This window comes from Felis catus, chromosome D2 (genome assembly GCF_018350175.1).
Source record: "Felis catus isolate Fca126 chromosome D2, F.catus_Fca126_mat1.0, whole genome shotgun sequence".
Lineage (NCBI taxonomy): Eukaryota > Metazoa > Chordata > Mammalia > Carnivora > Felidae > Felis > Felis catus.
In genome coordinates this window covers 84,375,270-84,447,358 of record NC_058378.1, presented here as the reverse complement: position 1 = coordinate 84,447,358, position 72,089 = coordinate 84,375,270, and the positions used below count along the sequence as shown (strand labels likewise).

The 72,089-nt window shown below is 46.7% G+C and overlaps 1 long non-coding RNA gene across 2 annotated transcripts; it reads left to right on the top strand.

The window, feature by feature from the left end:
• The first annotated feature begins 38,247 nt into the window (after positions 1-38,247).
• Positions 38,248-70,032, top strand: LOC123380953. 2 transcript variants are annotated; one of them, XR_006587412.1, is made up of 3 exons: positions 38,248-38,453; positions 42,159-42,283; positions 69,790-70,032. It is a non-coding gene; the product is annotated as an uncharacterized LOC123380953 (long non-coding RNA). The 2 variants fall into 2 exon arrangements; XR_006587411.1 differs by lacking the exon at positions 69,790-70,032 and adding an exon at positions 42,517-44,156.
• Positions 70,033-72,089: the final 2,057 nt, after the last annotated feature.

Sequence of the window (72,089 nt, the reverse complement as noted above, 5' to 3'; positions counted from 1 at the left end):
TTCACATTCAATTCATAATGATCTCGATTTCCCAGCTCGTGGTCTGCTGGAGGCATCAGGCTGGAAGGAATCCGAGAGGACTTTGAGAAGGTGGCACCATGACAACAGAAGTGACGGCTGACAGGCTGACACGGGGGATGGAGAAGAAACTCAAAGGCAGTCTCGAGACTGTGTACTAGATAGTCCCAGAATAGATGAGCCCTGCATCGTTAGGAAACATTCACATTTTTCTAGAGCCTTTCTTCAGAGGCTAAGAGAGTGGTGATTTAAAATAATGATTTTTCTTTAAAGGTATGAGGTACAGTCATGTGGCAGATGCATTTCCCCGTATCCAGCCAAGGCTATGGTGCCATTCGTGGCTGCCAAGTGCTCCAGAAGGAGATCTCCACCTCGGGGTGCTTCGTGCAAGACATTGCACTGTGCAGTAAAGTGTCACCTGCCTGTCCCCATGCTCGGGGACTGAAAAATCTTCATGTTTGTCCTTCCCCAGGTTTTCCTTCTTCCATTTTCTATGCCTCTCCCTTGCCTGGCTGTGATAGAAGTTCCGTGTGCCACCTTTACCTTCAGCTTGCCGGGGAATTTATTTTTGGCCTTTTTAATTAAAAAATTAATTAAGATTTTATTCATGGCCAAGTTATCAGGAGGAGCACAGAACACGGAGCATGATATGGGCTTGCCAAAGGAGTAAGTCCTGGAGAAGAGTTTTCAAGCCGCTGACTTTTTTTTAAAGATTGAGGAAAAGTTGTTTTGTTTTGTTTTGTTTACGAGGTGCTCTATTTAAAATGAGCTTTAGATATTGACAATACTTTATTCGGTTTTCACTTTCTGTACTCATTTCACAAACTGGGAAGTTTTCATTCATTATGAAGTAATTTAAATTAGATGGTAAAGAGTTGTGGGTTTTCCTTCTCGATGACTCCACACCGGAAACTAAATTACCTTGTGTGTAAGGTGCCGTGTCTGAAAGCAGAACCATTCCCATGATTTTTTAATCTGTGTTGAAAAGGACGAAATGATCCTTTTGAAGACTTCAATGCACACTTTTGCTCTAAAGGTGAGGGAAGAGGTCCCGGGGGGCTGTAGGGCTGGAGCTGGACGCTGGCCTCTGCCAGGACCTCACTGGCACTCCTCTGCATGGCAGGACCTCCCTTAACGGCCTTCAGCCCATCCTTTGGTAAACCAGTGCCTTGGTGTCACCGTCCTCGGAAAACAGTGTCAACCTATCGTCCCTCTGCGAAGTTGTAAACATTTGTGAAGTCGTAAAAATTTATTCGAAATTGGAGTAGAAGCACATTGAAGCACCAGGTGGCTTTCATCTTGGGGGGACCTCCTGGTATATGTCCTACTTCCTGTTCTCAGAAGCCCCCCATTTCCACTGGGCTCCCCGAGGTGCAGGAAGGGTAACTGTAACCCTGGTGTCTGGGAGGGGGGGACTAGGACCCCTCATCCACTCAGTCAATACCCTCGCCCTGGGACCCACAGCTATGAGTTAGAGGCCAGCAGGCGACCTAAGCGGTGTCTTCAAAGTGACTCTTGAAATATTGGCTGGGAATTCTGGGTCATGGATAGTGTTCTGGGAAGATGAGAAGCCTGGATCCTTTGCAGTCATTTTGTTTCCATGAGACCAGCCAGACAAGGGAAGTAGCGGACTAACAGAGGCGGCAGGACCGGAAGAACGGCAAAAATATGGAGCCAGACCATTGGATGACGTTTGTGCAGGAGCCTGTCCGGCTCTGGTCTTCGGGATGGGGGCCGAGAATACCCTCTTCTTCTAAACCAATTGCAACAGAGTTGGATTAAGGGTCCTGACTGAGATGCAAAAGTGTATGAAGAAAATACGCATTTTAATACGTTTGCTTCAAGTTTTAGCCATTTCACATAAAGTAAAAATGTAAAGACAGCGTTGATCTCCTTGTCACCCGTATCCAGGCCCGTTTGCCTCCCTTCACGTGTATAAATGATTACAGCGATCAGTGAATTTTGTACAATCTTAAGAGGTGATAAAAATATTTTACTTGGAGATGTAGGTGGTATAAAAAGTATCTGGTATTGTTTTGTGTGCCTTAAAAAATTCACAAATATTATCATAGTTTTGTTAACTTGCTACTTAAACTCAGCATTTTTTGAGATGTATCCATGTTGATGTGTAAATATACATAGTTTATTTTTTAATGTTTTTAGTATTTATTTATTTATTTATTTATTTATTTTGAGAGAGAGAGCGAGAGAGAGAGAATGAGAGTGAGTGGGGGAGGGGCAGAGAGATGGCGAGAAAGAGAGAGAATCCCAAGCAGGCTCTGCCCTGCCAGCATGGAGTCCGACGTGGGGTTTGATCCCACAAACGGAGATCATGACCTGAGCCGAAATCAAGAGTCAGATGCTAAACTGACTGAACCACCTGGGTGCCCCATATGCATCGTTTATTTTTAAGGCTTCTGTATTGGTGAGTATTTGGATTTTTCCCAGGTGTAACTATTGCAAATAATGATGCAATATACCTTTGCTCACGTCTTGAAGAGTGTCTCCAGACAAATGCTTGCATATAAAATTTGTGGGTTGTAAGATATGTGTGCTTTTGGTTCTTTTAGGTACCAATGTGTTTGTTTTCCTAAGTGTCTACAACAATTGTACTTGGACCAGGTGGGTGTGTGATATCCTGCTTCCCAAATTTCTGCCAATATTTGATATTGTCAGACTTTTATATTTTTGCCAATCTGGAGGGTGTCGTTTTTCATTTTGGTTTTGATCTTTATTTCCTGCAGTATTAATGCAAATGAGCAATTTTTCCAATGTTTAATTGGCTTTTTGATTTATTCTCATTTGTGCATAGCCCTTTTGAGTATTTTACACATTGGTCTATTGAATTGTTTGTCTTTTTCTTATTGATTCGTAGGTCTTCTTTACATAAGCTGGCTCCTAATCTCTTTGTCTATTAAGTCTTCCAACCTTTGTCTCTTTGGTTTCTACATTTATAAAAGCTTTTTCTGACTCTGTAATGTAATAGTATCTGTCTAGTTTAAATGTTTAAATATTTAAAATTAGCAATTATGTTTGATGAATTGTAGGAAGAATGTATCTACACGGTTTTTGTTTGTTTGTTTGTTTAAATAAATAGCCAAATTTCCCAACGGCATTTATTAAAGAATGTATTTTTCCCACTGATATGAAATGCCACTTTATAGCATTATGGAAGTAAGCACATTACACATGTCACATTTCTGAACCGTGTTCATTGTCTCTCCTGGGACAAGATCACTGCATTTCAATGACTGTAGCTTTAGAGTATGTTTTGACATCTGGTCAGACAAGTCTGCCGTTATGATTATTATTCTTACATATTTCTTACCTCGTCTTAATCTTTTAATCCTCCCAGTGAGATTAAGAGCCAGGCTTCCCTCCCATCCTGTTGAGCTTTGGGATGGAATGGAGTCACTTCATGATCTTGAACACAGAAGAAAAGACAAGTGATCATGTTGTGTGTTTCTGTGCTCTTAGAGGGGTGGAGGTAATATGGGGAGCCCAGCTATTTGGGCAGAACACATTGGCTGCATTTGTCAGTGCAGAGCCTTCACTGGAGACTGAGCCCTGGAGAGAAGAACTGGATGGTTCTAGCAGGTTCTAGCACTGTAGGCGAGGTGGAAAAGGTGCAAGGTCGGGGCTGGTGGGTGATGTTTTTGTTTGCACACTTCAGTGTTTCTCTGGAATGATGGAGAAGAAAAGATCCGATCATGTTGACTGCGACTGAGTCCTTCCGACCTGGGTGATCGTTTCCATTCAGGACCAGTGTGGTTACCACACAAGCACTCGCCTTGTGCATGTAGGCATTTTGAAAGCCCTTGTTTCCTCGGGGGCAGGAGTGCAGCACTCGCGTGTCCCCAGCGAATACCGCACCCCCATGTGGACTGCTTCCTGTCTCGGCCCCGTCCGTGCAGGTACTCTGCTCAGTATCTCTGCACCTTCCTGGTTCTCGGGGAAAACCCGTCTTCTGATTCATTCTCACCTTCTGGTGAAGGGTCTTTGAAGGGTCACCCTCTGGTGGTGAGTCCCCTGGAATGGATTTGCCTTGGGGAGAAACCCCTCCCGAGGCTGCTTTTGCTTCAGGATGGCTTACGTACAATTCTGGCCTGTCTGGAAAACCTGCCTCCTTAGGCCTCTGCAAATAGCATGTAGCTCCCGGCTCTCCTTCCTGCTTTTAACCTTGAACGTTTCTCAGCCAGCAAGGCTGACTTTCTGGGAAATTATTAGGTTTAGGTTGAATAGAGGGTGAGGTGGAATAAGACGATTAACCCACGTTTGAGGAAACCCACACCCCCATGTCGTGTGCTATTATACGGGAGCTCATAGGCTTTGTCCTTTCCCCATTTTGTTTAGCAGACCCCGTTGTGTGACACAATTTAGGGATTATCCCCCTAGGAAAATGTATATTTTACATAGGTATATCTGAAAATCAGGAAAAGTCCCAAGCTAAGAACCCCGACGTGGAAGAATCTTGACCAGAAGGTGCTTTGCTCTTTAGACTTCAGAGAAGCTGCATTTCCAATAGCAAATTTGTATTAGTAAGAAAGAAGTTCTGAGGCCTTAATGGTGCCACGCTCTTTGCTAAGAATGTGGCATGCGTCATCTCTCATAGGAATCCCATGTAGTATATGCCAGTGTTTTCTCTTCCCACAAATCTGAAAGATTCTTCAGGGTCAGGTACCTTGTCCAAGGTCAGCTGTAGGACGTGACCTGTAGGAAGTGACACAGGGGTCTGACTCTCCTCCCAGACCTGTCTGTCCCCCTTGGCCGGCTTATTCTCTGCTGTTACCGCTGCAGTGCTATTTTCCAGCCATCCCTCCTCCCTGGACAGCGACTAAAAAGGTCCCTGGGGTGGGGCAGACCAAAGACATCCCCTTGGGTGGTCACTGGTGGACACTCATCCTCTGTAGGTGCCACCAAGGTGGGCGGGATCACCTGTAGGGGTAGATGGAACTGAAGTCTGAATACAAGTTGATATGGAAACAAGCACGTTCCGGAAAATAACTTAATGTCTTGACTCTAACTTTGCTAGCTACAACATTCATTACTTTTTTCCATATTGCGCTCTACTCCAATGGAGACGTTCTCTGAAAACTCACTGCTGTAGGTCTTCTGTTATTGTTATGTGGCTTCTCTGTGTTTATTATCAAACTGGCCTTTTTTTCTCTTACTGCAGTTTTCAGGCCTCGTGCTAGGACCTGCTGCAGAAAGGGCCCGTGTTGGTCCTCTCGGCTCTGTGGACATCCCCTAGGAACAGGGCGGCCGAGATGCTTGCTGGCAATCTCCCCCAGAGTCCGTCCAAAACCCCTGTTCTCTTAATTTCACATCACGATTTCTCCTCCTCTCTTTCACATGCTTCAGGCCCTGATGGCAACACCATCCCTGCCCCCCCCCCCCCCCACACCCAGGACAGTCCCCACGGAGGATGGCCGATGGGCTGCTACCTACAAAATCCTAGCAAGACACCTACAAAATCCTGGCAAAACTGACCTAACGAGGGAAGGTGGTGTTCAGCTGCCGCCTTTGGAAATGGGGGGGGGGGGGGCGTGACTGGGCAGACAGCACAGATAAATGACTACATCACCGTTAAGCAGAAACCCCATTCTTTGGGTCCATCCCCCTTGGCCCTCCTCTCCGGGCTCGAGAAGGGTTCGCCGCCTCCGGCCCCGTCCGTTCCTCCGCACCTCACCCCTCAGTCCCTCTGCTGGGGGATTTTTCCAGCATCTCCGTGAGCCGCTGGCTTCCCCGGCTTCCCCCTTCCCCTGCTGTGGCTGTGCCTGCAGAGTCTTCCCAGCAAGCCCTTCTCCGGAGGAATCGACCGTCCTGCCGTCACCCTCCCCGTGGCCCGAAGACACGGTTTTCCTAATAGAGCGTTTCATAGCAGCAAAGTGGTTGTCGATAAACCCTTCGGGTCGGCAGAGTCAAAGGAGACCCGCGCTAGTCATTGAGCACTGACTTGTTTCAAACTCAAGTACGAGCCTGACTCTCAGAAAAGATTATTATCACTGTTATTAAGCCTTCCTGTGCTTCCTGTTGAACATCTTATTATCAATTTGTGTAAAGCCTCTGCTCACCGGTCCAACTTTGATATCACGCTGTTGACTCCAATCCTACAAACGTGTAAGAAGTGAGTAAATTGAGCGGTGTGAACCCTGCCGGGGCTCTGACCTCGCCGGCCCACGACTGCTGAACAGCATAATGATTACATTACAATCTTGTGATATTATTCAAAATGACTTCAGATAAATGAATGATAAACTAGGGGTTATGCCGCCTTTATTACAGAGCTGATAGGTAGCTAATCAGTGTCCAAGTATATGTCATTCCATAAATTATGAACTGGAGTTTGATGGAAATTCCCAGAGAGGCTGGTTTTCAGCATCATCTGGTACGAGGCCACAGGCTGAGCTCTGAATTCTGAAAACAACAGGCCTTTTAGCTCTCATAATTTCTGTAAATTACTAATAGATATCTTTAAAGGCCTGGGGAATATGCTTTAATCCACTAACAGACTTCCTTGGTGGTAAATGATCAGCGCTTTTCCCTTTCAAAGACTCCTTCCATCCTCTGTATTCTCTATCCAGTTAGCTAAAGGTTTTCTTTTCCTGAAGCTGGTGTGGAAAGAATAATAAAAACTGGGATTGCGGAAGAGGTAAAACGTCAAGTCCACAATTCTGCGAGGCAAAGTCTAAAGGCAGAAACCGCGTCCTGGAGGGGAACGCCCAGGCTTCCTGGCTGTGTATTCTCAGAGCGGGCCCAGGCTGGTTCGGAGGAGGCCCTCCCTCCACGTCTTCCGGCCGAATGAGAGAATGCCACCATCATAGAAACGGTGTTTCCCGTGACAGGATCGCAGCCGGGGACGTTGACGCCCCGTCAGGGACAAGGGGCAGCAGAGTGCTCGAGGACGAGCAGAACTGGGTTGGAATCCAGCTATTGTCCCAGGGCAAGTTACGTCAGCTCTTTGACACTCGGATTTTTCTTTAAGTGCATAATGAGGAAGGATAATATCCATTTATATTGATCGTGAGGGTTTCCCGAGAAATCGAGACAACTTGCCAATGATCTGCACCACTTACAGAACTTGGCGAGCATCCGAGAGCTGCAGCTCTTACTGGCACAGTTGCTGATTTCTATGGCAAGGCAGGGGACACCGTGGGCGTCCAGTACGAGGACACAGCGGAGGCTGTGCAGACCGTACCTCTTGTCCTAAGTTCCGGCCATGAGAGGCTTTTAGTGTGTAACTCATCAAATCCCAGGAATAACTGTGGCTTCCCTTTGTATTATAAGATGGTACCATGTATGTGATCACGTCGTCTGAGAAGGTGCTCCCCCTGCAGACGCCAGGTGATGCCTGCACCGGGAAACCGTCCCGAGCAGCTGCACGTGGGAGGGACGCAGGGTAAAGAGCCCCAGCAGCCCGCACTGGCCCTAGCAGGGCCACCAGCCGGCCGAGTGACCCTGAGCAGGTCTCTGAACCATGCTGCACCTCTGAACTCTGAGCAGTAGTGTGTGTTGTTGGGCGCAGGGGGGAAACATGCCAACATTTTTGCGCTGGCTGTCTCTCAGCATCACACACACGACCTTTAGAGCCAGACATTTTGTGCAAAGGATCCAAAAAGAACCCGAAGGCCAACGGCTCCCGGGCGACACAGACGCTGAAGAAGTCCAGGAGCCCTGCGGTTTGGAAGGAGGCGAGGCACGCAGTCACAGGGCAGAGCCCTGAGAAAGACAAATAAAACGAGGCCCTTAAAAGGGTTTTGATTGAATTTGAAAAATGTAACCAGGTGGGAGAAGAGACTCGACCACATTAAGTTCAGGGGAAGGAGGAGGAAGAAGAGTGAAGGGAATTTGTCACATCCAAAGATGGCAGTGACGTGAAGGAGATGGAAAGGTGTTGACTCCGGTTCAAGATGTGCCATGACCTCTGTGTCCAGCGAGAGCAAGTCCTGCCGAACCGTGTCACCGACACCCGAAAACCGGGCAGCCTGTCTCCTGCTTATGTATGCGTCACGGTGGCACAGATAGGGCCTGGGTGATGTATTTCCATGACAATTTAGAGTTAGACGTTTGTTGTTTCTTTTTCATACTATTAGGAAAAAACTTCAGAGCATTTGCTGACGTACCTGGATACGCATGTCTCGTCCTGGGCACTGCATTTGCTTGGAAAAGTGGGGCTGATGATTACCCTTCGTGATGGGATACTTATTATCAAGTCGGCCCATGATTTTAGTAGTGTGACTGAGCATCGCTATTTCAGGCGGATAATCTAAAACATATCCCCAGTTTCATTAGTTTACCAAATATATTTTTGGAATGACTTGTTAAAACACTCCAATACAGTTTGGGAAACTCTAGAGGGTCATTAATATCTGAGAAGAAAGGTTATAGAAACAATAGTGGGTAGCTGTGAAGAAAGATTATGATTTTACACGAAGCCAGAGGAGAAAATCAGGTCCTAGAATAATCAGCATCATCAATGGGAGTTTAACTAGGTTTAGCCATTACTGAAACATCAGGCAGTCTCAGATATTAAAATATTAAAATGCTGTGATTTCTTACGTCGGCCTTACATTTTCATAAATGTTCTTATTTGTTTAATTAAGCTATTAGAAGGACTCAGACAAGAAGTTGACCCACATTCAGGTAAGAATCAATGCGAGAAATCAGTATTTGTATTTTATAAATATTGTGTACACTTCTAATATGATTTTTACAAATTCAATATGCCAGACCACATGGTGCGGTCCTTGGGATCAGAATTATGTTGTTTAGATTACACTGTGGGGTCCGGTTCCAGCTTTCGCCTTGGCCGCGGCATCTATTCTTAGGAGGGACTTTCCTGAATCGCTCCCTGCTGCAGGGAACAGTTGGTTTGTGTTTATTTGTGGGCTGAGGCTAAGCACAGATAATTGTATTCCCCAAAGATATTTTTCTCAAATTTTGATAAAGTCAAAATAGAAATTAAACTGGAATTCTGTAGCTGATGGCATTTATAGTAGTTTTTGCTAACACAAATGTTATGATATTTTAAAAATGAAGAAAATTGGCCTCTCTCCCAGAAAGGCAACACTGGGAGAAATCAGCAGGTCTGTCAAAGCATACATATATAGAATAACATCAGCTACAACTATCTCCCCCTTCTCTCTCTCTCTCTCTCTCTCTCTCTCTCTCCCTGACACACACACACACACACACACACACACACACACACACACACACCTCTGTGGAATGCTTCACAATGGAGGAGGCACTCTAGCCTTCACGAAATCCCTGAAATTCAATCCAACAGAATTTCTTAAGTCATAGGTGAACTGGAGTCTGGAATTTACAAGAGCAAAGTGGAAATATCTTCACTGAATGGTCACAAAGGCCTATGCTTGCTAATCAAGAAGAGTGTGTGTGTGTGTGTGTGTGTGTGTGTGTGCGCGTGCACGCACATGTACGTGCTTGTGTATGGATGCTGCTTTTTGTATTTTTAGCAAACTGCTTTTTCTGGATCTTGATGCTAAGGTCACATAGACTTGAGTGCTGTGAGAATTTAGACTGTTAGACAAAAACAATTTAGATGATTCAGATCGAAAATGTAATGCTGGTAAACCTTGCAGGCTGACTTCTTAATTTGCCTGTTTATAAAGACCAAGCAAATCGGGGCGACTGGGTGGCTCAGTCGGTTAAGCTCAGTCGGTTCGGCTCAGGTCATGATCTCACAGTTCGTGATTTCGAGCCCTGCGTCGGACTCTGTGCTGACAGCTTGGAGTCTGGAGCCTGCTTGGGATTCTGTGTCCCCCTCTTTCTCCGCCCCACCCCTGCTTGCGCTCTGTCTCTCTCTTTCAAAAATGAATAAACATAAAAAATTTTTTTAAAGACCACGCAAATCATATTCATTCATTCATTCATTCATTCATCACTCAAGAAATCATCATGGAGCTTGTCACCTACCAGGCTGTGTACTAGGGCTGATGAGGGAAGCCGTGTGGCCCTGCCTCCTCATGAGGGTGTGAGTCAGGAAGCCAGACTGCACGAGCCCTGGGAACACAGTGCGGGAGCATGAAGCCTGCAGTAGGGGATGTGACCTGGAATCTGCATGGAAGGCTTCTTAGAGGAAGTGGCATTTGAGCTAAGTGCCGATACGGGGCCAGGAGAGGGGAGCTGCCCTCCTGGCCACGGAGCCAAATCCGCAGCTGTCCAAGGGCAAGACAGCAAGGGCCCTGCACCGAGAAAGGCCGGGTTAGCCAGCACAACTCCCTGGAGGGGGTGTGTCCTGTGAGGGGCCCAGGGATGCACAGGCAGACTGCACAGGGCCCCACGGGGTGCAAGCCCCGGGTTTCAGATAGAAACAGCAAGGACTCCGTGAGCATCCAGTGTGGGAGACGCCAGGGAGGAGCGATTTTGTCACCCTTGGTCCCCCAGCGTGGACGGCACGTCAGCCACCTGGCCACACATACAACCTAGAGGAACGTGACGGATGAACCATCGTGAAGTCATACTTCACAACTGTTGTAACAGCAATAATGTCTTAGAACATGTCTGAAGTGCGGGATGCTTGATTTGTAGGGACACTTGCCACCTGTTTCCTTTCTTTTTTAATTTTTTTTAATTTAAAAACAATTTCTTAATGTTTATCCATTTCTGAGAGAGAGAGAGAGCACAAACCAGGGAGGAACAGAGAGAGAGAGAGAGAGAGGGAGACACAGAATTTGAAGCAGGCCCCGGGCGCTCAGCTGTCAGCACAGAGCCCGACTCGGGACCCGTGAGATAGTGACCTGAGCCAAAGTCCGAAGCCCAACCGACCGAGCCACCCAGGCACCCTACCTGTTTCCTTTCTTAAATGATGACAAGAGTGTTCATTTCCACACAGAGACAGACAACGTTTCGAGTAATGGACTGTGTAGAAACAGTAAAATCTGCCTAAAACTCTGGGCCTGAATACCAGATAGGTTACATGCACCATGGAACCTTCCAGAGACCCTGGTGACAAACGAAATTCAGGAGGAGAACCGGTGGCCCCCTCTGAATAATCACCCCCGCCTCCGTAACCCGTTTCCTCCCGTGCCTTCCATTGCGATGATTGCCGTAAACAAGCATCGCATGGAGGACAATGAGGGAAATGGAGTCTGGGGAAAATGATGTTTGAATATTTGTTTCTGCGTTTACATGCTCCATTGATGAATGAAATAGTAAATATTTAAAGCCTGAAACTCTTTTCATTTCTCCTTCAAAGACCCACTCCGAGCCTCTCTGGTCGACATGGCAGGCAGACCCCTGAGTCATTAATCACTCTTTGTTTGGGCCGGGTTTTATTGTTCGGAATTGTCCAACTCCTGCTCCGGATGGCAGGGCGCTGAGGCGCCGGGCTCTTTGTTCAGGACGCGAGTCCCGCGGACACACCTGGGGGCGGGGGGCTGGCGTGTGGGGCAGCAGCGTCTTGACTTTGTTGTGCGTCTGAGTCCAATGCCGAAGCCATGCCCGGCTTCCAGAACACAAGAGGCACAAAGCGTAAACATTGTCTGTGGTTACGTGGTTTGACAAACACCTAGTGGCGATTTTCCGGATATCACCGAAGGACCAACCACCTCTTAAAAGCTCCGGCCTAATTAATTTTAAAACACATACATACGGAACAACTAAGGTTTTACTGGCGACTGATGATCTTCGAGGATTTCTTCTGCACTGAACAGGGGAGAGGGTCGCTACGTCTATGCGATGTGCAGAAGTAAAAGAATTACCAGAAGCCCTCGGTTCTTGCAATTTAATTCACAACTTGGAATTATACAGTTCAACTCGGGTCCTGGGAGGCCCTAAAATACAATCCATCATTAGGAAATATTTAGGAACATTACTGCAGAGCTGTGATAATGTATGGCTGTGTAGCTATGTTAAGGTGAGTTAGGAATAAAAAAATAATAACTTTCACCCCAAAATCATCTAACGTAAAATATCTCCTGTCAACACATGATTTGTGGGCGGCATCTTGCATGTATGTGTATGTATTGGCATTCTTTATAAGACGCATACATTTTTATTTTGTTTACCGGTATGCAAGGCACTAAAAAGGGTTTTATTGGAAGCACATACTCCAGATTTACAATATTATATTCGAGTGTATACGTTTTCTAGCAACAACAACAAAAAAGGGCTCCACTGTATCCACACCAGTGACAAATGTGCCAGCAAGTGACTCGTTGATACGCCTTTTTATTACCGCAGCTGCCTTGTTTTTTCTACTCAAAATAAAAGAAAATCACAGGATCCTTAAAATAATAGCTGGCAGCAGGTAGTTACCGGGAAACGCATGTCCCCGACGCTTCACTTTGTAGCATCCATCCGGATGGCAGATGAGAGGCTGGGATCGCAGGTCGGTGACAAATACACGGGTAATAGCATTCAGCTCGCCTAACTGTAAAAGTGAATTTGCCAGTCCTCTCTGTTTGATTGTAGACTTGACATGTTGGGGGAGAGGGGCCTTTGGATTACCTGCCAAAGCAGCAGCACGAATAAACGCCAGACACCCCGGCTGCTTGATGTCGAATTACAAACATCGCTCCCATCATCGATTCAAATTGAGCTGCTGTGTAAAGCCCTGTGGTTGCCGCCTTAGATGAAGGGGGATCTCGCAGCCCTACAGCCCCTGCGCGGGCGGGGCGGGCGGGAACAAAGTGCCTTCCCGAGGCCGTGGGCTACGAAGGCTGCTCATTTTCCTTGGCGGAGATGGGTGCCGGGGCCCTGCAAACGGGGCTGTGATATTTAGCATTCATTGGTTTCCTTCTAAAAGTTCTCTGATTGTCTAATGTGACAGCTCCGGAGCTGGGGACGCGAGCTGGAATTGCCTCCTGTAACACGGCTTGATTTAGGCAAGAGGCAGCTCAGAGGAACACAGGAGGCGAAGGCACGCATCCTTTGGTGGGGCCTTTTCTTTGCATGTTCGCTTTGCGTTCACGCAGAGCACCAGCGTCTGAGACGGCAATTGTTCAGAGAGGGCGACGTTTACTTATTGGCTTTTTTTTCTCAGATTCAAAACCAACCAACCAACCAACCAACCAACAAAACAGACGTATACTGGTGCTCATTATCGTTTGCCCATGTTAGAGCAGGTCCCTACAATTAACGCCTCACGCATTAGGTTTCTCTAGTTCCACAGGATACACAGGCTGTCCAGGAAAGAATTCTTACAAATTATTTCTCGGGTTAGTTTTTGAGATTTCTTAAAATAAACGAGTCTTTGATGAGTTTTTGAGGTTTTGTGCCAAGCCATGATTTTTTTTTTACCACCCCACTCCGGAAGGGCTGAGCTAAAATTTCATTTTTTTGTGCAAATGCGCAGGTGTGACAGTTGTGGGGGGGATGTGTCGCGTTAAAGGTTCGGCCTTTCGAAGTGCTTCTCCGGGGCCAGGATGGAGGGCTCCGGCCTCAGGTGGGGCCACGGGACCACTTTGCTACAGTAATCGGCTGGTCCCACCCGTTCGGCTCTGTGCCGCCTGTAGTCCCAGACACTCACCAGCCCGAGTCTCAGAGATCTTACATTAAGTGGCTTAAATGATATTTGGTGTAAGGATTAAATGCCAGCCCAGACTAACTGACCTGTGGCGCTCGGAGAAGGATTATTGATAGCTGCTTTGTCTCGTGGGCGCTCAGTCCTAAAAATAACCTTCACGCTTAAACCCCCCTGCACGTTTAAAAGATACATTCTCTATTTTTAGCCCAGGATTCAAATGACCTCCCAATAGGAAAAGTTTTAAATCATTATGGAGAACTCTGCATCGATCTGAATTCCTTCAAAAGTGCAGCCAAAGGCTGTGGACTGTGGTTTCCAGATCAGCAACGACTCCGGCCAATGTGCCCGGGTTTCTGATTTTTCAAAAAGAGCACATCTAGAGTTCCCGTGTGAACGCCTAGCATCTGTAAACACCGGGCAATGTCCTCAGTGCACGTGACGGTACGTCACGTTATTTCTAGCCGAGCGGAGTCTTTCCGCATCCATGTGACATTCTTATTTAGCAAGCAGACCCCTCCATAAGGCAACTAAATTTCGTTCTTTGCAAGGAGGTTATAAATACTAATTTTTCTGTTGCCAATATTGATGATTAAATCACCCTAATTTGCATTGTCTGAGCTAATCATGGGATGATTTATTTACCTGCTATGTTTACATGAAGTAGATAGCAACAATTAAGTTTATTTTAACTGTAGTTATTAGAAATACAGTAAATGGTAATATACGCCAGAAGCAAATAAACATATTAGCAGGAAATGTTTAAATGATCTGAGTAACACTACGAGCCAGCATAGCAGGTGGTGATATCCTGTTTTTAAATTACATTTCAGCAAGTGAACATAATAAATCCTCCTGTGTTATACATTTCGCTGGTAGCGACTTATACTCACATTATTCAGTTTGACCTCATTCCTGCTAATCACCGTCCCGGTTTTAATAGCTGCCACAGTGAGTGAAACAGTTAATGCAGTATTTCTTGCCGAAAGAGTGCCTGTCAGGTTATTGATGACAAATTAAAATTAATAAAGAAGATCTGTGTTGAATTTGAGGCAATGGAATAACTATGGCATCCACGTGACGGCCGTGGCCTCTGGGGCGCCCTGTGTAGAATAATGTTTTTGGTGTACGTGCATTGTCTTGAAAGGCACGCTAAAACTGCCAAATCTCTGCCTCCGCCTGGAAGACTTCCCGAAATAGAAGCTGTATTCTTTTAGCCCTCATCACATGTAATTTATTCCTCAGAGAGTTATTTCCCGTTCTGTACACCTTAGCTCTGCGCTGTAATAATAGTGTGTTTCCAAGCCTCTACGATTTTATTTACCTCGGTAAGAACCTTTACAAGAACAATCACGTACACGTAGGAGTCCAGAAAACACAGCAAATAAGTAAAAGTTCAATACCGCGTTTCTGCAGAATGTATCTGCCTCCATTTCAAGGGGGCCCAGGCGTTCAGTTAAAGAGCCAGTGCCGCTGCTTGTTCAAAAAGCACTTAGCATTTTGGGGTCATTCTTTCCCTTCGTACAGAAAATGAGGTCTAATCACAGCGATTTATCTTTTCAGTGGTTCCAAAAGGAGAGAGCAAAAGTCTCCAGAAGATTGGACTAAATGTACTAAATGAATGTGTGCCCACAGCTTATGTATGTGTCATGCCGACTTATAAATAGCACGTTCATTAGGGGAGGAGAGCGCCCACTGGGAGCACGGGAGCCGGGGGCAGGCCACACACCCCGGGACCATGGCAGACGGCTGTTCCGCGGGCTGAACTAGATGAACATGGTAAGGTGGTGTTCCTGCTGGCATCCCAGAAGCAGCAGGCACGGTTGTGATGGAACCCAGGAGACTCACCACGGAGACTGAGTTCTTCCTCTAAAGAGGCGGTCCATGGAGGTCAGTCAACACAGAAGTCGTGGGTAGGTTGGCTCAGAAAGTGCTAAGCCACTGCTCCTGGACTCCTTCTGGAAATCTAGGGGAACCCTAGAGCCATCACTACAGTCCATGATGAATGGAGGCGTCATAGAGACCAACCTGGGGGTTAAGAGCCCGTGGTCCAGGCTCTCCTGGCCACTGATGGCCATGTGACCTCACGTCTGTCCCTCCCTCGGTGGTTCTCAGATGGCTCACGCATGTCCAGACTCTGACTTGCCAGCTCCGGTGTTCTACGGGGCTGAGGAAGAGCGGGGAATAATCCTGTGTTGGGGTTCTGGGGCCCTGGCATGACTAGCGCTGCCCCACCGTCCCCCATCTCTGGCTGGGAGCTGCTTTCGTGCCGTGTTCCGTCCTCTCTTCTGAGGCCTCAGTCCTCGCAGCCTATGTGTCCCGCCAGCTCTCCCTGGTCAACGTGGGCTGTGTGGCCTTGTGTCCACCACCGCCGCCCAGACTCGGATTCTGTGTGGGCCCTTCCCACCGGCTGCGGCACGTCACGGTGTGCACCAGCGCTTCCCTGAACTGGAACCATTCTGGCAGATCCCATCTGCAATGTCATCATTTGTTATCAGACTTTAACAGTGGACTCACTCAGATGGGCTTTCTGCCTCCTCTTTTCCCTCTCTTCCAAGGGCCGTGCCTGGCCACAGTACGACTTCAGATCTTGAGTCTAACCCAACAATGCATCTTACACTTGGGATGTGCAAACAAGGAATTTTGTAATGGTTTCTTACCAGATTTCTAAGTATTTGTCTTGCTTCTGTGAAAGTTCACATATGGGCTTCGTAAGAAACGGACGTTGCATTTTACAACCTAATTCAAGCCCAAAGGCAGCCATGTTCTGCCCAAATGTTTGATGACCTTGAGGTACGTTTTAGGCATGTTGGTTGTGTGTTCCCTCCGTTGAATAAACGGCCACCCACTTAACAGGTGCGCAAAATGATGCTGTACAGTCGTCTCAGCCCTGAAACGCAGAATTGCTTCAGTATAGGATTAAGAGGGTTGACACCTTGAATAATTGAAGGGAGGTCCTTTGCAATTCATAGGGTTGACATATAGTAGTCAAATTGCTCTGTCTCTGAGTTGTAAAATAAAAATACAGAAAATGAGGAATTAATTCAATTAAACATTTTCCCACCCACATTTTACCTTTCCTCACTGCTCTGGGGAATAATTTATGAAATGTATATCGCCAGAAGACTTATTTTTGCCATTATTTTTAACTTAATGAGTATACCTTGCACATCAGAGAGAAAGAACAAAGGTTAAATTTTACATTAACAGCACATTGCAACATGGTATGCAAGTATCTATATGCAAATATAGAGCCCTTGGAAGATAAATGTGTTATATTTTTAACCAGCTAACTATGACTGTGAAGTATTGTGTGAGATATTCAGTGGTTTCATTTTTATATCTTTCTTGTAAATAATGCATAAAGTATGTAGATGGTGTCAAAATATGATTAAGCTATTAGCTTTATAGTTTTTCATAGTTAAGAATGTGTTCAGCATGGAGCCCCTAATAACTCATTTCTAAAGGCAGCGGCCATTATGAAATATTTCTTGTTCAAGTGAACGTTATCATGTGACATAATGATTTTGCTTAAAACCAAGTTAAATGAGGAGTAAAATTAAACAATATTGCATGAATTGTGTTTGACTAATTTTGTGTCACATTATATTAGCCAAGCTTTCAGACTATGTGTTAATGACAAATAGTGTAAGCCCCCAACATACTTTATACGTCTGTACAACCACCCTTAAGTCATTAGCGTTTTAAAGGTTCATTTTGTTTGCAGTTTTTGTAGCCAGTGGCTTTTCCTGATTATTTTTGCTCATAAAAGTAGACACAATTCGGAAATAAATTTTTTACGTACAGTGTCAGGACTTAATTTTAGTAACAAGGGCATGACTTTTATGGGAAAAGCAAATCGTTTGGAATCGTTTGAAAACTTGAGACATTCACTTTGATGAGAGCTATGTCTAAATTAGAGATCATAATGGTTCCCTAAAATACGAGTAACCGCCTCAGAAGAATGGTCCCGTCGGGTGGCAGTGGGCTCCTCCAAGTAAAATTTGATGAGAAGACAAGCGACCGTCAACCGTGCACACACCCTGGTGGTCCTGAGGACGCTGCGAGGCTGACCTCCGTGGAGCGTGACATCTGAGGTAGCCTGAGTCTGCTGCTTGTAAATCATCTGCGGTGAGGCCTGCAGGCTGGCTCCGCTCCTGCGCGGGGGGCGTGGGGGACAGAGATGCCCTGGCAAGTCTGAGGGAGCAGGCGAGGGGCCCCAGTCGCCGCAATAGCAGAGAGGAGCGTGCTTAATGTTTACACTCGCTGCCTGGGAGGAGAGCTTGACCTTTACCCAGAGCACGGCGACCTCTGCGTCGTCATAACCGCGATCTTCGCCGATCATATAAAGGGATTTAAAGTGCTGGGAAACATCACGTGTGGGGTAATAAAACCTACCAAATAGGGAACAAACATCATGTTGGCATCGATGCCATTTTCCAAAAAAATGTTTGCAATCTCGTAGAGCTTTCACTGCATGAGAGGCTTGCGAGGTGAGAAAGAAGTAGGGTCCTAGGCAGTGTGTGCAAACAGATGTCGGGGTGTGCGTGTGCCTGTGTGACGTAGGATCCCAGGGTGGGGACAGGTCAGACGCCCCAAGCGCTCGCTCCATGACCCGATGGCAAGTTGGAGACAGGTCAGCAGAATCCTATGAGCTTGTGCTACTGTTTCTCACACATTCCTCCCTGGACCATCAAAATGTTGAAAAAGTTGCAAGTGACAACAACTCCACGCTCGATGGACTCCATTTCTAGTTACGTGCAAAACACTAATATGCTTTATGCGCTTTTAATTTTTTTATTTTTCCTGAACGTGATTGAATGAGTCGCTCTCAAGCACGCATGGCAACGGACACACAGTTGGATGCTGGACGTTAGGAAACAGGTCCATGACCTGGACCAGGGCCGTCCCTGGAGGTGAGAAGACCTCCCCATGGTGTGCCCCATGACCTTTGACATCAAGGAATCGGAAGTAGGCTGAGGACCTGGTTTAGTCCACTGTGCAGAGGAGGAAAAGGACTCACATTTACAGTGTTATGATGACGACTGAATACATTTATATTGGTATTCCATACATCTGCTCAGGACATAATGTTGTGTGCACCCAAAGAAGATTCTAGAACCTTGTAAAAGGCTGCATGCATTATTATCTTCTTAACTAGTCCTTAGATCTGGAAAAAATTCTCCATCCCATGTCAGTTTTATAACTGGGAATAAAAACTAAACCAAACAATACGTGCTGCTTTGAAGAGCTTGTGCACACAATGGATTCAGACCCTTTTGGCATACAGGGCTATGGATAGACTACAACTGGCCCCACTTGCCCTTTGTGAGTCTCAGGGCCCCATCTTCTGTGGCCCCACCTACGAAGCCTTGTGTCCCAGCCCAGAAGCAGACCTGTCACTCTATCCCATCTCATTGCATGGATGGCCTTGGACAAGTTGCTCAACTTCCCCAGACTCAGGGGTCCAGGCTGGAAAGGGAAGAGCCCAGGAGCTACAATCAGGGCTTGGCCCAGGGGTCCCAGAGTGCTTGAGCACATTCTGGCCCACGGATTTCAGATCTTACAGCACAAAGGTGCCATGGTCCACAGTCTGACGACCCCACTCTTTCCAGGGTCAACATAACACCTCGATGTGCTGGACACAGACAGTGGCCACGTGATCAGGTCCTGGGTTACCAGCTCTTGTCTGCTGCCAACCAGCTGTGACTAACCCACCCGAGACCTCTGCTGTCCCCCGGGGAAACTCCCCACTCCTTTCCTGTTCGAGTGATTGTTCTGAACTACATGAAAGTGAAACGTCCTCGCTTGTGAAACGGGGAACACTACGAAGCAAGAGAGAAGACCACCACCCCTGTACCCCGTCCCTGAATGAAACTGCCGTGTACCCCTTGCGATTGCCTTTCGGACACTTTCCGGCCTAATCTACACACCCGTGTGTGCATGTGCTTCTATTTGCACAGGTGGGCCCCCTTCAGACTCGTGTGTTGCTGTTTCCACCCTGTGAGCACACACAGATGCCCTCCCTGTTCACACTGCAGAGCACTGCATTTGACTGTCAGACATTTAGGTGGCTTCTGATCTTTTGTCACCTCGGACAACATGGAGACAGATATCCACCTGGTCCACAGACACATGGTATTTGTGAGATTGCTTCTGTGGGCCAAACTGGGATTGCACGCTCCAAGGGTAACACCCTCCACATTGAATGGGTATTCCCAACCATCCTCCAACGTGGTATCTAATTAGAGTTCGGCCACCAGCAATTGACCCCCAAACTGCTGTCAACACAGGGCTGTCAGCTTTTTAAGCCTTTGTCAAAAATGATGTGTGCAAACGAGAGTCTTGGTTGGTCCGTGAAATCTGCCACAACTCCTTTCTTGGCTCTTTGTGAGCCTGGTGGGTTTGGGCTGCTGGGTGTCTCATTGCACTCTGGTTTGGGGGCTCTGCGCTCCCTGGGTATTTGTTCCCATTGCAGCTCCCTGACAGCCGAGTCCATGCAGGGAGCCCTGCCCTCGGTCATGGGTCTGAGCCTCAACTCCAGAAGTCCCACCACTGTGTGCCCCACGTCCCCAAAAGGGTCTTTCGTCTGTCTGTCTAACCTTGCTTGAAGACATTGCCACTCAGTAAATATTGGTTGAAGAGTTTCATGAATTAATGCAAGGATATCATGGCAAGGAAGAGGTTAGGTTCACATTTGCCTACTGTTTTCTGGCGAATCCTGCGTCATATGCAATATCATATAACACGAGGGACGCTTTTCTGCTTCCTTCTTTTCTTAAGAACAAATCTGACTTTGCATCATGCATCACTATGTCTTTAGCCAGCCCTCGTTTTTAAAAGCTTCCTCATGTTAGTTTTACGTTTAGAAAAGAATCCAGACAAACAATAAGCATCATTTAAAAAGACTGCACACCCTGTACACAGCTTTCCGTCCTCCGTGAGGCCGAGGATGCGCAGAGGCGGCTCCCATAACACTGGCCATGAGCTTTTCGTCTTCCTGTCTTTGCAGGATTCCCAAGTTTCAGACAAAGCTGGTGGTGCTTGGGTTGGATATGTTTCGTTTTAGGAAGGTGCACAAACACATGAGAAAAGACTGGAATCCTGATACCGTTTGATCCAACAATTTATCTTAAAACGTAATCAGGCGAATTTGTAAAGAAAAAGGATGCTTGGTAAAAATCGAAGTCCAAGAGTAATGAATTGGTTCATTAAATTATGATACAGCCACAGAGTGGAATACGCGCTGTGACTTAAAATCACACCCGCACACATGTCTGTGTATATATGCATGCTGTTACCGTATGTTTTGGTATAAGAAATGTTCACAATATACTGTTAAATGAAAAAAACAAGTCACAAAAACGTTACGTCAGGTATGACTCATTTATCTAACATATATATTAATATGTGTACATATAGGCACATAAAGTCTCGAAAGATAGATACCAAACTGTTAATTATGGTTACCTTTTAGCATCTCACCTTTTTAAATCTGAATTTTGTAGCATTTCTATAAAGACAATACATTAACTGTGTAAACAGTACAGATTTAAATAAAAAGTGTTTTGAAAAAGAAATTTCAGCATCAGCAAACACTTGCAGCATTGGCTAACCAAAAGGCCTATATTTGTATAGCTACGAATTGGGTCAAGCCTCCCTGTCCATTCCCGGAAGGTGAAAAAAAGGAAACCACCACTAAATGAAATTCTTTCCTCAATCTTGTGTCCCCTTCAACCTAGTGCATTATTTTATTTCCTTCCCTTCATAATGACCTTCTTCACAGAACACGATTACTCATTGTATTCTTTCAGCTGTGTGTGCAAACTACCCCTTGTAATCCCATTTTTGGCCAATCAGTCGCTTGCCTCCCCTGCTCATGTCAGGTTTCACAGAGGTCTCCTGGTTGGCATGTCCAAAGCCTTGTCCACGTCCCTGACTTTGGTGGCCCTCATGGCCTTGCTGACTGCACTCTCCTCTGGTCTTATCCTCCCTGGGTTTGGCTCCTTGTATGGGTTGAATTGTGTTCTTCCAAAGTTCCTCTGATATCCTAACCCTTGCACCTGTGAACGTGCCCTTATTTGGAAAAAAGATCTTTGCAGATGTTACTGAATCAAGATGGGGTCATACTGGAGTAATCCTTTGGGACTGCTGTCCTTATAAGACACAGACACACACAGAGGAAGGCATGTGACCACGGAGGCAGAGTTTCGAGGGACCCTGCCCAGACCCAGGGAATGCCAGGAGCCACCAGAAGCTGGAAGACACAAAAGGATCTTCCCCTTGAGGCTTCAGATGGAGCATGGCCCTACCAGCACCTTGATTTTGGACTCCTGGCCTCCAGACTGTGAGAGAATGAATTTATATTGTGGTAAGCCACCCAGTTCTGGGTACTTGGTGATGGTACACACAGGGAAGGAATACAGCTCCCAAGACACAAGGGCCCCATGTACAATGGCAGCACCAGCCCTTTAAGCTTAAGGTCCTCTTCTCCTCTGTGCCGAAACACACAGGAACCCAGATAAGCATCACTTTCACTGATACGTTCAGAAACTTCAACCTTGTTATTTTTACACAGTAAACCCTTGTGTTGTCATTTGCGTGCAGTGTGGCTTATTTTTCTTGGGTATCACAGCCTTGGGAGAGCAGTGGAGAGACGTATGTGATGAGGCCTGGAATGCCAGCAGAAGTCCTTGCAGGAGATGGAGGCGAAAGGCCCATGGGGAGATGGACCCCATCTGAGGGTGGGCTACATTCTGTGTTCCGGGGGGCTGGAGCCCAGGGAACTAGTAATCCATGAGACGAGACCCAGAAAAAACTGATATCAACGAGGAGTAATGATGTGCTTTTAAGTTTGTCTGCATGCTTGCCTCCCAAAGAAGACGGTCCCTTCCTGGGGGCTGACACTGGCCCCGAGCGCCTGTGTGTCCCCAGACCCTTCTCCAGGGACCATTGCAATGGGCACCAGGGAAACAGCAGAGCGTGGTTGGGGAGCGCCTGATGGACACACTGGTGGCTCACACACGGCCCCAATTCCGCTTCAAAATGTTGCCTTGATGAATGCTTCCTTGTGACGGGACTGCATTTGAAAACTGATTTAAAAAAAGTGTAAGGTCATACTGTTTCTTATAGAAAATTTGAACAATGAGGGATACAACAGCAGCCACGCAGAGGAATATCCCCGCGCCCTTGGCCCCACGTGTTCTGGGCTCCACATCAGGGCCTTCCCTGACCTTCAACCAGCTCTTCACAGCACTTTCCATCTGTCGGTGACCTACTCGTTCTCTTTCTTCTCCTAATAGAAGATAAGACAATGAGAGCAGGACTTGCTTTTGTTTTATGATTTTTTTTTTTTTAACAGATAAAAACTAGAAAAGTGCTCAGATCAGTGGTTCTCAAAGTGTGATCCAGGGTCTGCTGGGATTTCCAGGACCCTTTCAGGGTCCGTGAGATCAACAGTGTTTTCTCAACAGTGGGTCAAAACTAGTTTCAGAACAACTAAGACGTTGTTTGCCTTTTTCACTTTCATTCTGTCTGAATATATGGCGGAATTTTCCAGAGTCCTCACGGAGGGTGATATCGCAACCAATTGAATACAGAAGCAAATATGGGAACCCAGCTGTCTTCTATTAAGCGGGACTTACAGAGATTTGCAAAAATGTAAAACAATATTGCTCTCTCTATATGTTCATTTTTTACTAACATGTTGTGGATTTATTATTTAAGAAAGGAATTAATGAATGAATATTTCTAAAATGATCAATTTTAGTTTTGATATGGTAAATATCAATGGATATTACCAATATAAACAAAGGCTCTTTGTGGTTCTGAATAATTTGGGAGGAGTATAAAGGGATCTGGAGATCAAAAAGTTTGGAAACTGCTGGCTAAGACCACAGCTGGTGCTCAGAAATATTTGTTAAATAAAGCAACGAATGACTCGGTTGACGTTCCTATTTTGATGTCACTTCCAGTTTCCTTTATGTGTACTTAAAAAATTTTATAGCTTCTGTGTTTTGCTTTTTAAAATTAACATGCAAACCAAAGCCCCTTTCTATTATTAGAAATTCTGCATCATTTTGAGGGGCGGCACGAGAGTCCATACAGCGATTCTCAATTCCTGGGAGCAGCTCAATAACCTATGGAGCTTTAAAGATCATCCGGACATTCCAGGGTAAGATTTGGTTATCTTCGGACACTTGGTGGGCATTGCTAATTTGCTTCTGCAAAGCTCTACCGATTTATGCTCTTGTCAACAGTGTAGAAGACTGCCAAACTCCTTTTCTCCATCACCTACGTCTTTAGGGAGAAGCCGTCCTGTACTTACCTGGTTACTTGGACAGGGCTCCTTCCTGTGGACACCAAGTGGCTGACCTTCCTGTTGTCGAGACTTCTGGTCATGATTTTCTTCTCTAAAATTGGGCCACCCATGTGATTGTCCCGGATCAGCCCAGTCTCTGCGGTGGGGTAGCTTCCACAACCACCGACTGGGTCACCAGTGGTGCCCCATCTGCCCATTTCTACTCAGTAGTCTTCCTAGTGCCCCTGTCAGGCACCTAGGGTCCCAGGACACACGTCGAGCCTCTGGCCAGCATAGAACCGGCCCACGGGGAGTGTGCTTGAAATAGAGGAAGAAACACAAATAGCCAGGGAACCTTGAGGAGAAGCACCGAAACTCATCAGGAAGACTAAGGGAGAGCAAATGAGATCAGTGGGATGCCATTTTCACCTGGCAGCTAAGCAAAGATTAAACAAATGACAGGATCTGATGCTCACAAAGGTGAGGAGGGAGGGGCGCCACCAGAAGCAGCTGCTGAGGGTGCAGCCTGGGCGCTCCGTGGGAAGGCAGGCTGGCAGCGCTCGCGGGGGACCTCGCGCACAGCCTGGACACAGTGCATTTCTTGATCTCTGTTCTCCTGCGGAATTGCTGAAAAGATGCGTTCAAACCCCAGGTGCAAAGATGCTCCTCTGAGTGTTACTCCAGACAGAGACAAAGTAAAAGTGTCCTGAAAGGGGCCGAGTGACGCAGATTCTGCGGCATTGGGCAGATAGACTGTTGTGTCGGAATTCAGGTTGTTCTTTTGGATAATTTATAATGCATAAGAAAAATCTCACAACATAGATTTAAAAATCTGATTTCAAACCTGGGTATGTTATTTTACAAATTATGTAAAGAAATGGATGTAAACATAGCTAGATGATTAATAGATAAATAGAAACAAGTCTGGAAGACAGACTTCAAAATGTTAATAGTGCTAAGTTATATCTGGTTTTAGATACATATATTTTCCCAATAAGCATCGTATTTCTACAATAAATATTTACTTTCCTGGAATCAGCACAACTGAAGGCCAGAGGGTGGTCCAGGTTTTAGGAAGAGATTCCTATGGGAAGTGTCAGCTAAATGGGGAACCAATATTTAGCCTGGGTGCTGGACAAGTTGGACGGGACTACCTGTTAACAGTAGTGGGAGAGTGGAGGGGTGGGTGGAGGAGAATATTCCAAGAGGAAACAATAATGGTGTAGAGGCTTTTGTGTGAGAGTGCACAAGGGCGTCCAGGGGCCCTGTTGGGGTTGGCATGCCTGCTCCACAGAGGACAGTCAAGCGCTGGCCTAGGAGAACAGAGCTAAAGTTGTCAAACTACAGCCTGAGGACCAAATCCGGTCAGCCACCTGTTTCTGTAAATAAAGTTTTATTGAACACAACCATGCCCGTTTGTTTACATATGGCTGCTTTCACGCTATGATGGCAGAGTTGAATTTTAGTGGCATAAACAGTATGGTCCACAAAGCCCCATATATTTACTACCTAGCCCTTTATAGAAGAAGTTTGCTGACCCTGGCATAAAGAATCTTCATCACGGGAGACTCACGGGTTGTTCTAGAGAGCTGGAATGTTACCCCGAAGGCAGTGGGGAGCTACTGACCAATTTTAGGGAGAAATTGTGTGAAGGGATTTGAGGGAGAGGGTACAGCATATTAAATAGAGAAATTTACCCTTGCTCCTTCCTTGTGTAAACTCTGAGGACTTATGAGGACAAGAACAGATTTGCACTTTGGGAAGATCTGTCTGGATACTGTGGGAAGAAGCATAGATTAGAGAGGGTAGGATCAGGCCTGGGATAAACCAAGAGTTGGGCATAAATGTAGCAAAGTAAGTGAGAGACAGACAACAGGGACCTGGGTCAAGGCAGCGTGGGGATGGAGGAGGGTGGGAAGACAGGGGAGGTATAGTACCCAGAAGTGACCATACTTGGCAGTGACTGGGTGTTTGGGGTGAGGTTGGAGTGACTGCCAGAGTCCTGGCTCAGAGGGTGACCTGAGGACACAGGGGAGCACGTAGTCTTGGTTGAGGGAGGGCGGTGGCTCCATTTGGTCATGGCAAGTCTGAGGCTCCTGGTCAAGGGGAGGCCTCCAGAGGCAAATGGAGCTTTAGGAGGGATCTAATTGAGACCCCACCAGCCTGCAGGTATGAATGGTGCCTGGACCATGGTGGAGATTGCCTGGGGAGTGAGCACAGGGCAGAGGAGAGGGTCTGAGCCCATGGAATGCCACAGCAATGAGACAGAGAAAAGGGGTCAGGGAGGTGGGGAGCAACAGGGGATTGCGGACCCCGGAGATGAGCAGAAAAACTGTGTCAGGGAAGGTATTCACGGTTACAAATGCCGAGATGTCAAAGGACAGAGGGACTCTGGCACACCTTTTGCATTTAGCCACTAGGAGGTGGCTGGTGCCTTTGCGAGACTTGAACTTGTTGAACGAGTGGTGCCGGAATCTGGCTCTATTGTTTTATTCTCATGCAGCTGCAGGCTGAGGACAGTTAACCCAAGGCCACTGGTCAGCAAGATAATCTCTCCCAACTGGGTCTTGACCTCAGTGCGATCTTGTCGCCCTGGCCTCTGGTGATTTCACTGGCTTTGGTAACAACTTTAAGACTGACGTGGGCGAAGCCTGACCTGCGGGAAGCAAAAGAAGGGTATTACTTGCCACGACTGGAGCGATCACTTCTTGACTCTACAGATCAGTACCGTCCAATAGAGCTTTCTGCGGTGATGGAAAGATTGTATACCTGCACTGTGCTCTGCAGTAACCACTAGCCACATGTGGCCACTGAGCTCTTGAAGTGTGGCTAGTGCAACTGAAGAATGGCATTTTATCATTGGCTTAGTTTTAGTGAATTAAAAATGAAAAACTAACATAGCCATGTGGGACTCATGGCTCTCCTGTCTCGGAACTGTGTGGTTGTAGATAATAATGGTTTGAGGGTGAAGAGTGTTGCTTCCTTAAAATAAGAATATATGATACTGACTTCAAGCAATTACTCCTTGAACACACTTCTGTTCAATGTACTGAGGATGTATTCATAAGCCTGACACTCAGGTATGTCGGTACATCAAAGCAATTATGTCGCTCTATTTATCTAAGAGTCCATTTAGACAAACTCTCTGAGTGTGAAGGGATTTGAGGGAGAGGGTGCAGCATATTAAATAGAGAAATTCACCCTTGCTCCTTCCTTGTGTAAACTCTGAGGACTTATAATCGTATCTGAGCACAGTCGACGACATGCTATGCGCTAAGTCTGAATGCGTGGGGCCGGGGTCCCCACACTGACGCCGAGGGCTTGCTTAACGGAGACAAGCAAGGTGATGGGAGAGCTGCCCATTCTCTTGGCTTTTCAGAGCTTCTAACTGGCTTGGTGCCTAGCTGGATGGGTGGATCCCTCCATAACTAGGACGAAGGCTGTCGAGGACAACTGTTTTTACCTTCCTGGGTGCGGCTCTAATCCTAGGTCACCTTCACAAGCAGTGCCTTTTGGGGGGGTGGTGGTGTCTGTGAAGCACTTTGCCTCTGTCAACTCTGGGTTTGCCCAGAGACCCAGAATGAAGGTTCTCATTTGCCCAACCACCGCAGTGCTCTGGAGAACCTCACAGAATGCAAAGCGCTCTGGACCAAAGGATTCCTGCTAAGAAATCTTTATTTCTTGTCCTCTGATTTCCCGATGCAGTTGAGTGGTGAGGTGAGATGTATTGTTTTCTCTCTCTCTTTTTTTAAAGTTTGTTTTTTATTTATTTTGAGAGAGAGAGAAAGAGAGAGAGAGAGAGAGAGAGAGAGCAAGAGCGAGCAAGCAGAACAGGGGCAGAGAGAGAGAGAGAGGGAGGGAGACAGAATCCCAAGCAAGATCCACACTGTCAGCGCAGAGCCCAATGTGGAGCTCGATCCCACAACGTTGAGATCAGGGCCTGAGCTGAAATCAAGAGTCGAAATGTAACCAGCTGGGCCACCCAGTCACCCCTATTGTCTTCTCTTTGAGTGCCCTAGGCTCTCCTAGCCCCACTCCTGTGCTTGCTACTGTCCTAGAGCCTGCTGGCCTAATATAACATATTTATGCAATACATTGTGGGTATTTATTATATATAATATGTATAATGCAACATAAATATAACTTATGTAATATGAGGTCTTTCTTATTGCCACCATATTGTCTTTCTAAAATCTGAAAAATTTAGAATTCTAAAGCACAACTGGCCAGAGGATTTTGCTGGGGACTGTGGACTTGTGTTAAAATTACTCACTTGTGTCTAGAGCGTCCAGAGGGCCACCGTACCTGTGCACACAGTAGGTCCACGAGACCCCAGTGAGGGGTGGGGGCTGGGCACTTTGACTAAGGGTGCGTCGGTGGTCCTTCTCCAATCCAGATTCACCAGATTGCTACAGAAGAGTATCTGTAGCAAATTCAGTGATGATCAAGGTCAGTGTCCAAGAGTTTCAACCCCATAAATGAGAAGGTCCAGGAAGTTCCATTTAATCCACACGGCTCCTGTAAAACAACAGTGTGGAATCCAGAAACAGAATGCAGCTCCAGACAGGGCCTGGGAAGAGGTTTCCAGGTTTAGCAAATGATAATACAGGACTTCCAGCTTATTTGAGTTTCAGATATATGAGATTTTTAAAGTAGAACTATATCCAAGATACAGTAAATCATAAATAAAGTACTGGGACATACTAAACTAACAAAATTATTTGTATTTTACTTGTGACTCAAATTTGGCTGGTGCCTTGTATTTTATCTATCCACGTTGCACTGGGAGCAGTTAGCAAAGGTCAAGCCTTTGTGGCTGCTTGTGGAAACGGAGGAGAGAGTAGGGCCAGTCCAGATGGCGGTGAGGGGGCAGCCTCCAGAGGGTTCCAGGGGGCTCAGTCCATTGCTTGTTCTATTTGCACAAGGGGAGGGGGCTCAGGCGTGCCAGGCCTGCGGCATGCTGGCCCCCCAGACGGTGGCTGAGTCAGCCTGCACGCGGCGCCTTGGTGGCCAGCTCTGGGACTGGAAGCTGGTGGTGGCTGCCACAGCCCTGACTCTGCCACCTGCCCTGTGCAGGTGGAGGACCAGGCCCCCCTCCATGGACAGAGGGGCGCACCTGTACAAGCTGGTGCGATGAGGCCACAGGAACCCAACTCCTCTCCTCTCCGCCCAGAGAGAACCACACAGACACCTGTCCGCTGGGTTTCCCCTTAGTCCTCAGAAAGCAAAGCCCAGCCTACGTAGAGGGCAACTCTAGCTGGTTAATTCAATTTTTTTTTTTTTTTTTTGCTTTCGTCTCCTTCTCCTTCTCCTTCTCCTTCTCCTTCTCTTCCTCCTTCTCCTCCTCCTCCTCCTCCTGCTCCTCCTTCTCCTCCTCCTTCTCCTTCTTCTTTATTAACTTGTTTTAGGCAAATTCTGTACAGCTAATATTGTTAGCTTAAGAACCAAAGATTGACTGTACTGGAGCATTTTCCTCTTCATTGCAGAACGTAATTGCAGTATTAAGTCAAAACGAAACAGTTGGCAGAGGGTATCTGTCAACCTGTTTTAAGGCTGCACTCAGAGCCAATTTAAATGCCTTTGCAAGTTACATAGACCAGTCTGGGTTGATCTTTCTAGATGGCGGTAACATTTTCCGGAAGCACTAACGTTAAACTGATATTGTGTGACATGGTACAAAACCTCAGGATGTCTTCATTGGACTTACAGAAATTCCCCTCACCTCGGGGACCTGATCCCGCGGAGGGGCGCCCACGGTGTCTGTATGGGTCTCTCAGGCTACAGGGCAGGGGGCGGATCTGTTTTCTTGAGTCCCTATCTCTGTTGTAGGCAGGAATCTAAGATAAATGAACAAAAGCCCCATTGCATTTTATTAAATGATGCCCTCGGTCCAGCCCAAAGCCCCTCAGGGGCCCCTGTTGCAGCCTTTACGGCCTGCCTGCTGGGCGCCTGTGGGGTCAGCTTGGCGGTCACCCGCCCCAGGTGTGCAGCCGGCCCTCCCCGTTCTCCATGCCCCACTCAGGATGGCACATGCGACTCTCGAGAATAAATTCCTGTGCAACTTCTGCCACCGGAATCGTGACGGGGACAGAGACTCTTAGGTGTGGTTTTAATGCTTCCAAGAATCTGCCAGCAGCGTCCTCCTCCGGGATGCGGGGACGTGACGATTGAGCGAGCGGCCACCCCGGTGAGAGCAGCAGGCAGAGGCATTAGGAGAGGCTGCTCATACACATGCGGACCCGTGTGAGGCCTCCCTGGAAGAAGTGGTGAGAAGTGCCTCAAGGTGGTGCAAGCGGGGCCCTGGGAAGAAGCTTGGACTCACTCAAGTGAGCCTACGGGTGTGGGGCAGTGTGGTCCACAAGCCCCAGGCTCCTCGTGCTCCGCCGGCTTCGCTGCCCACCATCCCACTGGCCTCTCAGCCGTGTGCACGCAGCAGTCAAGGCCATCTGTCCTGGGGTCACAGTCCGTGTGTCCTGCCTACCAGCCCCATACCGGACGGCCCAGACCCACGTGGAGTGAGCAGGAGTGCTGCAAAGCCCCCGGCCACACTCAATCTCTGTCATCTGCCTGCCCCTCTCCAACGGTGGTGACTTCCTAGTGGGAAGGCTCTCCCTCATTGGGTCCTCGCTGGGACCATGTGAAGTGGCTATTTGTTTTTGAGACTTTACTTCTTAGGGCACTTTTAGGTTTACAGAATGCCGAGCGGAGAGTATGCAGAGATCCGATTTACCTGCTCTCTCCCTCACCCCCGGTTTCCCCTGCTATTTACCTCTTGCATCGGTGTGGTCCATTTGTTAGAACTGATGACTCAGCAACGATACATTTGTGTTAAGTATCACGCACGGGTTACCTTCAGGGCCCTCTTCGTGCTGTGTATCCTGCGGGTTTTGACATATGCCCAATGGCATGTATCCACCATCATGGTACCATCCAGGGTTGTTTCACTGCCCTGAAGATCCTCTGTGCTCTGCCTACTCATCCCCCCAGTGCACACCCTGGACAACCACTCATCATTTTAGTCTACAGTTTGGCCTTTTCCAGAATGTCATGTGGCTGGAGTCACACAGTAAGTAGACTTTCCAATCGCTCTCTTTGAGCCACACGCATGTAAGATTCTGCCATGTCTTTTCCTAGCTTGATGGCTCATTTCTTTTCATCGCTAAATAATATTCCGTTGTCTGTAGAGAGCGGGTAAGTGTTTTGCTTCAGGCCACACCATTCTGGGGATATCGCAATGGGATTTGAATCCAACCCAGGGTGTTTTGACTCCAGATCCACTATGCTGTTGTAGCCCTCCCCGGGCTGGGGAAATCTCAGTCATCACTGTTACTTATGTTCTGTGTCAGTAGTGGCTGGTCATCGACATGCCCTTTCACGTCGCTTTCTTTTTTTAAAAAAAAAAAAATGTTTGTTTATTTATTTTTTAAAAGAGGGATGGGGCGCCTGGGTGGCTTGGTCGGTTAAGCGTCCGACTTCGGCTCAGGTCATGATCTCACGGTCCGTGAGTTCGAGCCCCGCGTCGGGCTCTGTGCTGACAGCTCAGAGACTGGAGCCTGTTTCAGATTCTGTGTCTCCCTCTCTCTCTGCCCCTCCCCTGTTCATGCTCTGTCTCTCTCTGTCTCAAAAATAAATAAACGTTAAAAAAATTAAAAAAAAATTTAAAAGAGGGAAAGTGGGAGGCAGAGAGAGAGGGAGACAGAGAATCCCAAGCAGGCTCTGTGCTGTCACGTGCAGATCCCGATGTGGGGCTCGATCTCACGAACCACGAGATCATGACCTGAGCTGAAATCAAGAGTCAGATGTTTAACCGACTGAGCCGCCCAGGCTCTCTAAACACGGTCAGGTGCTGCGGCTCTCTGGGCAGCCACCTGGGGGCTGTGAATATGGCGTGGGGCCGATCTGGCCAGGGTGGAAGATGTTTGCCCGAAGGAGGAGGGTAATGCCACCCCAGACACCCGAGGAGCAGTGACGTGGCATGGGGCCAGATGACTTCCTCTTGGCGAAACCTGAGGAGGAGTGAATCATTTGAAATGTGGCATCTAACTCTTTGCTTTCCCCTCTAGAAGCCTCTGGAACGCTTCTGTGGAGCATGCTCCATCCCTCTGTCTTGTGTGGGAACTGGGTGTTGCCCACTTCCTTTGGGAGACCGTACCAGGGTCTCAGATTTCAGCATCAAGAAAACCTCTGTGTGTTTTAGCAGGAAACCCCTGATTAAGCCGATCTCCCGAGCACCGTGGCCTCCCCCTCTCTGTGCAAGGCCACAGAAGCAATCTGCATGTTGCTCGAGCTATTTGTGGATGCCTTGCGGTGCGTGTCTCTCCTGGCGTGGCTCAGCCACCCAGACATAGCTACTTAAGTTTCCCTCATAAATCAGCCACCCGAGCGTCTTAATCATCCCCTTCCACTTTGTCTATAGCTCTCTGCCCTCCAAGAAATAAATTACCCGCAATTACTTAAAGTTAGTAATTGAATTTATTTTAGTGGTAGAGAGAAAATTTATCCATTTTGCTAGTAATTTGTAGTCATTTTTAGTAATTGATAGTAATTTTCTAGTAAATACTAATTAAATGTTTCACTAAGTAAAAGAAGTACAGAGTAATGTGTTCGCTAAGCATTAGTATTTCTAATTTATCTTTATACCAGCGAGTGATTTAGGTTGAGTTGACAGGATCTAGTGGAATTATTCTCGTTGTTTAAGCTTTAAAACAGCCCCAGAAGCGGGGAATTAAAGAGAGCATATTCGTGATGATCTGTCGTCGTGTTACAGACGGGGAAACTGACGCAGAGGAAGGCTCAGGTGCTTGTCCGGGATCTGCTGTGCAGTTGGTGGAAGGATCGGGGCCCTGGACTGCAGACTTCCTGTCTGGGGCTCCCGCCTCTGGCTCCACCCAGCCTCCCAGGGGATGGGGCGGAGAAATGGACCCCAAGGGAGAGGCTCCCGGCACCCTGGTGCGGCCAAAGCGAGGAGGCGCTCCGCCTGCACCAGGAAGGCCTGGCCACGGCGCTGATTCATTCGTGCCCGGGTCGACAGACTTACTGTATTTTGGGCCATTCTGAAGACGCGCTTCTGTCGTAGCGGGTCCACCAGTGAAATGTCCTGGTGACAGCAGCGGAAGTATTTGTTTCACCAAATGAATGCATTCTTCCCTGGTATACCGCGGGCACTTAGTTTTTAACAGGTAAGCTACTTTTCCTTTTAAAAAGTATTCGTTGGGAGTATCTTGCGCGTGGGGTATCACACACTTATTACACTGGCACCGTAATCATTTCTTGTCTTGTTTTTTTTTGCAGCTGGAGCCCTACAGCGTGTTTGTTGGGTGAAAGCAAGGAGTGGTGATTTTCCCCAGGACATGCTCCTGGTTAGAAAATAATATCCCTCTAGAATTAATTAATTAATAGGAGTCGATACAATTAACAAACACGGAGCGACAAATCCTACAGAGGCGCTTCTGTAATGAGTGCTGTGCCTTGGAGCTGTGCACACCCCCTTGGCTCCCGTGTCCTGACCAGTACGGAGGGGTCGGTCTGGAACTTTCCCCTAGCACCTATTGTGCCAGTGTCTTGTCAATGGAAAAGCATGATTAATATTTGTTTCCGTGCTTATTTTAAATTTACTTTGAATGTAAACAACAACAACAACAACAACAACAAAGACACTGGAGTCATCCATTGTTTCCCAATGTGATGATTATGTGGGTAGATTTTCTTTCAGGTTTGTTTTTCTCTGTAGGTGTGTTTTTTAGTTATAACATCAGGAGATAAAATTTCAGTTTGTTTTAGTTTTGCCTTGGATGACAACCGAAGTTGAAAAATCTCATACGATCGTCCTTGTAAATAGGGTTTTTGACGATTACGTAATATTCCATCAAAGGTACGAAAGGTGATTTGCTTTGCCACTTCCCTATTTTTTGCCACACGTATTATTTTACATGCTGTTGTAAAATTTTCATTGTTATAAAGAACACTTCTGTGAACATCTTTATAGAAACTTTTACATATTTAGATGGTCTTCTTTGGTGAGATTCCCAGAACAAAATTACGAGGTCAAAGGGGGTGAATATTTTACGGCTCTTATCACTTATCTCCAAATTGTTTTACAGAAGCGTTGCCCTGGTTTATCTCGCACCTAACAATATGTGACACTTCCTGTTTCACTGATGTTACATCTGTGCTTGGGATATCACCATGAAAACGTCTGCTCGTTGGGCGGGAGAAGAATTGTGTCATGCTTAATATTCAGTGTTTGATTAACCACGCACTCAAAATATTTTTCTTCGTGTTAAAATCTGAATTCTCTCCTCTTGGAATTGCTTGTTTCTGTCCTTTTCCTATTTACGTTTTTCTTACCCATTTAGATGAGCTATTTATATCCTAACGATATTAACCTTAATTGTATTTCTGCACTTTTTTTTAGTTTTTATTTAATGGCACTGATTTTGAGGTTGGTTTTCAAGCCTACAGTGATTCTGAAATGATTTGGGGACAATGAAGCCTTTCTAATTTCTTCCCTTCCATTGAACACCGTGTTCAGAAGGACAGGAGCCACCAGAACAGAAATGTGCACGATGAAATATCCAGGTGAGCCTGGCTTCGAGAAATCTTTCTTTCCTGGCCACGGGATCCTTGTATGAATTAAATATGAAACTTCCGTCTCTCAAAAACTAAACATGCCACGCTAGCTACCCTTCTTGTCCCCATTACAAATCTGAGAGGAGCCTGCTCTCTGATGGCACATGAAACAGGGGACTTCTCAATTAAGCACACATTTTGAGTTAGAGCGCAGGCCCCTGGGTGGTGGGCCTGCCTTGGCCGCCTCTCAGCGGCCGGCTGCTGCCGTCCGTGGAGCCACGGCCTGGGCAGAGGGCCCTCGGCTGTGCTGACACGCCAACCTCGTAGGGCCCGGCCAGAACCTTTGAAAACCGAGGGAGGGCTCTCTCCTTCTGACCTGGCAGCCTCAGCGTTGGTCAGCTCTGAGCTTCATGAAAATAGACCTTCCGGGGAGAGATGGTGAGGCCCAGTGATGCTTGGCCACTTTCTGCAAAACACAGGTCCATCTAGGCCCTTTGCTCATTGTTTTCGGCCACAGTGATCCGGAAAGACACAGGCTCATCTGCATAGCAATTTTTTAAAAAGTCTCTGAACTTAAGGGGCACCTAGGTGGCTCAGTGGGTGAAACGTCCCACTTTGACTCAGGTCACGATCTCGCGGTCCGTGAGTTCGAGCCCCGCGTCAGGCTCTGGGCTGACAGCTCGGAGCCTGGGGCTCGCTTCGGATTCTGTGTCTCCCTCTCTCTCTGCCCCCACCCCACTCACGCTTTGTCTCTGTCTCTCAAAAATACATAAAATGTTAAAATTTTTTTTTTTTAAAAAGTCCCTGAACTTAAGAACTTTCAACAAGTAAGTAGAGTCAGATCCCCTTGGACCCTCTGTCTCCCCTGCCCCTGCCCCAGCGTCCCTCCTACAAGGACTTACTGGTGTCTGTTCACTGTGTGCCTCGTTAGACACTCTGCAGGTACACACGCCTGGTGAGGCAACGTATGTGTGAGTGTGCACATGTGCATACGCGTGCCTTATGCATGTGCGCACGTGTGTGTCTGTGCACACGTGTGTGTGAGATGGGGATGCACGTGCACATTCTGTAACGTGCTCTTTTCTCTGAACCCGATGGGCACCTTCTCCTGTCAGCACTTCTGACCTGTCTCCTTGTGTGACTCGTGCGGGAATGAGGCCAGGTCAGGTGTGCAGGAACACTTCAGCAACCCCAGAGCATGGACCCTGCCCTGACCCGGACACTAAACTCCCACAATGGAAGTTCACCCCTTGCCTTTTGCATTTTTATTTCCCTACCTCTGTAATGACCCTAATGCTCCTTCTAGCTGTGCGGTCCTAACTCAGAAACAGTTTTCTGATAGAAGAGTCAAGAGATACTTAGAAAATTTATGTCAGAAGGGATCTAAAATATTTTTCTGTTTATTCTTTACAAAAAAAACCACATAAGAATGACCACAATCATAATGTACCGTTTGGTTAACATGGGTAATATGATAGAGCTGCAGGTATCTGAAAGTGACTTTATGACCTAGGAATCAGTGACACTTCATGGCACATGATGGGGAGCAGTTGGGCCCAGAAGCAGGCAGACTCAGAGGACCCCCACTTACTGCCCAGGCGGACTTTGTCCCGGCCACTCCCAGCCTCTGTGTGCTCATCTGTGTGATGGGACGGTCGGTCTCCCACGGTTGTGACAGCAGAATGAAGTCACATGTGTGAGGGTGTGTGCAAACTGTAAGATCTACACATGTTGGCAATTATTACTCTACAGGTGGCGTTTGACATGACGTGTTTGGTGAGGGGGAAGCTTGAGGGTAATCTTTATATTCCTGTGCTGAAACTGACCAGCGATCCACAATTTCCCCAAAAGGAGCTGCTGCAGAAGCTTTGAGGGGTTTCCACCTTCAGCCACCTGCCTGTCTTCCTATGCTGAAAGTTCCAAGAGGTCACACCTGTCCACTGTTGGTGACCTTGTTCCAAGGAGGCGAGAGGCCTTCCTAAGGAAGGGAGGATCGGTCAGCGGGAAGGGGCAGCACCATGGAGCACCTTTGTTGGTTCAGAGCACTCTTGGCGAATGTGTTAGAAATTCTACACTCGGGGACCTGCCTCCCTGGCGTGGTCTGGTGTCCCAGGTACTCAGAGATTAGATGTATGGTTGTGGGCAGGTGGGAACTCAGAAGTGGGGTCTTCCTCTTAGAGAACTGCAGGGACAGTCGGCCCCAGCCCGCAGCAGGAGTCTCCATCACACATCTTCTCGAGGCCGCACCTGCCCTCAGGACTGGTCTTCTCCTGGACCGTCAGCCCAGGGAGCCCCGGGGCGGGTGGTCTGAGGGAGCCTCTCAGACCCCGCTGCACTAGCTGCTGTTCCCACCAGGGGTGCGCTCTGGTCCCGTGCTGCCCTCCTCTTAGTATCCTCGTGGTCATTTTTGGAAGAAGAAAAAGGAGGGTGTAATGTTCATCTTTTCTCCAAAGTGTTGTCATATTTAAAGGAAGTCAAATAAGATGGCAGGATGAGCTAACAGTTTTCAAAGGAAACTATGTTGAAAGTATACAAAGAAGTTATTTTAAAAGGTTGACCGAGCCTCCAGCAGAAGCTCGAATGTTGAACAAATAAGCATGCAACCTGGCTCTCCCATCAAGATAATTCTTTTCCTAAAAAAAAAAAAAAAAAAAAAAAAAGACTCATTACAACAGGAAAAGTTGAGCCGGCATAGAAGCGTGTGGCATTTAAAATTCAACAATGCTCATCTACCACAGGCTGATGCATGTTTAAAAAGATCTACTTCTTAAAAAGATCTATTTAATTAAGAGAAACTAATATCAAAGCAGTTTTTTGCATTGAAAATTCGTGTTTAAACTTCTCCTAGATTAAGTGAGCTTAAACAGTGGCTAGTCCCGACTTTAACAGCATTATAAAATACATTAGCGATGGGGAGGATAAAATTCTGCCATGTTAGGTTATAACCTAACTGCTATTTGCGGTTGTAAGAAGTACTAATGGCATAGGGACAAGATTTATTGTCGCAAAGACATCCTGCTTAACATTAGCCTTGTCATTCCATTAATAATGACTGCTTATGAGCCATCTCCTTGGCATCTTTGTTGTCCTGAAAACTTAAAACTCACAGCACAATTCTTTACGACGTGTTACATTGCCCCCTCTGGGTATTCCTGACCATTATCCCATTTGGTTATATTCAAAACTGCTGCCTCCGGAGAGAGCATTAGGCCGACCTTTCACCTCCCAATATTCTTGGTTCAAATGGCGTAATAACATGTAGTGAATATTTACAAGCACACTTATACTATAATAGAGTACTGCTGTGAACATTAGCACATATTTTCTGCTCAATCAGGCTTTGATGTAGAGCTCACTGCGCACCCCAGAGAAAATGCAGTCCCCAGTAAGCTGTGCTGGTAAGACACCCTTGAACCCAAACAGCTTACATCACAGAAACTGACTGGATGCAGATGAGCGAGGCGACACATTCGGCTGAGACACCAGTTCCTGAGACGCCTGACTTAGGGCTGCAGGAGGCAGGAACTCTGAATGAATCAGCCCCAGGAAAAGGAATTCAGGGGCATAGGGAAGGGTGGGGGTTGCCTTTTTTTTAAGATAACCATGAAAATAATTTAAATTAGAAGAGGTAAAAGCCCCGGGGAAGATCACTGGCTCACCTGGGGCCCCACCCTTCCAGGATAAATTGTAAAATACCTCCTCTGCCCTGCTCCTCCCCCGACGCCAGACCCGCCCCTTTCTAGCCCCGCCCCTCCCCGGAAGCCACGCCCCTTCTATGAAGCCCTTCTCACTAGCCCCACCCTCCACGGACAGCCCCGCCCCTTGAGCAAAGCCCCGCCCCCGCCTTACCTTCCTTTAGCGGCAGCACTTTCCCCCATGGGTGTGGTTGCTCCCACGCCGCGGGCACAGGGGAGCGAAGCAGGTACAGCTGAGCCCTGTTTGCTTTCCTGTGCATGTCCTCTCCTCCTCTGTGATTAAGGAGGACGAGAACTTTCTCCGCAGAGCCTGCACCGGGGCCGGGAAGGGTGGTTCACTTTGTGCTGGCAGCCAGTCTTGGTGTGAAAAGAGCCCTCCTCGGTAAGCGGAGTCCTACGTCCCTGGACTCAGAAATGTGTGCAGAAATGCATCTACATGTCTGTCTGTCTGCATATGGTCACTTTTTTCCTTTTTGCAGAGTTAGCATAAATAAGAGTATTGGATTTTCAGGCCATTTCTACCCCGCAAATTCAAGAGGTCAGAGGCTTCTAATAAGATTCCTATAATTCAACGGAGCCTCGTTGGAAGGTCGGCCATCAGCAGTAATTGCATAGCTGTCACGGGGCTTGTCTGTCATGAGTCCCTGGGAGATTTATGCTTAAAATTACTGGTGCCGCAGGGGTCCCGGGGCCTGGCCAGCGGCTGGGTCGGAACTTCTGCGTCTCGACATGTCCCACTGATCTGTGAGCAGGGGCGGCTGGGGTGTCTCTCCTCTAGGCCTGCCCTGGATTTAGGCAAACCCGGAGCCTGGGGGCTCTGGGAGATGGTGTTTTCTGCTCTGTGGGCAAATGCTTGTAGCATGGGAGGCTTGCTTGGCCTAGATTAATGGGGATTTGTCCGTCGTCAGTGGGACAAGGCCTTGACATCCTTGGTCAGCGTCCAGCACTGCACGACCCACACGTGCTTGTTTGATAAATACGCCACTGATGTGGTTCATCCATTTGTGTTGCGAGTTATCAGCATGAATGACATAGTAATGGGACACGAGCCTACCTCCTCTCCTGGGAACTTTTATTTATGGTAGGAGCTTGTTCTAATACAAGTCATTAAACAGATTTAAATTTACCACAGGTTAAGCCACGTGTCCCCTGGAACACCACATATAATGAAAGCCTGATATAATATTGTTAGGTTATAACACAGCATTAGTCTGTCTCCTGGTTTTATCGTTGGGTCAGCGTGGAGGTGGGGTGAGCCATCACTACTTAGCGGGAATTAAGAAAGCCTTTTGGCATTTCCTATATTTTATGATGCTGCTCTTGTCCTCCTCTGGGCATATGGCTGTGTCTCTGTCGAGTGTCCCCTTTCTTCCTTCTGTACCGTGTCTTTATTGTACTTTTCCCGGGGAATGAGTTTGAACTACCATTTATTCCGTGCACTGGACGTGATCTATGTGATTTGGTTTCCTCAATAACTCAGAGAGACAACTTTTACTGTCGCCCTCTGGTGGTTCAAGAACCTGATGCTCAGACAAGTTGAGACACTTTCCTAGAGTCACACAGTCAATAAATGGAAGAGCCTCCAATTCCAACACACAGATGCATCCTACACACTTAGCTCTGTGGTCTAAAATGTCAGAATTACTTTGTACGTTACAAAAAAGTTTAGGGGTTTTAAGTAGACACAGGGAGATGGCACAAGTCTTGCTTTGGAAGTTGAAGTTTGAATGTATGAGCCCTTATGTTTTCTAATCATGAACCAAGTGTACTTTATTGTCAAGACCCTGGCTTGAGTCTATAAACATTTACATTTGAGCGTCTCCTGTGGAACCTTCCTTGGCCGCCACAGCATAGATGGTCTAGCCCCAGCAGGATGGGGAGGCCACTGATGGAAGAGTGAGTGTTTGCGTGCAGGAAGGAATTCTTGGAGGTTTGCAGGAGAGGACAATCATCTGATTCCTTCGGTGAGGTCCGAGAAAAGTCTGGCTGATGCTTCGTGAACAAGGAAAGTCTTTCTCCTGAGCTGATATTGCATTAGTCAATGCCAACAGCTTGTGTGACACTTGCAGCCAAAGGCAGGGTAAGGTCATCTAGGGAGAGAGAGCAAGGGGAGAACTGGATGCGTCCTGAGAAATTGCAATGTTTAAAGGAGACCGATGAGGGAGCAGAAGAAGAAGCCATGAGGAAGGAAGGAGAACCAGAGGGGGATGGTCAAGAACGTCCCGCAGGAAGGAAGCAGAGCTTAGCGGTGTCGGGCAGAGGGGAGAAGTTGTGGAAGAGACGGATGTTGTGGTGCCTGTTTGCAGGCAGAACTGGGGAGGTCCTCGGGGACTGTGCCCAGAGAGGTGGTGCAGGAACAGAGCCGGGCTGGAGGGTGAGGGAGGCGGCAAGGGCAGACAGCACACACGTGTGGCTTTGGGAGGAGGTTGATGTTGAGGTGAAGGGCATGATGGGAGGTCTGGAAGGGTGTGTGGGCCCAGGGTGTTGGGGGGTTTTATAGACTCATCAGAGAAAGAATCTAGTGGGAAGTTAGAAGGAGAAGGAATAATTCTCCGAAAAGGGGCTTTATGGGGCGCCTGGGTGGCTCACTCGGTTGAGCGTCAGGCTTTTGTTTTCCACCCAGGTCGTGATCTCAGTTCGCCAGCTCGAGCCCCGTGTCAAGCTCTGCACTGACAGCACGGATCCTACTTGGGATTCTCTTTCTCCTCCTCTCTCTGTCCCTCCCCTGCTCACGCTCTCTCTCTCTCCTCAGAATAAGTAAATAAACTTAAAAAAAAAAACAAAAACCATTTACTGCGGATGCAGAAATTTGAATTTCATATAATTTTTACACCACAAAATATTCTTCTTTGGAAGTTTTCAGCCATTTAAAGATGTAAAATGCACAGACGACGCAGGCAGTGGCTGGGTTTGGTGTGTGGGTGGCACTGTGGCAGCCTGCCTGGGCAGTCCACCTAAGGGGCTGTGCTGTGACCTCTGGGTGGCTGTTGCTGGCCCTAGCCCAATGATGAGTGAAAGGATGGGGAGGGACCGGTTTAAGCCTTTACATTTTCATTTGCAGAGTGTCCCCATTGGTAAGATTCCTTTATCTAAAGGTAGTTTCTTCCTGGTCTTCTTGGGGGTCCACCGGGGAGGGCGAGCTGCGTCAGCATAAACCACGATGTAACTTCCTCTGAGAATCAGGGCTTCTTTTCCAATATTAATTGGGTTCCAAGTAATTAAGTTCGGGTATGTTCCTCAGTAGGAACAGTTCCTCCAGGCCCCCCCCCCCCATACGTATACGTATAAAATAAAATTTTTGTCTTTCTGCCTGGACCTTTCCGTGCATACGCAGAACAGCGACTTCACCTGCTTTGGGTCCCCTCCTGAGCGAGGCAGGGTCGCATCTGGAGGGATCACGTGTGAGGCGAGCTCGGGGACCCCGGTCCCTGAGAGTCACGTGTCTCCCCAAAGCCAGCTTGCCACACCAGAGAAGGTGGAGCTGAATAAGGGCCCCACCCATCCCTGGTTCCCCCTCTCGCCTGTGAAGTAAGACCGCCGTGACTTTTCCCTGCCTCCCACCCTCCCACCACGAGTTAAGTTAGGAAGTCCTGGAAAAATAATAATATTTTTAGTAGACTCAAAACTTTTTTTTTTTTTAATTTTTTTTTTCAACGTTTATTTATTTTTGGGACAGAGAGAGACAGAGCATGAACGGGGGAGGGGCAGAGAGAGAGGAAGACACAGAATCGGAAACAGGCTCCAGGCTCTGAGCCATCAGCCCAGAGCCCGACGCGGGGCTCGAACTCCCGGACCGCGAGATCGTGACCTGGCTGAAGTCGGAAGCTTAACTGACTGCGCCACCCAGGCACCCCGACTCAAAACTGTTTTTGAACTAAGTCATTATTCATTGTTTCCCTGAAATTCCAGTCCAACTGAGCAAGTGGCCTCCCCCCCCCCCCGCCCTTTGCAAGGATGTGAAAGTCGCTCGTGAACAGGTACAGCCCTCTACACACACCACCTTCACAGTTCCGTGTAATTCAAAAGCCTCTTGTTGATTTCTAGTCTGTTCTCTTTCTCTTTGGGTTCTCCATTTCCCTGCTCTTAGGCTCTTTGAGGATGCTAGAAGGAAAAACCCACACGCCCGAGCACTGGCCGTGCGGAAAAGCGTTCACGTGCTGATGCACGGACTTCCGTCTTGCCGATCCGGTTGTCCCTGGGCTTCCACTTAAGGTGGGTGGTTTAATCCTTATTTGGGGGGATAACAACTGGGTCTCTGAGAGGGTCCCCCGACCACCCAAGGCACTTGGGAAGTAGTAGGGGAGGTGCTGTGTGGAGGCCAGAGTGGTCCTTCCAGGGTGGTGCTCTCTGCGACCCGCGAAGGTGGGAAGCAGGTGGCGGTGGTGGGGTCCCCGCCGGGGGGGTGGGGGTCCGGCCGTGGAGGAATCAGAGTGAGCTCTGCACAGACCACACACACGGAGAAGAGCTGTGATGCTGAGAGCTGCCAGGAAGGCATCTGGAAGGGAAAATAGCGACGAGTCTGCGAAGCAGCGAAGAGGTTGGCAGGAACGTGGGAGTCACAGCTTTGCCAGCAGGTGATTTTAACAACGGACAAAGGGGTCAGAGAAAGCTTCTCTGCAGTGCACCCTGAAACCAGAGCTGTTGAGGTCCACCCCTTCTGAAACTGACCCTGAACCTTCACTCTGCCAGAGAACCATTTCGGCCAGTGACATGTAGACTCCGGCTAAATTCGTCAATAGCTGAGAGCTTGGGAGGTCACATCTGGGGTTCCGCAAAGCAGAGGCAGCTGGAATGTAATGTGGGCTTGGGTAAATATCTCTCCCTCCTGGCTCATGTGATCCCCCGGAGAAGTTTTTGGACACAGATCATTATTGATATATTGGAAGTGTCTTCAGCCGTATCGGGAGGGGTGTGCGGGGACCAGGATGCCAATGGCTGATGTGTCTGCACGAGCCATCTTGGTGATTGATGCCCGGTCCCGTTGCCAAGGCGGATGCGTGGCCATGCTCATTCATCTCAGCCTAAATGTGGGTGTATATCGACGTACCCATTAAACGACTCCGGCTTCGGAGACACAAGATCAGATTAGATAAGCCCCTAAATTTCTTCTTTTAAAATATGCAGAGAAAAAGGAGTTCAAAATACCAAGTGCTGATGAGGACTAAGGGTCCAGGAGGAATTGGCAAACATCTCAGAATCCAGAATTAATGCTTTACACTTTAGGCTTCTTTGGCAATCAATACGTGCACAAAACTCCCATTAACGTTCACAGGGGTTAAAACACGCATATCAACCACAGACCATTTATTTCCAAGTCTGATGTGGGCTCTCTTCTGTGGAAGATGGGCAGGGCACGGACCCAGGGCTGTCTGCCATGACATTTCACACCACTAAGGGCACAGGTGATTTCGTTGCAGATTTCTTCACACTGACCCCATCTTTATCCCGGGCTGACCTCCCCCAAATCCATCTGTTTTTCCAGCTGACAGCTCCTGAGTTTTGGAACTTCCTACACTCTCCCTGACCCCTGACAAGTTCAGGTGGCTACACCCCCTTTCCCACCCCTGTCTGAGCCTGCCATTCTGATATGAAGTCCTCCGGAAGGAGGGGCCGGGAACAACGAGTCCCCCTCTTCCAGCCCCAGGACCACTGACACAGAGCCTATAATTTATCATAAAAGGTTACCGGGTTTAGCTAGCCCACTCTATTATTAATCAGATCGTTTTTGGCAGGTTGGATTTCGTTACCTATAAATATTCATTACATTTGGACTGCTTTATAAACAGTAACATTTCCTCCTGTTTTTAGAGAAAAATTTGTATCATCTTGCCTGCTTGTCAGGCCTGGCTGTGGCATAAGGCAAGTTGATGTCTTATCAAAAACCTGGGCCCCATTCTCCGTGGCAAGTTGTGCCTTAGTGGTTACAAGACACCCGTGTGAGTCCATAGAACTGGGGGCTGGCTGGTGCTCCCAGCCACGGAGAGATATTCCCTCCAGAGGGGCTGCCGTTTTCTTTATGAAAACTCGTTGTTTTTGAAAAATGTTTATTTTTAAGAGCGAGAGAGAGAGACAGGGACTGAGCAGAGGAGGGGCAGAGAGAGAAGGGGACACAGAATCCAAAGCAGGCTCCAGGCTCTGAGCTGTCAGCACAGAGCCCGACGTGGGGCTTGAACCCACGAACCACAAGATCATGACCTGAGCTGAAGTCGGACACTTAACCGACTGAGCCACCCAGGCGCCCCTGAAGATATGTTCTTTAAAATTAGGGAATATTTCAAGCATTCTGAAAAAATAGACAATAGTAGACAAATACCCACATACCGATCATCTTTATCAAATCTTAACGTGATAGATGAAACGGAGGACCCCGTGTGCTTCTCTGTGATGCCAATCCCTCCCTCCATGCTAAAGGGACCCTAATGTGAATTTATCATTCCTGTGTATATACTTACACTTTCACAATATATTTATATATCAATAAATGTTACCTATGATAATGGTTTATAGATTGAAAAGTATATATATGGTATTATACTGTCTGTATCCTTTTTTTCCCCACTCAACATATTTTGAGGTTGCCTATGTAACTCTAGTACATTTATTTTATCTGCCCTATGTTCTCTCATTGTGGGAATTAACACAATGTATCCATTCTCCGATTGAGGGCTATTAGCTTGTTTCCCACTGATCCCTATGAGCAGTCGTGTGGTCTTAGACATTCCGGTGCACGTCTCATTCAGACTCTTGTGCATGTGAGCAAGAGAGACCAAGAAGTCCTGTTGCTAAGTTATAGGATACGAGTGCTTTCAGCTTTGGTAGATATTCCCAAATTACTTTACAAAATTAGAAACCATAGAGCATTTCCTAGTAGTGAGTATAAAGTTTCCTTTTTTCCCCCTTCATTCTTGACCAACAGTTGTAATTGCCAGATTGTAGTGTGTTTCCCCATTTGATGGGTGTGAATTGGTAGCTCACTGTTGTAATGTGCCCTTCCTTAATTACTCCTGAGGCCACGACAAATATAAATATAGGCTCTTGTTCTGTCTGTATTTACTGGCCATTTATCGTCCTTTTCTACAAACTGCCTGTTCCTATTATGTGGTCATTTTTCTGTCGGAATGTCCTTTTCTTACTGATTTGAAAGAGGTTTTAAAAAATAAAATGTGTGTATCTGGGTATAATTATTTATTAGGCTCACTGCAAATATTTTCTCCCCATCTATGGCTGGTTTTTTTTTTTTTTTTTTTTTGCTTTTTTTTCCACACCGTCTTTTGATGGGCAGCTACTATAATGTCAGTATTGTTGAAATTATTAATCTTTTAACTTACATCTTATGCTTTTTATGTTTAAGAAAACTTTCTTTGCCGTAAGAGCAAACTATTCTGCTGAATGTTACACTGAACATGATAACCTGTGATTTTTACATTTGCGTCTTAAGTCCATTTGTGATGCATTTGAATGTATGGTGTGAGGGAGCGATTGAATTTTACATTGTTGTTATGGACGACTGGTTGTCACAGCTCTATTTATTGAATAGCTCATCATCTCACTATTGTCATTAAAACATTTTAATTGTGAGACTTACCATGCATGAGGGAGAGGGACACAAATGCATAATTAAGGATTATAGTGAAACAACAAAGCAAAATGGCAAACCGTTGGCGATAACATGACGTGACGTTTCCAGTATCTTAGAATGTTTCTGCGGCTGCTGTCTGATCCTATCCTCTTCCCCCCCTTCTCTCCACATTTTCATAATTGCTCCCTTGGTTTCCTTTACTGTTTTCCATATGTACATATATCCTGACACAATATATTCTAGCGCTTTGCCTTTCTTTCAACTTTATGTAGATGGAAATATACTGTATGTATTGTTCTTCTGTTCCATTGGTCTTCTATCTTTCCCTGTGGCAAGAACTTTTTGTGTTGTCTAATATAATTTAAAAATAGCCTTGGTACCTGGGAGGGCAATTCTCCTCACCTTGCTTATCTCCTTCGGCATTCTTGGGACTATTCATGACCCTTTGCTCTTTCCTTTGAATTTTAAGATAAGCTTGTAATGTTCCATGAAAGACCCTGTTAGCACTCTACTTGTGATTACATTGACTTTAGAGTTTAATTTTGGCAGAGTTTACATATTTATGATAAAAAGCCTCTAATTTGTGTCCAAGATGTGTCTTCTCCTTTATTTAGGTCTTGTTTTATATCCTTTGATAATATTTTGTGCTGTTTTCATACATGTATTTTTTTAGGTTTATCTCTCTAAGGACTTTTCGCATTTTGTTGTCACTGTGAATGAGAACTCTAACATCTATATCGTATACTAAAATGTTTGGTGATGGATGTACTGTTGACTTTTATTTGTTTATTTGTGTGTAGTTATTATCTATTGCTGCCATAAAAAAGCATCATAAACTTAGCAGCTTAAGACAACACAAACTTGGGGCATCTGATTTGCTCTGTCAGTTAAGCGTTTGACTCTTGATTTCAGCTCAGGTCATGATCTCACAATTCATGAGTTCGAGCCCTGTGTCGGGCCTGCTCAGGATTCTCTCTCTGCCCCTCCCTCTCTCTTTCTCTCTCTCTCAGAAATAAATAAATAAACATAAAAAAAAAAAAACCACCCAAACTTACTGTTATGCAGTTTTGTAGGTCAGATGTCTCACTGGGGTAAAATTAAGAGGTAGGAGGGACGAATTCCTTTCTGGATGCTCTGGGGAGAATCTGCTTCCTTGCCTTTTTTCCACTTTCTGGAGGCCACTTACGTTCCTTGGCCGTTCCTTGGTCGTCTTCCTCCATCTTCAAAGCAACTAATATTGCATCTGTCAGACTCTTTCAGTCTGTCCATTGCCACGGCTCTACTTTAAAGGACTCGGGGGGGGGGAGCGCTTGGGTGGCTCAGTCGGTTAAGCATCCGACTTCGACTCGGGTCACGATCTCGCGGTCTGTGAGTTTGAGCCCCGCGTCGGGCTCTGGGCTGATGGCTCGGAGCCTGGAGCCTGCTTCTGATGCTGTGTCTCCCTCTCTCTCTGCCCCTCCCCCGTTCATACTCTGTCTCTCTCTGTCTCAAAAATAAATACACGTTAAAAATTTTTTTTTTAAAATAAAGGACTCATGGGATCAGACTGTGCTTACCTTGGATAATCCAGATGATCTCTCCATCTCTAGGTCCATACCTTCATCATATGTACAAAGTCCATTTTGCCATGTAAGGTAGCATATGCATACGTTTTGGGAATTAGGATGTAGACATATTTGGGGGCCATTACTATTCCTACCACAATTTGGTATCTGGTAACCATGCCGAACTCTCACTATTTCTAGTATTTATCGATAGATTTCCTTGAATTTAAGAATGGACTCTTATATCATCTCTTCCTTTGCTATTTCTAACGCATTAACTTATTTTTCTTTTCTTATCGCATTGTCTGGAGCCTTCAGAACAATATTAAATATAAGTAATAATAGGCATCCTTATCTTGTCCTTCTTTTAAGGAGACCTTTTAACGTCTCATGTGGTGGTTGTGTGATGTATTGAGTAGGTGTTGAATAAGTATCCTTTGTCAGGTTAAGGGACTTCCTTATTATTTGTAGTTTATACTTAACAAATGTTGTAATTGGGGATTTGTTAGTGTATCCTCATAATGTTGCCAGTTTGGGCTTGATGTTGCATTTTGGAGCTATGTTTTTAGAAGTGTACATAGTTTATAATTGTTGATACCTTCCTGATGAAGGTTTTTTCCTATGATATAGTGTCACTTTTTATAGTAATTACAACTTTTTGGCTTAAATTGCATTTCATTTTATATTAATATAGTGCACCCCCCTTTACTTTTGGATAATATGTGTATGTTACATATTTTTCTTTATTTTCCCTTTATCTGTGTGGAGTTGCCTCATATGTGTTCCTTATAAGTCACATATACCTAGATTTCTTAAAAGTCCAGTCAGATAACATCTTCTTCTAATAGGTAAATTTAATCTATTAATATATATTAATTATTATATAATATATTTGTAATATTATTAAAATGCTATTAAATAACATTATAGAGAATATAATATAAATATTATAATTATATTATAACATAATATTCCTTTCTTTTGACCCCGGTAAGGACCTTGGTATATGTGAACAAGTTTCCATCTTGTGCACTGTTGTTAGAGTTTGTTTGACCACTACTGCTTAATACAGAAAGCTCTTTTCTAAAGTAATAGTTAAATTTACTATGATCTTTGATCAGTTGCAGTGTTTCCTTTTCTTCTCTTTTCCCATAATTCCTTTTGCATTTCCTTTTGTCCCCCCCAAATGCATGCTGCCATAGATTTCTCACTGGGGTCTGTGCGTTGTAAAATTCTTTAAATCTTTGTATACAGGAATATGTCTTTATTTTGCTTTCACTATTTTTTTTTTCATGGTTGCCCTTTTACATTGTGATGAAAATACCTAAGGTAAAATTTACTACTTTAAGTGCATTGAAGTGTGCAGTCCGATGGCATACTCACACTCACACTGTTGTGTAGCCACAACTATTGTCTTCAGAACCTTTTCATCTTCCCAAACTAAAACTCTTCACCCATTAAACACTAACTCCCAGCTCCTGGCAACCACCGTTCCACTTTCTCTCTCCATGAACTTGACTACTCTAGGTACCCTGTATAAGTGGAACCATGCGGTATTTGTCCCCTTTGTGTCTGTTTCACTTTAGCATAATGTCTTCAAGGTCATCCACGTTGTAGCAGGTGTCAGAATTTCAGTCCCTTTTAGAGCTGACTAATATTCCATCAAAGCATAGACCACATTTTGTTTATACATTCATTCAACAATGGACATTTGGGCGGCTTCTACCTTTTGCCTATTGTGAATAATGCTGCTATGATCATAGGTGTGCAAATATCTATTCAAATCTCTGCTTTCAGTTCTTTTGGGCAGAACCCAGAAATGGAATTCCTGGATCATGTGGTAATTGTGTATTTATTTTTTGAGGAGGGAATCACCACGCTGTTTTTCCTAGTGGCTTTATCATTTTAGATTCCCACCAGCAATGCACAAATGTTCCAATTTCTCTAACTTCCCACCAACACTTGTTTGTTTTTTAAATATAGCCATCCTAATGAGTGTAAAGAACTCTCTCATTGTGATTTTGATTCGCATTTCCCTAGTGATTAGTGATGTTGAACATCTTTTCGTTTATTAGCCATTTGTGCATCTTCTTTGGAGAAATGTGTTTTAAGGTATTTTGCTTATTTTTTAATCAGATAATTTTGTTTTTGTTGTTGATTGCTTCACTCTTGATTGATAGTTCAACTGATTTGAAATCCTTGGTTAAGGTTATTTATTTTTTTATTTTTTTCCATCACTTTAAAGATATTACTTCATTACCTTCTGGAATCTCTTGTTGCTGATGAGAAATCTATTGTCATTTTAATTATCATTCCTTTATAGGCAATTGTTTTTTTTGTTTTTTTTTTTCTGGAAGCTTTTGAGGTTAATTTTCTTATTTTCCATGTTATGCATATCATTATGCTACTTAGGCATAAATTTAAAAAAAAATTTTTTTTTTCAACGTTTATTTATTTTTCGGACAGAGAGAGACAGAGCATGAACGGGGGAGGGGCAGAGAGAGAGGGAGACACAGAATCAGAAACAGGCTCCAGGCTCTGAGCCATCAGCCTAGAGCCCGACGTGGGGCTCGAACTCACGGACCGCGAGATCGTGACCTGGCTGAAGTCGGACGCTTAACCGACTGCGCCACCCAGGCGCCCCAACTTAGGCATAAACTTTACAGTTTATTCTTCTGGGCCACTCTTGTGATCTAAATTCTTTCTCCAGTTTTCTAAAATGCTTAGGTATTATTTATTTTAAGTTCTCAAATATCAATTCTCTGCTATTCCCAGTTAGAATGTCCACTGAAGTTCAATGTCCATTGAAGTTCCCGGTTAGAACTTCAATTTGACAAATCTTAGATTCTCTCAATCTATTATTCCTGCCTCTTTAAAAAATATATACATCAAGTACAATTGATATACAATAGCCTATTAGTATCAGGTATACATCATAGCAATTTGATATCTTTATACATTACAGAGTGATCTCCACAGTATCCTCTTACTTTCATTAGGATTTGCATACATTAAAAAAAATCAGTGGCTGGGCTCCTGGGTGGCTCAGTCGCTTGAGTGTCTGACTGGCTCAGGTCATGATCTCACGATTCGTGAGTTCCAGCCCCGTGTCGGGCTCTGTGCTGACAGCTCGGAGTCTGGAGCTTGCTTTGGACTCTGTGTCTCCCTCTCTCTCTGCCCCTCCCCTGCTCACGCTGTGTTTCTCTCTCTCTTTCAAAAATAAATAAACATTAAAAAAATTAAAAAAATATCAGTGGCATACTTTGCACTTACTTGTGTGGCCTTCAGTTCTATCATCCGTTTGACTCTTTGCTCTGGACTGTGTTCCTGTTAGAGTTTATCCCATCTAAATGTTTAAAACGTTTTTAGTGCCTGTATATTTCATTTCTGAGATGGTTATAACTGATTCTCTTTCATATGGATCTATTCTTATATCACTTATTTACTTTTTATTCCTAATTTAACATTATTTATGGAGATATTGGATGCTTTACTTATTCCTTTAAAATTTTAACCATGCTTGTCTTAAAGTTTTTGCTAGGCTTTTCTATAAACTTAGTTCTATCTGGAATGAATTCACACCGTTGTCTTTATTACATGTCTTCCTTTAAGCTTTGTTTTATTTGCTTTGAAATTTTTGTGTGCGGGCTCCTTTTGAGTGAGAGAATTAATTGTTTCTGTGGATTCCATTCTATTCACAGTCTGTTTCTCGTCTGTCCTCCCTGCGAGGTTTCGTCTGATGCCTGTGCACAGCTCATCGTGCCTTCAGTGCAGACAGCAACTTTTGCTCTGCTCCGATACTGGGCATATTGCCGATACAGTCACAAAGCCAGTGACGGGCAGGATTTGGCCTTGACCTCTTTTTAGTCTCCTTTTGTGGGTGGGGGGAGAGGTGGAGTCACTCCCCCCACCACCCTCTCACCTTCAAGAGCAGCGATTTTGGCCGTTTGCTTCTGCTGTTGTTGAGAAAGCTCTGTGGTCCCTTTCACCCTGTTGGAGTTGCTGCCTGCTTCCAGGTGGGGGGCCCTGTGGGCCGCCAACGCCACTGCCCCTGTCGTCTCGAGTGTCTATTCCGTTCTGTGTCCGTCCAGGGTTTCTCTTGTTTTCCAGCCTGGCTATGTCATCTCGGTTCTGTTTGGAGTATTAACTCACCACTTTATTTAGTTCTTCGCAGCAGAAGCAACTCTTCAACAGCGGACACTCTATTTGCTGAACTTGCTCTCTTGAGTTTCTTCTTTTCTTTCTCTCTTTTTATATTTTTTTTAATGCTTATTTATTTTTCAGAGAGAGACAGAGCACGAGTGGGGGAGGGGCAGAGAGAGGGGGCGACACAGAATCCGAAGCAGGCTCCAGGCTCGGAGCCGTCAGCACAGAGCCCGAAGTGGGGCTCGAACCCACAAACCGTGAGATCATGACCTGAGCCGAAGTCGGACGCTTAACCGACTGAGCCACCCGGGTGCCCCTTTATTTATTTTTTTAGATGTCTCTTTGTTTTTGAGAGAGAGAGAGAGAAAGAGAGGGGCAGTGAGAGAGGGGGACAGAGGAACCAACGGAAGCAGGCTCTGCACTGACAGCAGCAAGCCCGATGGGGGGCTCGAACTCACCAACTATGAGACCATGACCTGAGCCGAAGTCGGATGCTCAACCGACTGAGCCACCCAGGTGCCCCAAGACATTTGTCTGAAACAAAAGGATTGTTGAGTGTTTTGGGACTGACCCCTGTTCTATTCATGGAGACTCTTCATTAGCCCTTGTTGAGCCCCTATTTTGTGCCTGGAGCTCATCTCAGCTGAGGAGGTGCAGGCAGCTCAGTGACTTGTCCATTTTATCCTGTGAGACGTTGGTGTGGCAGAGTGGATTCTCAGCCAGGGCCATTCCCAGTAGGCTCAGCTAGGAAAGGAAAATGGTTTTGTCTGGCAGACTGTGGAGGGCGGAAAGGACTGTGTGCATAATGGAAAAGCCGGACTGGAAGCTGGGATTGGGATTCAGGACCCCCATGGGTGAAAGGGCCCGTGTGGGGTCTTGTAGGAGCCTCTCTTTCCCTTGTTTGGTTGTTGTCCTCTGTGAACTGAGGGTTTTGTTCTGGGCGCCCATCTGAAGGTGCCTTCGCTTGTAAGGAGCCAAAGCCTTCTGGGGCACTGAGGGGTACCCTGGACGGGGTGTGCCCTGGGCCCACAGATTCCCGTTCTCACCTGCTGTGGTCATGGAGCATTTCTGTCTTTTTGGTCTCCAGGGAGGGTTGCCCGGTCTTGACAGTTTTACATTTCACCCTCATCCCCCTTTTAGGATGTAAGGACTGTGGGCGGACCTCAGCTTCTGTTGTCTCTGGCTTATGGGGATTCACTGAGACCCCCGAGAGCAGAAATGGGGGCAGATCAGACTGAGGGGCACTGGGAAGGCTACATTTGGGGGATGTGGTGTGGGTGTGTCCCTCAAGGGTACTTGCATGTATGGGGCTCAAGAAAGGCAATGTCACCTTCATTATTCCAGGGGCACCAGGTGAAGACCAGTGCTGAATTCTGCGGTTTAATTTAAAACAGAAAATCTTAGGGTGGCCTAGGCTTTAGGCTGCATGTATCATTATTTTCCAAGACTTTAAAAAAGTGTCTATTTATTTTGAGAGAGTTTATGTATAAATAAATATTTATTTGTGCATGCACACGAGCAGGGGAGAGGCAGAGAGAGAGAGGGAGAGAGAGAACCCACGCGGGCTCTGTGCTGTAAGCAAGGAGCCCGACGCGGGGCTTGATCTCAGGAACCTGAGCTGAAATCAAGAGTCGGACGCCTCATCGACCGAGCCACCCGGGCACCCCAGGCTGTGTGTGTTGAATTCAGATTCCAGGTTTTGGCATGTTAAACAGGCTACGTGGGCACGGGACGGAAGTTGGGGGTGTTCGCTCTGGTGGGGCAAAAAGCAGCCGCTGCTGCCTGTGACCCCACGGGGCATGCCAGCCAGGGGGCGCCCCTGTGCCTTGCCTTCCTTCTGGAGATGCACACCCTGCGTGGCTGTTCTCTGTGCTTTCTGAGCACAGGCCCCCATCCCTGGCCACCCAGGGGGCTGAGCACAGGGCCGGAGGCAGCCTGAGGTCAGGGCGGGCTGTGGCGGGCTGCAGGGCACGGGGGCTTTGCCAGGCCAGCTCTGTCCTCCTTCACAGGGCGTCTGAGCGCCTTCGAGCAGGCTCTTTGCAAGGCTGGCAGGGAGAGCTGCTCCCCCACGTCTCCTCCAAGGATGGTGCGGGTTATAAATTGTGTAACCCTGCAGAAGAGTTCACTTGATCGCGCTGTTTTACACTTTTCTCTGCAGAACGTTGGTGACTTAATTAACCCACGTGTAGATGTAGCGGCTGAAAGATACATTTCTCGTTGCATCTACAGCTCTTTTTTAGTCATCATACACTTAAATTGCAAATTCTCATGAACTGTAACCCAGTGTCTTATGGCTCTTGATTCTACATTTCCCTGTAGATCTTCTGTCTTTAAATGTGTCAGAGTTAGAGTATGTGGCTGTTAGGAAAAGGTATAGCTATATTAAACCACACGAAAGAAGCTCCATTGCAATAATGTGAAGACTATAGCTTAATGCCCCTAATGACGGACCATTCCAACTTGGGTTTCAAAGCCTGTTGTCGCTCCCCCCCCGCCCCCCCATGGTGCCCAGGTATCAGAGACACATCTGGCAGGGGGCACTTATCAGTACACGCATATGCTCAAACAGTGTGAGACATTTCACGTACTTCCTTGTCTACCCTGTCTTATAAAACCCTTGCTTCCCTCTGCGCAAACCCATTCTTTTCCTCTCCGTCTCCAGGAGACCCTCTACTCATAAGTTAGAAAAGTTTATCTTATGACTTAACATTTTTTTTTAATTTAGAAACAATTTGATAGAGAATCCCTGGATTGTGAGCAAAACTAGGAATGACTAACTTGTATATGACTGTTTCCCCTTAAGGGAGTTAAGAAGACATTTGCAAGTCCCTTCCCCCCATCCTCCCCCACCCCCCCCAAAACCCCTCCCAATTGATTCTTTTGAGCTCAAAAAGTTGTATCATAAGCACATTTTTTATGGCTAAAAATCGGGGTTTACAAAGGGAAAACGACAAGCCTGTAATTGGCGTACTTGGTATGAAAGTTTGCTTGCATAGAAGAGATTCATGTTTGTAATTTCATTTTAGGAAACCATTCTAAGCATCCGGAGAAACCACGAGAGGGCAAGGGCTGTGGGAACTCTCTTTCCAGAACCACCTGGTTTCAGATTCACCCATAAAAATGGAACCACATGGAGTTTTATTCCAGCGTTCTGGGATCCATGGACATTTCCACCCAACTGAAGATGGAATTCTAAGTGCAAACATTTGGCAGCTGACATTTTCTGAACACATTCACCATTGTGCTACCCTTTTGCTTTTATTTTTGTGTTTGTTTAGTTTTTTTCTTTTTTTTTGGATCTCCACTCTGAGTTCCCAATTAGGCCTGTTTCATGCTTGGCTCCTTTGTACTTGTGTGCGCTACGTGTCGTTGGGGCTTAGCGACAGCCTGAACGCCTCGCGGACACAAGGAAGACAGTGCCGCGAATTAAGCGTGTCTTACATCCCCACCTGGCTGTTTTGTCTGTAGTCTCCTCATTCCTGCGCCCGCTACACCCCCCTCCTTTCTCTCCCTCTCTCTCCCTCTTCTCTCTCTCTCTCCTGGGTAGGTCACCATCACATTTCATACACTCAACCTCTTCTCTCTCTGTTCGATGAGGACAGGAGGCGAAGGTCTTTGCTCTGACTGTAGGAAAGTTCTCTTTTGGCTCTATTGTGTCTTATGAACAGCGCGAAGGGAGTCCAATGAGAGGTAATCTTATTTTCTGTACACATGTGCGCGTCAACGAGTGCTTTGCCCTCTGCCATTCTGTCTGCCCGCCTGCCTCTTTTTGTGTTTCTGCACAGACAGGGTTTTACGTACGTACGGCTGTGAAAGCTGGCACCCCCTCCCCTGGGCACTCGTCCTGCGAGCCCATTTCTCTGCCGGCTGCACCGTGTGCACAGCAGGGCCGTGGCGTGATTGTCTCTCTTTCAGCCCCTCCTGATGGACACTCAGGTTATTTCTAGCCCTGCGCTTCTGGAAAGCTGCTGCCATGGGCATCGGTGCTCATGATCTGGGTGCGTTTGTGAGATGATTTCTGTAGGACGTGTTTATGCGAACAGGGTAGAGGTCAGGGAGGCATGCAAACCGGTGTCCTAGGAGGAGTAAAATTGGGAGCGGACAACCTGCCCTGTGCGTTTGAGGAGACGGACGTTAGTTGAATTGGGACCATCTCACATAGTCCTCGCCGTGGTCCCACGTAGGCAGAGTGTGACAGTGGGGCTGATGCTCAACAGCTTGTGTCAGGCACCGGCTCTTTGGGTCCCGTCCGGAGCTCGTTCTCCCACAAAGCCCATCTTTGCTGACAGCCGGGTGTATTTAAGTGACGTTCTGGTTTAATCACCTGCAACAGCCGACCATGGTCACCTGACAAGGGTGACATCCTGAGCAGCAGCTCCTTGGAAGCTCTCATCCGGGGGATGACCACATTCGGCCATCACTCCTTCTTCTGCTTACATCCTTTGTAGCTTAGGTTTGTCTTTTTTAAACATTTTTATTTATTATTGAGAGACAGAGAGAGACAGACCATTAGCAGGGGAGGGGCAGAGGGAGAGGGAGACACAGAATTCGAAGCAGGCTCCAGGCTCTGAGCTGTCAGCACAGAGCCTGACGCGGAGCTTGAACCCACAAGCTATGAGATCACAACCTGAGCCAAAGTTGGATGCTCAACAGACTGAGCCACCCAGGCGCCCCACTTAGGTTTGTCTTAATGACATGTGCACGTGGAGACTGGTCCTGTCCCCGACCTCCTGAGGGCTGGGGTCCCAGGCCCTGGGTGCTCCGTGCTCATCCAGGTGGAGCTCACACACATCACAGTTCTTCTGGTCAGAGATGCCCTTTCTTCTCTGGCTGAGGTCTGGGATCCTGGGTGACTTGGGGATTGAGGCAGTGGGAGTTTGGGGTTTAGAGTGGGTGGGGAGCTTGGGATGAAGGGAGCAAGGAAACATTGTAGGACAGGCAGGCTTGGCACCAGAAATGTGCTGGCGGAGAAGAGGTCTCATGCCTGCTCCAGGGAGGTGGTGTGAGGGACAGGCGGGTGTGGGCACCTCCCTCTAACGTGACCGTGGCCACACCTTTAAGGCCAACCTCCAGCTTAGGAGGATTCCAGAGTCAGGAAACTTCCCGCCCCTGCCCCTCCCGGCTGTTTCTGCCATCCTTATAGTCCTTCTGGGATTCGATTCCCGAAGCGGAAGCAAAGTCCTTCAGAGCATTTCACCTTAAAGATGAGATTGAGGACAATGAAAGATCGGCAGGCTGCTCCCAGTGTAAGACACTCAGGGTGCCCTGGCAGCAAGGAGATGCAGACGGTGCCCTCCATCCTGCCACCGGCATCCCCGGGGACCTGCTGCCCCATTTGGGTGACCAGTTCTCCTTCTCGGCCTGCACCCCACAGTCAGCATTCTCAGGTGATGAGGTCTGAGGAGGGTGGCTGTCCCCACCTGACTTGGAGCCCTCAACTGGTCAGTGGCTCAGGCCAGGGACGGTCACTGGAACGGCCAGCCCTTCAGAGCACTGTGATTTGCCTCACTCAGCTTTTGCCCCAGGTGGCTGGGTGGCTACCTTTGTGAAGAAGAAACTGTCCATTGGGAAGCCAGCCCAGGACGAGGTGGTATGTTGATGTGGGTGATGCTGACAGGAGCCACTCAGGGCAATGCCGGTAGCCGGGCGCCCTCCCTGCTCCGCATTCAGCCGAAATAGCCTCAGGTGCCAGGGGCTGAAGGAGACTCGTCTCTATTCACTTTACTAGTTTTTATCTGTGCCAACCGTGGGCGAGGCTGGGGTTGTGCAGGTCAGTAAGGCAAGACCTCCACCTGACCAGTCTGCAAGAGAATGTGTGTGGGGCTCAGGTGGGCCCCACGGAGGCCAGGAGGGCATCGAATTGGCCCAGAGGGTGGGCAGTCTTCCCGGGCAGGTGATCCCAAGGTGTGCTCGCTCTCAAAGCTTAAATAGGAGATAGCCCGCCTCTCCCAACACTGGAGTCCCTGACAAGACACTCCTTAGAAGGATTGTTGGGTTCTGAGAACTTAGGGCACCAGCCAACAGCACCTTACCAGCACCAACAAGGTAGATGGCACCAAGCTCCAGATGAATGTGCAGAATAACACCAAGAATTAAGGTGGACACGCATTCACCTGTGGGTCCCCCCAACCCCAAACGCTGCTGACTGATGGTGGGGACACCAGGCGTGGTCTCCGAGCTGCATCTGGAGAAGGGAGCTGCTCTAGTATCTGAAGTCAAACCTTCCCCACAAATAGCTAAGAAAGGCATGATGCATTGCTTCTTGGAGCTCCGCTGGCCGGACGTTGTTGATGACGTAATTTCCGTCTCAGAATGGAGACTGGACTTTGCAGCCTAATGGGCAGAATTCATTTCTCTTTCCTTTCCCCCCCAGATTCATCGTAATCAAGTGTACATATATTTGCCTCTTGTCCTTAAAAAGCTGTTACATTTAATTTTTTTTTTTTTTGCTTTTGTACTGTTGTTTCAAAGAATCAAACAATTTTTAATAATCAGCGTTAGGAGCTTAAGATAATATTGGTTGAATTTTTCACATTCAAAGGCAAGTTTCAACCTTTACTACCCACCAAACTTCAATTAATTTATTTCCTCTTTAAGGACCTAAAGGCAATCTGAATCATTTTTACTGTCATGTAACATCCCCAAACAATATTTTATGAGGCTGAGTTTAGTTTGTGGTTAATAGATTCGGGCTTAGTTAAGGCTTGCACATGGGCATCTCCTTGTTTTAGAAATGTCTGTTTATTATCAGTTTAATGTGGATGAAACTACTTATTCACTCTTCAGAAACCCTTTATGACTCCTAATTAAAGTCTTTGTCTGAACAGAAAATAATTAATACATAAAATGAAGCCACGGGAAAGACAACTGTGAAATAGTTACTTGGTTGTGTGTTGAGCGGTATTTAATCATTAGAGTAACACAGTGTTTGCACTTTTGGAAAGAAAACAAGGCACAGGCTTCATGTTTATTTAACACTTTGACTAGTCCTTCTTGGAGGTATGAAATGAGTCTTCTGGAGCGCCACCACAGTAAATCACGTGTTCTGAAAATTGCTGGGTCTTAAACAGTAGTGTCATTTTAAGCCTAAATAGTTTGGTGGTGTTGCGGCGTATAAAAGTGACCTCTTAGAACAACATCGACGGTTTACGCTGAAAGACAAGTTAAGGAAATAAAAATAAGACATAAAATACAGTGCTGCCAGGATGCCATTTCTTTTATTTTGGTTTCGGCTTGAAATCTGACACTCTTCATGGGCACGGGCATAGTTAGTGGCACCAGAGAGGGGTCTGAGTTTGCGCCTCACAGATAAGCCAGGCCCCTTTGGCCCGTGAAGGCTTCTGGGGAGGGCTGCAGCCTCTTGTGGGCGCTGAGAAGTTGCAGGTCCCCAAAAGGTGGAGATAAGTCTGTATGAAATGAGATCTCATTAGTGGGCATATGAGGGCGGAGTGGAAATTCACAGCACGGTCTTTTCACAGGAACCGTAAATAAAGGTGACTGGCTGGCCCAAGGGACTGGTCACGGGACAAGGAATTTTCACCTCTGGGTCACTGCTTCCAACACACCACGACAGAGACTTTCAGTTCTTGAGTGCGGGGAGGAGCGAGTGGGGAAGGAGTGGGGACTCTCAGCTTGGGTCTGCCTCCGGCATGAGGAATGCGGGTGTCCCGGAGAGAAGGTGGACAGGCCCAGAGGTGGGTGACAGTGGAAGGATGGCCCTGGTACTAGCCCGTGGCCTCTGGCTTGGGTCTGGCTCTGGACAAGTGGGCGCGGGGCCATGGAGGAGGACAAAGGAGGAAGGAGGAAGGCCGGAAGATCTGGATTCCTGGCACTTTGCTCTGGCTTTTCCGAAATGCCTCTGTATTTCACTTGCTCAAGGAGGGGCAGTTCCACATTGTTCAAGAGGCCCAGGGACACTCCTGGCCCGGCCTTTCCAGTGGGTCCTCAGCTGCTACACGTGCTTTGGCTCAGAGCACATGACCAGTTTCTTGAATTTTTATAGAGATTCCTGTCTCCCTCACGGAGCCAAGGGTGAATCCCACCACACTTCTCTCCCCCTCGTATGTCAGATATTCATTTCAGAAAACTCGGAACATACAGAGAAGCAGAAATTGTAAAATAGAAAATGTCAGCGGCGATCCCACGGCCTGGTCACAACCGCCATTCGCATTTTTGTGCATCAGTCTGTCCTCTGGCGATGTTTCTCATACACTTGTGTTCTACCATACATGCTGCTTTATACTTATTAGAACATGATTCTTCAATCTTTTGTTGAGTGTATGTGCCACATTTATGAAACTGATCTCCTACCGTTGGACACTTAGCTGTTTCCAATGTTGTGCTGTCCTAAAGTCCCCAGCTGTCTTTGACTTATCAAGGTGGGCATCTCAGTCTCCTGGGTTTCCCTGGGGAGCCCATCTGTGGCACACCCATCGTGGAATGGGGGTCCCCCATTCATCTGCACTCTACTCAACCTGCCTCTGCAACTCGGAATGGAGTCCTCACTCCTCACCTACACATCCAATTCACCAAGCTTTTCTTCACACCTACCATAAGCAGGACACCTGGCTGAGCATGTGCGGGATGGAGTGAGGATCACCCAGCCCAGGCCATAAGTAGCTTCCGGTGTATAGGGGGGCAGAAGGAAGACAAGACCCATGTCTACCGTCCAAACTGACTGCCATAAAGGAGAGTTGAGTCATGTGCTATTGGGTGCAGATGAAGAGGCTACTTGGATTTTGAGATTGAGTGGGAAGGTGTTTTGGACCAGGTGGTAGTTCAACTGAATTTTGAGGAATGGATGAGGGTCAGGTGTCATGAGAGCAGGAGGAAGCAGGAGAGCTCAGGGGGCAAGCTCAAAGGCTGGGATACTCAGACTCATGGGGCGTGTTGTCTGCCGAAGAAGTACAAATGGCACTGGGACCTACTCATCAGTAGGGTTTTCATTGCCATGGTGGGGACAGGAGACTGCTGAAGAGGTAGGGGCATCCTGATTTGGGTTACGAAGGAGCCTGTTGGCCAAAAAGGTACAGGAAAGGAGACGGAATGTTTTGACTGGCCAGGGTATATTTTGTCTCCTCGTTCCCACATCTGGTGAACACAAAGTCATTGTGTGACTTTCTCTGTCCTAGTTGTGTCACATTCACCACGGCTGGGGGCAGCACTCATCCTGGAGGTCACGGACTCTGCTGAGGCCTGTTGTCCCCCTGCTAATGTGGTTGAGATAGCCCCTTATTCCCAAAGCCAAGGTTCAAGTTTTTGGCATGGGTCTCAAGCACATCTTTTTCTAGTGACAGTCAGAACATCTCAGGGGCTCCCTCCTAGCATGGAATATGTTTCCTTCTCTCAAGTCCCTAGCTTTGCAAGGACAGCAGGAAATCAAAGGGCTGAGGTTCTGATTCAGATATGAAGGGAGCCTAAAGGGGCCTCTTTTAGCATTTATTAAACCTCTGATGAACAGGCCACTGTAAGTCTAATTATTAATCTTTGGGAAACTTGACCCTGCAATTAACTAAGTAATAATTGCATTGTGGACCATCAAAAACCCCGCATTATTAATGAGCACTTAAGGTCAATATTCGTTCGCTTCACTTTATTGTCTGTGATATTTATCACTTGTAATATGACTTCCTGGTTAATTATACAGAATCATGCAGCATTCACTTTTGATTAATGTGGAAAGTTCATACAGACTTTGTTAAAAAAACATTTATTATGTGTGATGTATTATAATAAACCTTTTTTTCTCTGAGCTTTGTCCTATGTACATATGTTTTCAATATTTAGAAAATTTTCCTGTGTGGAGGAACTTCCTATACATGAAATTGAGAAAATTTAATAAATCATGTTAGCCACCTGCACCATGTGTGTTTTTTATTGTGATACGATCTTCTTGTGGGAAGGTTGGGGTCATAACTTATGCAAGATGATAAACACATTTTAACTTGAAGGAACTGCTGTGAAATCGTATTCCAGGCGTCCCTTTATTGCACAGGGGACCACGAGGGGTAGTCGAAGGAGCATGTTCCTGGCGTCTCAAGACTTGGGCCGTAATTAGCTGTGTGACCTTGGGCAACTTACTCTGCATATCGTCATCTCATAAATTAATCTGTGTTCATTGATTAATACCTCCCCAGCCTCCCTCACTGAGTGGGCTGAAGGATCAAAGATTGCAGGCATGTGAGCAGGCTTTGTGCTGTGAAATATGCCACCCCAGGCTGTCCTGTGCGTTTGGGTAGGACCCCCTCCAATTCCTCTTGCAGCCATGGCGTTATCACTTGTCATTTCTGGGCAGACGTTGTTTCCAATTGAGAGCGGCCTCTTTGGTAATGAACTCTTTGTGGCCTAAGCAAGCTTCTCGGAAGGGGGAGGGAAACCAGGTGGGTGCCTGTTAGGGACTGAATTGTGCACTGTCCCCCAACCAAATTCACATCTTAACGTCCTACCAGGGCCTCAGAGTGTTGACTGCATTGGGATATAGGGCACTTAAAGGGGTGATTGAGGTAAAATGAGGTTGTACGGGTGGGCCATAATCTAGTACTGCTAATCCGGCATGGCGGGGGTCCTTGGAAGAGAGGAGATTTGGACACAGGCACACACAGAACAAAGACTATGTGAGGACACAGGGAGGAGGTGCCCGTCTACACGCCAATGAGAGAAGCCAACCTTGAGTTAACACTACATGATGGGAGCCCTAGAAGACCGAGAGAGACGTGTGTGGAGAACTACCCAAGGGCTGAGGCGCCCTCTCACTCCAGGGTCTGGACACAGCGTTGCCTTGTTTGGCTTTCTTGGCACAAAAGGACTAGCCAGACCAGAGTGAACACCTTTTGGTCCTGCCGGTGGGGAGGGACAGAGAATGTGGCCTCACGGGTTCTCCTAAGCCTCCAGTGATGGTACAGTGGGGCTTGGAGGGGAAGGGGTAAGACTACTTCCTGGCCCCCGCTCTGGGCAAAGGACCAAGCGGTCTTGCTGTCACTCCCCCAACACAGATCACGAGGAGACCCAAACCTTTGGCTCTTGCTTGAGATCCTGTCGATAAAGAGGTGGATTGGCAAAGGGTGGCTGTGTCCTGGGTCAGGCTGGCCATCATGGGTGAGGCCAAAGTCGGTGTCTGGGGCAAATACAGTCTAGATGTTTGATAGTTGGCGCACTTTGTGTGCCGGTGTTGGAGGCGGTAGCTCTGATCAACACTGAGCATGGAATGTGTTTTCGGTTCCTGCTCATCTCTGCAAAATGCCCATAGTCCTTCAGGTCCAGGCAGCCCAGAAAAGGGATTCGCGTGAAAGTTTTGCAGTCAATGAGAGCAAAGCAGGACTTCCAAACTCCGACGTGCAGCAGCAGGGCTGATGAGGAATGACCACAGCCATGGTCGAAAGGTGTATCACAAGCACATGGTCCAACCTGCAGCCTGACTGGTGCTGTCTCTTGTGTGATGACAGATGCGTATCTTGTGGGAGTGTCTCCCCATCTTTGCAAAGGGGAGGCACTTTGTGCATTTGTGCACCAGCAGGAGATGGGCGTGCACATTAAAAAACATACAATTTCTGGGACTTTCAGGTCAGAAGGAATATTCCAGAGCACCATGCCTTGTCGAGATGTGCCAAGAGGTGATCTGCTCCTCTCACCCATCTGCGTGTAGGAGGGTGATGTCATAAGGACACATGAGGAGAACTTACAGTCACCTGGAAAAGCAGGCAATGTGAATTTCGATGTCAGGTCACATGACTTCCCACTGCTGGATGCCATTAGATATGAATGGCAGGGGGCTTGACTGTTTGGACCCATGGTGTGTGTGGCTTTGCCAGTCAGTTAGCTATCGGGCAGTTGCTGTGGGATTAGGGGGAAAACAATAATGTTCCGTTAGAAGCACTTACCATGGAAATCACTCAACAAAAGAGGAAAGTCAGCAAGACTTACTCTAATAGTGGACTGAAGGCTGTGAAGGCTGGGTATTTGTGGGGGACGCATTTCCAAGTGCTTGGCACATGTGGACCTAGAAGGGTTATCTTTAGAAAGAGGAATCTTATTCTGTATGTCAAGTTTTCTTGGGCGAGGAGGTGGGGGCTCATGTGGAGTTACCCCGTGGGATAAAGCCTGACCTGCATCCACTTTCGGCCACCCCCCCCTCCCCCACCCCCCAGTCTACTTTCCTTCCTTCCCTTGGGCTGGGATCTGGTCACCTCACAGATGATGCCCCACCTGTCTCCTGGGGGGCAGCTCAGACCTAAAGGCCAGTCACCAATTTCCCGGGCCATCTTAGTTATGAAATATTCTCTTATTTAAAACATTTTTTTGATAAATTATCTGTCAACAGCAGATGAAGTTAACATTTCTTTTGATCAATAAAACAAATATTGAGGTTACGAGCTAAATGCTATCTAAATTTCTAAAGACTACTGCATACTTCGATGTTCATTCAACTCCAGCCCATCTGCTTTAACAAATTTTGCAGAGCTGTAATAATTATCATTCATAATATATGATGGGTTTGTACGAATTTCTTCCATGTGTGAAACCTATTTAATGTTAACATTCTCAAATTGGAGTTGGTTATAAATAATGCACCAAGAGATGTGAAATGGGGCAAATTATTTCTTTGTGTTGTACCTGTCAGGGCAACGGTTACATTTTTAGTATTTGTGACTAGTTTTGAACAACTTGGACCCAGATTACTTCTATCAAAGGGAGTAGGCTCTTTGTCCCACTTTATGTAAATTAAAAACCTTTAGCCAATTTGTGGCCCAAAAAATAAATAGTGTAAAGAGCTGGCAGACAACATTTATTTTGTATGTACATTAATGGGCACTTCCATTTTTCCTGGAGGCCAGAATCCACTTTGAAATTCATGTTTGATAAATTCCCTGGCTTTCTGAGTAATTTAACCGTCTATAGGGCTGCTGATCCTCTGAGTGTATCGCTGAACCGTAGGGACTTGTGTACCATTTCTGCATATCCAAGTTCAAATATATGCTCAAGATTGGTTTAAATTTTAAGTTGTTGATCTTATTTCTGATAGATTTGTTAGCTTATTCTCCATTTCATTTCTGAAACCTGCTCCTAATCCTCAAATACTCTCTTCTTAAACACGTCTTTGCTAAATTCATTGATTGTGTTAGTAAAATGTATATTGAACGGCCGCCCTGCAAGCATGCCGTACCGTGAATATTGCTAGTGCCTTCGCTCAAAGACCGCAACAAGTTTTGATAACCTGGCTGTCAATTATCACCTGCCTTTTAATTTGTTCTTACTCTCGGATAGACTATTAGTTTCCACGTCTGTTGCGGAATTTCTTCGGATTTTTTCACCAGTTCGAAAAGAATTTTACTGATTTTCATGCTACTGGTTATGCCGTATAAAATGTAAGCCCACTTGAAAGTGTTTATGTTTGTTTTTATAATTCTTGACATTTTGTTGATATTATGAATATTGCTTTTTCAAATAATGTTTTAAAAACTCCTTCTTGCTGATCGATAGAAGTCAGCAACTGACTTTTTCTCCTTAGTTCACTTTAAAGGAGATTTTTAGCATTAAGCAAGAGAGTTCCAACAAATGTTGAATTTAAACCATTTGCCATGTTCTGAAACGACTTTCTCTTTTCTGGGTCTCCAAGCACTTTAATATATATGTATTTTTTGAAGCTGTGACCCTCTCAGTCACCTTGGACTATAGCTTGCATTTGGCTGACAAGGAGATTCTGGGTCGGATGGTCAATGGGTGGCATGTCTAGGGGAGAGCTGGTTCTAGAACCCAGGAACGTCACACTGTGCATCCCGACTGTGCAGAACAAGGCTTCTTTCTCCCCCAGCTGGATTGCTTTTTCGTGTTGTCTTTCTGAAAACAGCTCTTCCCATGAACTAGGTTTTAACCCACATCACAGGATATCGTGTGTACTTCTGAACTCTTTCCTCCTTGCCCTCATCTGTTGGGGCTTCCCCAGCCAGGCCAAGCACATGTGTGGCAGGAGACCCTTTCTCTGCTTCTTTATGGCTCATTTCTTCTCATAAGTCAGCTCAGAATTTTGAGGCCTTACCTTGTTATATTTTTCTTCTCCGTGAGGAAATTAGTCTAAGGGAAAAAAAAAAATCCATCTGTGTGGCCTGTTCAGCAAGACTTTAGGAACTTCCTCTCCTTAGTTTTCAGGCCCAACCTGACCAGCAGTGCCAGAATTCAAATTTACAGTCTCTGGGGCAACATTTTAATAGAGTTTTTGCTGGTGTTAAAGCTTAACTCTGGTGTTATACTCATACTCTACCATGGAGGTTTAACCACCCAATTTTATTAGCAGCAAAATAAAAGTATCAGGAAAATGAAATCGCAGTGTTTGTGTCTTGGGAGGGAGCAATCTTGCCCCCTTCTCCCACTGGTAATTTATATCTTCCAGGATCATGGTGCACGTAAACTTGGAGAGTGGGAAAAAAAGAAGTCATCTGAGAACATTTCTGACTTAAATGAATTATGTGTAGGGAAAGAATACCCAGCCCATATTATCTTTGCCTTTTAAGGAAAGAAAGCTTTGATATCAGGAGTATTTGAGACCGTTATGCACCCTGGACAAAGATTACTTTAGAGGCTAAATTAATAGATCTGGAACATGGAAATGAGAATAATGAATCTACCTCGTTCTAAAATTTTTTTTTTTTTCAAATCATTTCTATTCTAAGCTTTTGGGCCTTCAGAAGAGTTTGGGTCCCATACTCTCCATGCTATTTCAGCGTGCCTTTGCTATACCGATCCCCTTCTGCATTGTAGACTATGTGTTGACCAAGGATGTTGATCTCACCTACGTGGTTTACATTTCCATGCTGTTGGATTCAAAATAGGAAAAGGAAACTGCATCCATGGCTCTTGAGAGGCACTGGATGGTATCGGTTCAATGGTTGAAGATTGGTCAGGGCATAATTTCTCACTTTAAATAGAGATCCCTGGACTCACCCTCAGGGAGCCTGTGCCCTGGCTCTGTCACTAACTTTCCTAAGTCACTTCAAGCTCAGTGACAGTTTCCTTTGTCCGTGATGTGGGGCTAATGATGCCCATGTCCTAGTTCTGTAGGGGGAAGCTGATGAAATAATAGGAGAAAGTGGTTCAAAAAGAATGAAATGTTCAACAGTTGCCCGGCCTCTGGGAAGGGCATGTCACTGCGGACTTTTCACCTGTTCCAGCACTTTCTCCCCCAGATTGGAAGAAATTATCGGACTGCAAGATAATATGCCAGGCATCCAGTTAAATTTGCCTTTCAGGTAAACAACGGATAAAAATTGTTTGTATAAGTATATCCTACATATTGCATGGGGTATACTTATACTAAAAAAATATTTGATCTGCATTTCAGATTTAACTGGGAATCCGATATTTTCAGTGGCTAAGTCTGGCAACCTTCTTGCCTTTGCTCTACAAAGCCCTCCCTTCTCTCTAGGTGTCCCAGCAGGACCCAAGAACCCAGCCATTGGCTGTGGCACAGGAGTGGGTGGCACTTGAAGTCAGAAGTCAGGTGTTCAGCTATGGCTATGGCTGTGTATGGATCCACATTAGCACGTGATTTTTCTACCTGGGTGTCCAGCAAGTCGCTTGACCCTGTTGAGCTAAGTTTCAGCTTTAAGACGGACATTGGCACTCACTGCACAAGGCTGCAGTGAGGGCCCAACAAGCTGACGTAAGTGTTGGGGAAGCTTAAAGCATCTAGCACAGCAGTACCTCTGCGTGCCTTGCTCTGGGATGCGCAGCTGTCTATTTGATCTCTGTTTTAGGGATGGGTGGCCAGGTGCAATAAGAGGGTGGCTCGCTCAGGCATCTTTTCCAACAGAAAACATTGATACAACCTATTTTCCCCCGATTTAAGATTTTCTTACATCGGCTTCACACGCATGATCAGAAAAGTGTTTTTATTTGCTTTGTCTGCGGCTTACAAGAGCTGAGTTTCTGGTTCCATTTTGGGAGCAGTCACAAAGGTGCCCGGCCCCTTATGCCTGCGCAAAGGAGCGCACGGTTTGTGGGCCTGGCACGTAGAAAAGCCAGTCAGAGCCACCCGTCCCTGGCTGTCACAGTGTCTTACTCCTCCTCAAAAGCAATGAAGCATGCCATCGTCACTTCTAGAAGATGGCGGCAGGGGACCTGCGGGTGGGAGACATCCGGCTCTGGCTGTGTGTTCAGCAGCAGCCGCGGGAGGGCTGATTGGGCCAGGAGCCAACCAGGCAAGATGGCGGCAGGCGTAGCAGGAAGGGCTGGAAGCAGGGCAGATGTGGGCTGGGGCGAGGCTGGGGGCGGCTGGTGCTCCCCACCTGTGGGTTCTGCGCTGGGGGTGCGGGGGTGGCCGCCCTCTGCCCTCTCTCCTCACTTGGGCATGTCCCTACCACCTGACATGCTCCGGTCTTTTCCTGGCTTCTTCAAAAGCCGGAGTTAACTTTTACAATTCCTCTCTTTTCCTCTCCACCAAGGCTTGTGTTTTCTCAGCCATTCTGGGCACTTCCCTTTCATTTCCTGGGAAAGGAAAGCTCAATCTGTCTTCTCCCGGCCGCGGTAATCCTCCCTGTCGAGCTGTGACTTGTTCACATCCACCCGTCAGATCCATCTGGTCCAGGCACCTTGTTGACTTTCTTATTGGCTCTTCCTCTCAGCTGCATTTGGCCTTCTGATGCTTTTGAGATTCCTTCTGCTCTGGTGGAGCTATTTGTAAGGTTTCCCCTGGGTCCTCTGAAGCGTCTGCTCTCTTCCCCCTTCTCCACTCTCCTTCCTGCACTCTCTTTGTTTGCCATTGTTAGAGCAGGCTTTCCTGGGTAGAAAACCATTTTTCCTTTTCGGCTTAATTTTGCTTTATACTCACAAAAGAGTGCGGTTTTACTGTTCCCCACCCCCTGTGATTGATGGAAAAGGATATTGTACCAATTGATTGAGATAAAAAATTAGTGCTTCGCCATAGGGAAGCCAAATTAGCCATCAGAAGTAGGCGCATAGAGTATTTTAAGAGTTTTCTGATTAATTCTCATGACGTGAGACCTTTTGACACAAAGTTTTATGTGCTGCGATGTGGGAGGGGAAGAAGTGGCAACGGGTTATTACGGATTTTACTTTTACCTTTAGTTGATTTATTGGCCTTCTCTTTCGTGATAGGAAATAAGGACCTGCAGATCTCAGGGTGCCTCCTCTTGGAGAGAACAGTCCCTGTGTGTGCATTTTCCAGAATGCAGGCTCAGAATTTCAGGGACAAAGCCAAAAAGACTCGGAATAGAACTTTAGTCAAAATGCCTACAGTTGTGGAAACAAAACGGCAGAGAGAGGCCCTTGCAACTCAGATAGGTGTCACTCAGCACCTAAAAGTGACAGCTAATCAATTCTTTTATTGCCCATGCAGAAGGAGAAAATCCTAATTTAACAGAGTGTTGATGGCAAATAATTATTAACAAGAAACATTTTTGACAGTGACTCATTTGTTCCTATTTTAAAAACATAAAACCATGCTCTGTTTCTTAAAACCTGTTGTCACGTTCAAGCGTTCCTACTGCATCATTTAAGATTGAGTTTTATTACAATCTGCAGTCCAACCTAGTTTGGTACAGCAGCCGCTGTTTACTTTTCTGTTACAAAACCCAGCAGTCTCCGTTAGGGCATGTTGAAAATTTCCTTGGCTATCCTCTTGAATGCATGCTTTAAAAGTAAGGACTTTGTAAGTTGAAAACATTTGCTGATGGAAAGCAATGTTACGTATGTGAGCCTAAATAGACAAACAGATGTATTGAATTCCTAGTTCCAGTTAATAGAGAAGTATTATGATGCCAGCACTGTGTTTTTATCTCGAAGAAGCTGCAAAAAACTTTGCATTAGTGGAAATATATGTAAATGTTTCTCACTAAAAATGCATATAGATGTGTTTGTGTGTGTGTATACACATTTACTTATTAAACATTTTTTTAATGTGTATTTATTTTTGAGAGAGAGAGAGAGAGAGATACAGAGAGACAGAGTGTGAGTGGAGGATGGACAGAGAGAGAGGGAGACACAGAATCCGAAGCGGGCTCCAGGCTCTGATCTGTCAGCACAGAGCCCAATGCGGGGCTCGAACCCATGAACCGCGAGATCATGACCTGAGCCGAAGTCGGACGCTCAACCAAGTGAGCCCCCCGGCACCCCCTTCACGCATTTATTTATTGAGGTTAGTTTACAGATGCCTCGTATGAACCACCACAAATTATGTGGAGGGCAAAAGCACGCTAATACGTCTTGGCAATTTGGGAGAAAAAGCTCTACTGACGCTTCTGATTGGAGCTGTTTCTGACGGTTCTCTTTTCCATTTTCCGTTTGTGACGGAAGGTTTGGCAAATCTGTGTACGGCACATTTTCACTAATCTGTTAATCAAGTTTGAGTTCGTATGAATCATCTGGAAGCACATCAGACCCCTTGTCCAGCTCTTTGATTTGTAACCACTCTGATAGCTTTTTATCTCTTCTGCTCTCAGGTTGAGCCAGCCCAAGTCGTGAAGGATGCGCTGTGACTTCCTGCCCTTACCATGCGTTGGGGAGCAGGGGTGTGGGGAGCGGCACCGTCTCGCCAGGAGATGCAGCTCTGCAGGTAAGGGGTTGCCAGTTTTTCCGAATCAGAAGGCACTCTTCTGGGACCACCAGGGTGGCATGGGATCGCCCGTTATTTTGCAAGTCTTTCTTGTAAGGATGTTCTGTGTCTGGGGCCTCTGGCTGTACTGCCTAATGTTCCCAAACACGAATGCAAGTCAGATACGCTCTACAGACACGCCAGGGGCACCTGCTTTGAGAGGGGCGATGAACAGATTCACCATGAAACCCTTGCTGTCTGCCTCCGGGTGGAAGGCGGCGGGCTGGCTTTCTCTGAAGACTGCTTCCTCCTGACTTTTGGTTGAATTGTTGCGAGCAAGAGTGGTGCTCATTAGATTGGAGCCGAAAGGGACATGGTGTGGCACACTTTGGAGCGGGTGGTCTGGGCCTGCTGGCCTCAGTCTTGCCCCCAGAATCCCAGCCCCCCAGCCCCCCAGCCCCCGAGCCCAGAGAGGTCCCTGGTGCTGGCCAGCCTGAAGCACGGGGCTCGGCCCAGCAGGATGGGAGGGAATGACCCTGGAGAGCCAGCAGAAGGGGGCCTGGTGCTGCTCTTGTGCGGCCTCCTGGCTCCTCAGTGCCAGAGCCCGGCTTCACTTATCATCCCCGTACGAGGGCAGGAGGGGAGCCGGCCGCTGTGTATCGCCGTGATCCCTCAGGGGTAAATTTTTAGCTGCAGAATTTATGAGTTGCACATTTATTTGATTTGGCTTTTGGTTAATTTTTTTTCTCCTCTTGTCAACCTGACAATATGAGGGCAGACGGATGCAGTCCCTGCAGCGGAGGCAGTAAACGGTGCTGGGGCTGCGGCTTGATAGGGGGCTTCTGGCTTCGCCCCTTCACTCGCCTTCCCTCCTGCCCTTCTCTCCCCACCGCTGGCTCAGCAAGGCTCATGCGACCAGAACACTCCGCTCTAAATAAATAAATCCTGAAATAAATACGGGTGTGCGTCTCATTAACATTACCTGTCAAATCCCTGAGCACAGGACCCCAAATGGCCCCCTGGGCCTCCCAGTAATTTCTGTAAAGCACATAAAAAAAGATGATCAGTGGGTGTGTTTGTGGAAATCATTAGCAGGGTGGGGGAAGATATGCTTATAAGTCAATAATTCTTTTTGACAGAAACTTAGCCCCGGTTATGTGATGACTCCCCTTAATGGAAGGAAAAGACATATGGTCTGAGTTTTATGACAGATGTCAGGAATCCTGAAAAGTGGCAGAAGGAAGATCTTGGTTATTTTTTTTCCTTTTAACTGACATGGATGTATGGGACATTTTGTCAACTTAATGACTGTTTTCTTTGGTTCTTCTGATCACTCTGTGGCAGGAGAATATAGTGACCCACTTTTCAAAGGATGGTAAATACCGTTGAAGGCAAAATTCATGTTAAAAAGTCTAAGGACCAGCTACTCGATCTGAACTCCTCCTAAGAATCACTTAGTATTGGAGTTACGCCGCATTACCTCCACGGCGTGTTAATCTTTGGGGTTTAAAAGTCAGTGCAGTGAGATTCATATTTTAGCCCCGTGCCGAAATTTCTGTAGCTCATCTGTTGTTTATTCCGGAGAACGTGGAGTTAGCGGTTCAACCAGCCGAGGGGTTCTCCGGCTGTTTTGCTCCCTGCGATTTATGAACGTGACCCTCAGCGTGGCACCCTCTGAAAGGTGGGGTCATTGGATCCCAAGAAACACAGTGAGTTGCCAGAGCAGAGAGGTGATATACCGGCTCACGTGAGGCTCTTTATTATTTCTTTGAAGGAGTCACATCAAGTGCAGTACATGTAGAATTGTGTTTCCAGGTGAACAGATTATCGGCCATCAACAGACAAGTGTAGACACTGGGCCCTATATGAGGACACATTCGCACTGGGTTTGATTCGGGAGGAAAGAAGGTAGGCAGTGCAGTACTTTGTAATCATTCATTAGTCCTGGAAAGTTCTTGAAGGTACTTGAATTACAAGGGAAAACAGCAGTTATAAAGCAGGCCATCCGTGCAAACAGCATGCTATGGCGGCTCCGGCCTTTGCTTGGGGTCCGCGGTTTCCTGGCCCTTGCCCTGACTTGCCAGCTGAAACGAACCCTACTTGGCATCAAGATGGCCTGGATTTTCTTCTTTCCTGTTTTTCTCTTTGGCACTGAAGCGATCCCAGCAGCTTTCTACCTGGCAACGCCTGCGTCGGTGAAGCGATGAC